At 36.2% G+C, this 64,865-nt stretch overlaps 2 protein-coding genes across 2 annotated transcripts; both read left to right on the top strand.

Annotated features, from left to right (window-relative positions):
* Window positions 1–21,819: 21,819 nt before the first annotated feature.
* LOC115963680 (peroxisome biogenesis protein 3-1) lies at window positions 21,820–36,505 on the top strand. The gene is made up of 7 exons (XM_031082774.1): window positions 21,820–22,218; window positions 22,513–22,674; window positions 22,794–22,993; window positions 23,136–23,266; window positions 33,843–33,970; window positions 34,851–35,078; window positions 35,725–36,505. The coding sequence occupies exons 1-7, from the start codon at window positions 22,202–22,204 to the stop codon at window positions 35,975–35,977; spliced, it is 1,119 nt and encodes a 372-aa protein (XP_030938634.1). The 5' UTR covers window positions 21,820–22,201; the 3' UTR covers window positions 35,978–36,505.
* A 1,215-nt stretch (window positions 36,506–37,720) lies between these two features.
* On the top strand, window positions 37,721–44,268 carry LOC115965754 (pre-mRNA-splicing factor SPF27 homolog). Its single transcript, XM_031085046.1, has 7 exons — window positions 37,721–38,132; window positions 38,221–38,396; window positions 38,969–39,052; window positions 40,692–40,761; window positions 40,856–40,989; window positions 41,075–41,139; window positions 43,920–44,268. The coding sequence occupies exons 1-6, from the start codon at window positions 37,893–37,895 to the stop codon at window positions 41,133–41,135; spliced, it is 765 nt and encodes a 254-aa protein (XP_030940906.1). The 5' UTR covers window positions 37,721–37,892; the 3' UTR covers window positions 41,136–41,139; window positions 43,920–44,268.
* Window positions 44,269–64,865: the final 20,597 nt, after the last annotated feature.

Here is a 64,865-nt window from a genome sequence, read left to right as displayed (position 1 = left end):
GGCCGGGTCCGGGCCGCGGATCCTAACCTGCGGGTCGGGTCTGGGTATGTAAAAACCCGGCTCGAACCCGACCAGTTGCCATCCCTAGGTTTAGAGTGTTTATTTAATTTTAAATTTTAAATGGGTTGAGTGGGTATTAGTGGATTTGTCTATTTAGACCCATCTAATTAATTAACCAAATGAGTCTTTATCCATTTAACCCAAATACTCAAATGGGTTGGGTTAAGATTTATCCAAATAAGTGGGTAATGGGCGGGTTCATGGATATGGATAAAAATTGTCACCCCTAATGACGAAATAAGTTTTCGTCACTATTGATAAAAAAATTAGGTTTCATTAGTGACGAAATAAGGTTTCATCATTGCTAGTAAAAAAATTAGGGCGCGCGTTATGTATTTTGGGCACCAGAGTGCTTAATTTCTTTTATTTTATTTTTTTGAGTAAATAAAACTCATTTACCCATTTATTTCCCATTTAACTAATTACTTTTGATTATAAAAAAAAAAAAAAGAAGTAATTACTTCTAACCCATACCTAACCCAACCCAATTTTTATGGGTAAACCCCAACCCACCCAATTACCCAATAATCAAAATGATCAAAATGCCCCCTAAAACTTAAAAATGACCAAAGTACTCCTTTAATCCTTTAAATTTATCAAAATATCCCTTAAACCTAAAAAAGGACAAAAATGCCAAAAAAGTTTCATCACAAGAACATTCAGTGACGGGGCTTAGGTGACAAATGTGGTTTTGTCACCATATGTCTTCAGTGACAAAATAAGGACATATTGTGATGAAAAGTTCCATCACTATAGCCCACTTTTGTTGTAGTTAAATATAATACCTAAAATATGAAAACAGCTAAAATTTAAAATTTTTAAAGATGGTAGAGCTACCAGATTACTTGGAAACCATAGATTTTCTTGTGATGAGATTTCTTCTTCTTGTTCTGCAAATTGATTTGGCTTTTTTGTTGCAACTTATTCTCTAAAATTATGAACAGATAAAGAAGTTATTAACTGTTAGTGCATAAAAAACTTGACTAAACCAACCATGCACATGCAGAGAGCTTTCTAAACTTGTACTAGATGTATTGTATAAATGACAACTCCCCTTGTGTGAACCAACTAGTGCACCCTTTAGAAACCAACAAATTTCTTGAGCCAATTGAAGAATTGTATTTTATATAACTTGAACTTTTGTCTTTGATATTGAAAGCTCAATTAGTGTGAAAACACTAATGCTTGTTTAGACCCTCAATTTTAAATTACGGCTTAATAGCTTTTACTCTAACTTATCTAAGTGCAAAAAAAGAATAAAGCACACGTAATAAACTGGTAGCATAACTCTAAGTCATAAGCAAGTACAATATGCAATAAATGTAAAGCTTAAAGAGTAGGGAAGAGAGATGCAAACGCAAGATAACACTGAGACGTGTTATCAAAGAGGAAATTGAAATACTCGACGAAAAACTACTCCGCGGCCCTCCAAGCCAAAATTGATCCACTAGTGAATAAATTGAAGTACACGAATATCAAAAAGACCCTCCAAGCCTAATCTACCCAATGTACTTGAGCCCTCCAAGCTCTTGTTACCAACGGATTTCTCGAAATCTTGTCTTAACTAGTTATCCAGATTTCGCAATTCTGCCCAATTGCATCTGCCACTCAATGGCTTCTTCTAATGCTTCCCAAAGGCACCAAAACTTCTCTTAACACTCAGAATGAGTGAGGTAAGTGTTTGGACTAAGAACCTCTCAAGTATGTGTAGATGGAGAGGTGGGAATATATGGAAACTTTAGAGAAATGATGTAAAGGATTGTGGGTAAAACAATCTCTAACTCTCAAGTGTTTGGCTAAGGTTTCTCTCTCAAAGTTTCTTCAGAAAATACTCCTTCTTCTTCTTACATTTCGTGGGTAATGAGAGTCTATATAGTGTTGGTAAAGAATAGGAAAAGTCACACTCCAAAAAGCAACAGGTAGTGGATTTTGCGAGTCACTCGCGACTTGGCCTGAGTCGTGAGTTATTCGCGAAAACTAGCCTATCAATGACTTCAAATTCCAAAATGTGCTTCTCATGTGGCTTGTTTTGTGGGTCAGCAATCGTGAGTCAGTCGCGAGTCAAGTCACGAAAACCCCTTCATCACAGATTCTTCACCAAACTCTCACACACAAACCTTTATATTAAATCCCACAAAAATACAGGGAAATAATTGAACAAAATTATAATCAAATTTGACACGGAATTAAAGCCAACAAAACACAAAGTTGTAAATTACAACTTTACAATCTCCTATTTTGGCTATTCCATGACAAAACCCCTAAATAGACTCTAGACTTAAATCTAAAATCTGTGAAGCACTTGAACCATATACATCTGTATCCTAAAACACTTGCACATAACAAATAACTTCATTAAACACAAGACAAGTAGAACACAAGGCATGTATAAAGAACAAGTAAAGTGCAATCAAGAAAAACAAAAGATATGAGAGCATATAACATAATTTGATCAAACATGAACAGTCATTAAGAAATGACCACCATGAACATTAAACTAGTAAATGGTCATCCAGACATGCAAACAATTACGAGTAGTGCAAAAATTAATTGCATGTCCAACAAGCACATGATGCATTAAAGAAACTGAGGGAAGAAGCAATAGATAACTAAACACATCAGGAAACAGCTATAAAAACCAAGGTACATATAGTACTAATGAAAATTGAGTTTTAAACTAAAGTAAACTAGAGTACTGAAAGCTTTAAAATAAAGCACTGTAAATAAAGCATAAAGCAACTAAGTAAACTATAAGAATAGTAAACATAGTCTCAAAATTTTGCTTCCCCTCAAGTTGTACTCCCCCTCAACGAACTACTACTCCCCCTTTTTGACCGAAATGGCCAAAGGTGCTAGTCCATGCTCGCCAAGTCTCTAATCTGAGTGGAAAGAGCATTAATTTGCTCTTGAAAATATGTCATCTATATGGTGGTGTACACACAATGATTGTCCAACGTCTATTGCATAGCCTCCTGTGAATGCTGGAAATAGTCGAATCTGTCAACAAGCATGTCAATATGATCGGGAGCATGAGGAGGTGTATATGGCTGTCCTTGAGGCTAAGCTGTGGCTGCTGCTGAGGCTAAGTGGGTGAGGCTTCCATGTCTTCAGGATCAAGGGTGAAGTTATTAATATCTTCATCAGTGTTACCACCCTCAGGATAGTGTTCTCACCTTCTGCTCCCTCTTCTTCTTCTCTAGAACCATGGAGATGAGCTTTGCTCCTTGTCATTGTTTGAGCAGAGATCTGGTCTTCCCTCTTCATCACTGGCAAACCGTGGGGAATCTAGACCCTTTCATGTTGCATGATGGACATGATCAATCCCGGGAAAGGTAAAGTCATTTGGGGCATCCTCTTGCTTACACACTCTACAAGCAAATGGTAGATGTAAGCACAAATGTCTATATCCTTCTTCAGGAATAGAGCTCAAGGAAGGGAGAGGTACGCAGATTCCTCACTTAGAAGAGGTTGAAAATCATGATTTATTCCAGTGCTCTCATATCATGAGAGAAGTTGGTGGTGAGGAAGCATTTCTTCAACTGTTCTGTCTTAAGAACCGGTGCTATAACTGAAATAGCTAGTGATTTCCTCTTATCATATGGAAGAGAAGACTTTGGGATCACTGGCCTGATTTGAAGGAAGTTCTAAATTGACAAAATAGACACTGTAAACCTCTTCCCTCTAACCCAACAGTTTAGGTGATCTCCCTCCACAACCGAATTTGAGAAAAACTCCCAAACCGAAACATGGTGCACATCCACTGAGCCTGAAAGGAGTGGAGCCCATGTACGATCTCTGAACACATCGGTGATGAAGGTTCTTTTAAGAGATGGAAGATCTGCCTCTCTACAATAACAACATTGTCCTTGAAGAATTCCGAGAATACCTCAAATGCATCTCTATTTCAAAAGCGATCCTCTTCAAATCTTTGATGCTTAAGAGGTTTCTTGGCAGTAGTTTTCTTGCAAGGGGACATCTACAAAAATGAGCAAACACACAAACCATACACAAAAATGGTAACAAACTTGGTCAGATACAAGTTAGTCCAAAAACAAGCAAAAATAGAAAAAAAAATCCCTAAAATAGGATCAAATGATCATAACAAAGACACATGAATATGTTATATGTGCTAAAAGGTCTAAAAAGACTTAACTATCATGAATGTATGCAAAACATGTCAAGTGATAGGGTGTGTACATCAAATGTGCATGTGCAATGCATGAACAACCACTCATGAGGTAGCGTGTAAAACACACAACCAAAGATCAAAACATGTATAAATATGGTAAACCCCAAAAATTGGTACTCATCGAAGTCCAAAAGAATGAAAAAAAATACCATAAAGGCATTTTATCAAACACCTAGTATGCACACACTACATATATGTGGAAAATCATGCCTAAATACATGTTAGAATGCCACATGGGGCCAACATAATCAACAACAAACAAAATGGGACTAAGCCCAATAAAAAAATAGAAAATTTTTGCAAAAATTAAGTTTTCCCAACCCAAACACACAAATAAACCTAACCCTAGGTTTTATGAAATCAAAGACAAAATCAATGGATTTGAAAGATGAGAAAGGTTAGAAATTATCTTAATGAAGTCTTAGAGATAAAATCCAATGAAGTTTGGTTGAGTTTTGAAGGAAAGTGTGAGTTGTTGTGTGTGGGAGTGCGGAGTGGAAAAAGATAAAGATTTTGAAAACTGGCATTTTGAGCCCTTTAAAACTGTCTTTTTCTGCATTTCACGAGTCAGTGACTTGCGAACCTACTCGCGAAATATGTAGATGCACAAGGTAGATTTTCGTGAGTCAAGTTTGAGTTGCGAAGTACTCGCGAAACTCTTTGCCTGAAATTTTTAAAAAATTGAAATTTCTTAAGAATTTCCCGACTGGGGGCCACTCACGAAAATGCCAAAAACAAAGTTTTTCAACACTAAAAAATTGACATTTTGAGAAAAAACTTTTAAGAACCAATGTGACAAAAATCACTTCCAGAAACACATGAAACACTCAAACATCTTTTTGGGTTTGATCATCAAGCAATTGAGCATACATAAATCAAATTTGAACACGTATAATCACATAAATGAAATAGGCATTCATTAAACATTGGACTTGTGTGTTGTGTGTGTGAATCAAGTATGGCCTAGTCCATGGTTTAGTATGAAGTTTCAATGATTAAATCAATAAAGTTATACACAAATAGCACGAAGTCAAGTGATCTATCTCACTAGTAGAAATTAACATTTATGACCCCTTACCAAAGTGTTTACATTGATTGAAAACTTTTCATTTGACTTCCATTTTTCATACTCTTTGATCAATACAATTTAATTTTTGAGCAACGATGCCATGAAATTTTTTATATTTATTTGAGGAATAAGCTTTTGGATTTGGCATCATACATTTTGAATACATTTTTACTCCACCTTTTCCTAGTCAAACTAGTTTTCGAAGCAAAACTTTTTCAGCTCTTTTTCTTTTTAGAAATTGACATTTGAAGAGCTTTTTTACATAAAAATAAATGCGAGGAGATATATAGGATCAAGTCTACGCATGTATCAAGATCAAACAAGACTATTGGTTAGACATTATGACAAGCTTGAAGATCTATTTACAACAATTAAACATAGATTTCTAAATTTTGCTCATACTTAAAGATATGTATACATAATAAGCTAAGTTCGTAAATACACTACATAATTAGTACAGAGGTACTAGGCTAAACTCAACATGTAATATGACATAACACAAGTGATCAAACTTTTTGAGATTTTATACTTTTTATGAGTTTTTGGATTTTTTACTCACACAAAACAAAGTAATAAGTAAGATCAACAACCAAAGCAAATAAAGAAAAAGGCAATAAAAGAAACATGCTAGAAAGGAAGCATTGAAGTAAGAAGAATACAAATGACATGATGCATGAAACTATTACCCTAATACATTGGAAGTACTAATGCATGGACATAGTGAATAATCATGCATGAGTACCATTCTTCACCCACATCACACGGGTGCTTTGGGTGAGGTCCTTAGACGAACGAATACGCCTGACATAACTCTCAAACATCGGTGTGAAGCTAGCTAGGCAAGATGAGATGTTCTTAAGCATTTCCATGACATCTCCAATGAGTTGACCATCATTTTCCCCCTTAGCTTACTTTCCTTTTGGCATTCTTCTTGTATTTTCTTGAGCATGCAGAGAATTAGCCCTTTTAAGAGCATAAAGCTTGAAGCAATTTGGTCTTGTGTGCCCTCGAATGCCACAATGGTGACAAAAATGCTTCACTTGAGGTCCCTTTTGATTCTTAGGCAATGACTTCCCTTTTGCCTTTGATTTTGGTCCAATGTCCTTCTTCTCAATGATAGGGATCTCAATCTTGGGCTTCTCTATATCCTTTGCCAATACAAACTTCATCTCCCTTCTTGGTTCACCATTTGAACTTCCTTCACCGGTGTAGCCCAATATGGTTTTGTCCGTGGAAGGCTTTTGAGATGAAAGTACACTATCAAGCTTCTTGGTAGTGATGCGCTCCAATTTAACATTGGCTTGAATCACTTCAAGTTCGAGAAACTTGATCTTTGAGTAAGCATTCAGCAGCTTCTCTTTCAACTCTTCAACTTCACACTTGATATCTTTAAGTTGTGCAAGAGTGGATTTGTATTCTTCTTTAATTTTCTTCATCTTCTTGACTGCACTCTTAGCAACTTTAGCATATTTGCCATAATCCTCAAGTTATGCATCATACACATCTTGAAGATTCTCATCACCTTTATTGAGGTACACATCCTCATCATTCGAAACTTCATCTTCTTCAACCTCGAAGTGAACACCAAGTTCTTCAACCAAATTACTCAATTCATCTTTGGAATCAACCGAGGTAATTGCCATAAATGCTAAATAATTACCATCACCATCGCATTCTTCTTCCAAATCAGAATTTGAGCTCTTCGATTCACTAAGGGTAGCTGCTAACACTTTACCCTTTCCTCTCAAATGGTTCAGAAACTCCTTCTTCAAATGCCCATGACCATTGCATTCATAGCAAACAATCCCTTTAGATGGTGATGGGTCTTTTACGTCCTTCTTCTTGAAGTCTATTTTGTCATTCTTGGAGGATGAGAATTTTCCTTTGCCCAATGACTTCCCATTGTTCTTCATCTTTAGGAACTTTCGGAAGTTCTTTGCAAGATATGCCACCTCTTTTTCAACATCATCCTCATTCGAGGAATCACCGGTTCTTTCATTTATGATTTTGAGAGCAAGTGATTTGCCAAACTTGTGAGAGGGCAATCTGAGCTCATAAGTTTGAAGAGACCTAACAAGCCCTTGGATCTTGATCTCATCCAAATCTTTACTCTCCTCAATGGCGGTGACTTTGGCTCAAAAGCTTTCAAGCAAGGATCTTAAGACTTTCTTTACAACTTTGGCATCCTCAATCTTTTCTCCTAGATTGAGCTTGGCAATGACAATCTCATGGAGTCTCCTATAGAATGAGTCAAATGACGCATCTTCACTTCCTCAAATCGAGTAGTGAGCATTTGCAATTTGGTGTCCTTAACCTTCTTGGTTCCCTCATAGATAGTCTCGAGGATAGTCCAAGCCTCTTTAGCGATTTTCATATGAGAGATCCTGTGAAATTCTTCAGTAGAAACACCACAAAAAATTGCATTAATAGCTTTGCTATAGACATTTGCCAAAACAAGTGCAGCCTTGTCCCACTTGGCCTTGGGTGTTGTTGGTCTCACCCAACCATTCTCAACCGAATCCCAAACGGTCTCATCAATAGCATATAGAAAAGCACGCATACATACTTTCCAAAACACTTAGTTACTCCCATCAAAGAAAGAAGGTGCGTTGAGGGATTGAGATCTATCCATCTCAAATGGGGTCTAGGATCACATAAGGATAACGAAATCCAAAAAGTGTATCCACTCTGATACCAATTGAAAGCTCAATTAGTGTGAAAACACTAATGCTTGTTTAGATCCCCAATTTTAAATTAAGGCTTAATAGCTTTTACTATAACTTATCTAAGTGTGAAGCAAGAGTAAAGCACACGCAATAAATTGGTAATACTACTCTACGCCATAAACAAGTACAATATGCAATATATGTAAAGCTTAAAGAGTAGGGAAGAGATATGCAAGCACAAGAAAACATCGAGACATGTTATCGAAGAGGAAACCAAAGTACTTGACAAAAAATCTCTCCGCGGCCTTCCAAGTTAAAATCAATCCACTAGTGAATAAGTTGGAGTATACGAATATCAAAAACACCCTTCAAGCCTAATCTGCCCAATGTACTTGAACCCTCCAAGCTCCTGCTACCAACGGACTTCTTGGAGTCTTGTCTTCACTAGTTATCTGGATCCCGCAATTCTGCCCGATTCCATTCACCACTCAATGGCTTCTTCCAATGCTTTCCAAAGGCACCAAAACTTCTCTCAACACTCATAACTAGTGAGGTAAGTGTTTGAGCTAAGAATCTCTCAAGGATGTGTAGATGGAGAAGTGGGAGTATAGGGAAACTTTAGAGAAATGATGTAGAGGATTGTAGGTAAAACAATCTCTAACTCTCAAGTGTTTGGTTAGAGTTTCTCTCTCAAAAGTTTCTTCAGAAAATACTCCTTATTCTTCTTACATTTCGTGGGTAATGAGGGTTTATATAGTGTTTGTAAAGAATGGGAAAAGTCACACTCCAAAAAGCAATAGGCAGTGGGTTTCGCAGGTCACTCGTAACTTGGCTAAGTCACAAGTCACTCGCGAAAACCAACCTATTAATGAATCTTCAAATTCCATCATGTGCTTCTCACATGGCTTGTTTCGTGGGTCAGCAGTTACGAGTTAGTCACAAGTCAAGTTGCAAAAACCACTTCTTCATAGATTCTTCACCAAACTCTCACACAGAACCCTTACATTAAATCCCACAAAAATACAGGGAAATGTTTGAACAAAATTACAATAAAATTTGACATGAAATTTAAGCCAACAAAATACATAGTTATAAATCACAACTTTACAAATATCAACAGTATTGATGATACTAATTTAGTGTAGAAGTCACCTAACTGTATTGGCAAACAGAGCAACTATTACTGCCATTTAATGAGAGGCAAATCTCATGGATATAACCTCAAGAGTTCTTTTGCATTCTACATAACTGTCCTCATATTCTGAAGTCCTAGATGAAAATTACAGTGCAAATATTGTTGTACCCATCAATATAATATTTTTTGCAAAAATGTAAACTCTTTAAGTTCTCTGATTTTATGAATTACTACATCATTTTTTTTCTGGTTGAATTACTATGTCTGTTAGGACAACTTGTTTCTATTTTTTTATAAAAGAAAGATGTTGTAAGTCTCTAGAATTATTACTACTTTCATACCAAGGTTCCATAAGTTCTTATTTTGACTGTTTATTATCATTCCAAAGGTTTACATATGGAAACTATGATAATGATGATGATAATAGTCATCATAATAGTTTCCACATGTAGACCTTTGGACCAATCAAGGCTATTTCTCTAAAAAAACACTAAGAACATGAGCAAATCATTAACATAGAATACTGGACATGGTTCTCTTTATTTTTTGGAAAAATTTAGACATTATCCTCAAGCTCAAATGCAAAGCTTAGCCAAGCATGGCAAAGCATAGCTATTGCCATGACAAGAAGCTAACCAAATCCAAACACATCAAAAACATTACAATGGCCTATTAAAGAACTAAGGAAAGGAAACATTATGCATAGAGGAAAAAAAATATAAAATAAATAAACAAAAACCCTTTTTGGCATTTTTACAAACATGTATATGCATAAGCAATCTTAAAAAAAAAAAAAAAAAAAAAAAAAAAACTCCAAACTTTAAATGCAAAAAATTCCTCCATCCTAAATCCTATTTACTAACTCAATCACAATTCAACATAATCTTCTTACATCATAAAATCCAAGAAAATCAAAAGAAGAAAGAGAGGAAAAGAACCTTATGGACATTCTGCTTTCATGTCCTCGAACCTCAAAAATCTAACCTCATTAGGATGTTCTTCTATTAAAAAAACAGGACAAGAAATTGGAAGAATTTTATCGAGTAAACACAATCAAAAAGAAGGAATGGATGAATAAAAGTGGTGGGGGAAAAAAGTTACAAATAGATTGACTTGTTGTATGTGTGATCAGTAGTCTTTGGAAAGATAGAGAAACTCAACGAAGCTCAACAAATCACAGCCAATCCAAAATTGCTAGTTGAATAGCAAAAATTAAAAAGGTAATAACATATACATGTCAAATATCAATTACATGGCTTTCTATTACTAATTGAATTGAAAAAACCAAAGAAATATTTTTTCTCAAACAGATACATGACCTACAAAGAATTAAAGAACCCATATTTTGCTAATCTAGAGGTAGGGATCTAGACTAAGAAATACCAACCTGAGGACGGTTAGAGTCAAAAATTTCTTCTGTTGGATATGGATTTGTTTTCTTGAAGAATGATTTTTTTTGCCATGAAAATCACTGCTTGATCTCAGGTCTTATGATTTCTCCCCACTCAATAGGGTAAGAAACGACAGAGTTGTATTGTAGAGACGAATTACTTGCAACCTCCTATCTCTATCTTCAAGTTGCTTCTGCTTTGTAGATCGGAAACCTTCATAAAATTTTGTAGCTTTTTCTATCATACCTAGAATGATAGAAAAACAGGAATATAATGTGACCATGAATATAAGGGGATGGAGTGAACACAAGAGCGCAAAATCTGAGAAAGGAAGAAGAAAGAATTTGAGAACCAGAGGAAAAAGAAGAGAACATTTAGTTTATATACATTGACCTACTTTACTAGTAACTGGTTTGCATTAAAATTAAAGGAATTAGGGGTGTGCAGCCAACCCACCAACCCACAAAAACCGACCCAACCTAACCTAACTCGTCGGGTTGGGTCAGTTTTTAGGGCTTGGTGGGTTGGATTGGGTTACACAATTTTTTTTGATAGTGGGTTGGGTTGGGTTTGGGTCATAAAATTCCAAACCCGCCAAACCCAACCCGACCCACCCATATATTTAATATATATATTTAAAATATATTATAAAATTAATAATTTTTTTAAAAATAACTAGCTCTGCCTATCCTATATAAAAGCCAATTAGTTCACACAAACCCTAGTAAATTACTATTTTTGTTTAGTCATTAGTGTTGTTTGCCTTTAAGGAGTCACATTGATACTAATCTTTGGGTTTTTTTAATATATTTATATTTATATTTTTTTCTACTCAATTTAATAATAATAATAATAATAATAATAAATTTGTCCAACCCATGGGTTCATCCCGACCCATGTGGGTTGGGTTGAACTTATGTGATGAATTGGGTTGGGTTGAGTTGAATTTTTTTTGACCCACCATGATGGGTTAGGTCAAAAATTCCCTTAATTTGATCCAACCCGACCCATGCACACCCCTAAAAGTAATAGTCAGGATTGAAATAATGATAAATTAATGGTTAGGATTAGGGAGGGTACCGTACCCCCAAAACAAATAGGGGGTATCGTAGAATGACCCATATATATATAAAGAAAGTTAAGAACATTTAAAAAAAAAAAAAAAAAAACTCATTTTAAACATTATATTTCTCGAGTGTAACAAACCAAACCCTATAATTTCAAAACTAACAAATGAATTGATATATATTTTGAATAGATACTAGCCTCATTACACGTGTTTTGCACGTGCAATGAGGCTCTTTTTTATATTTTATATTTTGTGTTTAGTGAAATAATTTTTAAAAGTGAAATAGAGATAGTGTCCTAATTTTTAAGATCTTTCTCTACATGAGAGTTGATAAAAAGTTTGAAAGTGTAAAATTTAGGAACTCAAAAAAAAAAAAAAATAGTAAATTACTCTTTTAACCAATTTGATTTTCTAAATTTAAAATTATTTAACTCAAAGATAAGGTTATTTTTTAGAATTTAAAAATTTATGTGAGGATATTTTAGTTTGTAAAATGATGAAACTCAAATAGAGAATCCTGTTATTAGTAATACAGAAGATATAAATGATAGATTTTCAACCAATGATGTTAGCTTCATGAGAGGCTATTCTTATGTATTAGTATATGATACCAAAAAGGAATAGTGAATGCTCGCACTCCCTCTCTATCGAAGAAGGACAGGAGCTCGCGAGGAGCAACAAGAAAGTTAAGGACTCACACAATGAAGTCCATGTTGATACGAATAGACTCCCTGGGAGTACCAGTTTTGCCAGTAAGTTCTCTTTCCGGGATAAACTTGTGGGGGATATCCCAGAAGCATACTCCCAAGCTTTCACCTATTCGGACCACATGGACGCTGACTCTGAGTCGGATGAGGAAAGAGAGGAACTTTGTGATGGTATGGCTGCGGTTTGTCTCTCTAAAGAAACAAAGCAACGCATTAGAGCTCCCTGGGCAAAAGCACTTATTGTCAAGGTATTTGGCAAAATAGTGGGGTTTAACTTCCTACATGCTAAGCTTATGGGACTTTGGAAACCAACAGGGAGAGTTGACATGGTGGATCTTGGAAGGGACCTTTTTTTTTATGAGATTTTCACTTATTGAAGATCTAAAGCTGTTCCTTAAGAAAGGATCGTGGTTTATAGGTGAACATTTTTTGTTGATCCGGAAATGGGAAGCTAATTTTAAGCTGTTTGAAGTGCAAGTTTCTTCGGTGGCGGTCTAGGTTAGATTCCATGAGCTACCCATAGAATACTATGACGCGAAAGTCCTCCGACAGCTTGGGCGAGCTCTGGGAACAGTTCTTAGAGTAGATACACACACTGCAATGGAGGCTCGGGGCCGATATGCACGTGTTTGTGTGCAGGTAGATGTTAGCAAACCTCTAGTCACCTTGGTTTGCATCAGGCAACGAAACCAACCAGTCGCGTACGACGGTGTTAGCAAGTTATGTTTCTTTTGCAGCCGACTAGGCCACCGAAATGAGACTTGCTTGTATTCTATCAAGCCTCCATCATCCCCCCCGAAAAATTCACGCGTGATGAGCAATGCGGAAATTACAGGTCAAATGACAGCCAATCCTGAGGCACAGACAGAGAATCAGAATGCATTGGACAATGCAAACTTTGATGCCTTCTTTGGTATGTGGATGGTGGTTTCATGTAAAAGGAACAACAACAAAGGGGTGAAGCAAAAGAACACGAGCTCTTTATCTGGTTCGGGAAAGGATCTTTATCACGGTAAGCCTAAAGAGCCATTGGAGAGTTCGAGTTGTAATAAGTTTTGGGCTGGGCCAAGTGATACAAATGATTCGAATGGAAAGAGGAAAGCCCAGTCCAAATTGAATACAAGCCTCACCTTGAGCTGGTCCCCTCTAGATAAGTTATTAATTTCAAATGGCTTAGTTATCACAGGCTTAGATGAAGATCTTGTTGTGAATGTGGACCGCGCTAGCAAGGAGTTGCACAAGCAAAAGCCTAGATCTGGTTCGGTTAAGGGTAAAAAGGATTATGCGCATAGTAGGGCAGTTCTTCCTATTCATATCAGTGCTGAATCAAACAAAGGGTCTCTTATCACAGCCGCTTCAGACAAAAAATGTTTATCCACTCATGCCAATTGATCCTCAAGCATTTCTAAACTTCATCCTGAGATTAATGGAGAGTTTATTTTTGGTGCCAATCCAGATATCAATATGGGTGATCAGCTTGGACGGGTTGGCTATGGAGATGCTGAAGGTGATTATGGAGGAAACCCAAGCCTTCATAGTACGGAAGTTTTTCTACCCTTTAGTGCTGATGAGTGCAGGCTTGGGTTACCTGCCATTGATAAATTCGGCCTGGGGAATGAAGAAAGAACTAAGGTGGAAGCTTCACTTCAAGCTGGGAGTGCAGGTGCTCTGTGTGGAATTGATGCCAGGTAGAGGCCAGATGAGGACGTCCGTATGGGATTTGATGGTGGAAGCGACACTCCTGCCTCCATCTGATGAGTGTCCAACCCATCCTCTATTTAATAATGAATATTATTGCGTGGAATTGTAGGGGGGCTTAAAAACCCTCTTTTCAGAACCATGTAAGGGAGCTGGTGCACACTTATGATCCAGCCATTATGATCATTATGGAGACTTGTATTGGTGGTGCTCGAGCCAGGGACATCACTGATAAGCTACCTTTTAATGGGGCCATTCATACGGACATTCTTGGGTTTGGTGGTGGGCTTTGGCTTCTTTAGAATTCTGTCCAGGTTCATCAACTAGCCATATTAAAGCAAGAAATCCATATTTTGGTGAAGGTACTCCCTTCAAACTTTGAATTTATTTGTACTGCTGTTTATGCTAGTCCTAGATTTCAAGAGAAATGTGTCTTATGAAATAATTTAAAAAATGTTGCCAATCTCCATGATAAACCTTGGATTATTGCTAGGGATTTTAATGAGGTTCTTATGGAAGGGGATAAATTTGGGGGAAGAAGCATTATCTCTAATAGGTCCCTTCTCTTCAAAGAATGCCTCGACCACTATTCTATGGTTGATATGGGATTTGTTGGGCCTCATTTCACTTGGACAAATAGAAGGAATATTTGTGATCTCATTCAAGAAAGAATTGACTGTTTCTTCGCCAATCCTAGCTAGTATTCCTTACACCTTGATGCTAGAGTTACTCACCTCACTAGATGTGTGTTTGACCATTGCCTGGTGCTTCTTGAGACTAATCCTTCCAATAGTGTGTTTTTGCCTAGACCCTTTAAATTCCAAACTTTTTGGCTGTCAGATGTATCTTTTTCGAGAGTTGTCATGAAGGCTTGGGGCCGGACTAGACCTCTTTGGGAATCTATTGAAAATTTTTCTAGAAGAGCCTCGGTTTGGAACAAGGATCATTTTGGTAATATTTTTGGGAAGAAGAAAAGGGTCATGGCTCATCTTAACGGCATCCAAAAAGCCATCACTGCTCACCCTTCACATACTCTGCTTGAGTTGGAGAAAGTTTTGCACAAAGATCTTAATACCCTCTTGGACCAAGAGGAGGAGTTGTGGGTGTAGAAATCTCGTATTAACCGGCTGGTTGAGGGTGATCGTAATACGACCTTTCACCATATGTCTGCTATTGTTAAGAGAAGGCGCAATAAAATCTCTTGCATCAAGAATGATTTGGGTGAATGGATTCAAAGTGAAGTAGGGGATATGAATTACGTTAGAAGGGGGTTTGAGAGGTTATTCACAACTTCTCTTGATGTTGCTCTTCTTAATCCCATTCGGCCTTCCTGGTGGCTAGTTGGCCTATCAGATGAGGATAGCTCTAGCTTGAGTGGTATGGTAACAGATGTAGAAATTAAAGATGGTCTTTGGGCTTTGAAAGCCTTCAAAGCTCCAGGTCCGAATGGCCTCCATGCGGGTTTCTTTCAAAGATTTTGGCTCATTGTGGGGGATTTGGTGAAGGTTGAAGTGAGGAAAGCCTTTATGGATTGTAAGATCCCTGAATACCTTAGTCGAACAAATGTGGTTTTGATTCCAAAAATGGCAGGTCCTGAAAGCTTAGGAGACTATCGCCCAGTTAGCCTTTGCAATACAGTGTACAAGATTGTCACTAAGATTCTTGTAGCCAGGATTAGACCTCTTCTTGATAATCTTATGTCTTCTCTTCAGTCTGCTTTTGTGTCGGGAAGAAGAAGTGTTAGTAACGCCATTGTGGTGCAAGAGGTTATCCATACTATAAGTAACAAGAAAGATCGAGTAGGGTATATGGCTATCAAAGTGGATCTCGAAAAGTCTTATGATAAAATCGAGTGGAGTTTCATCAGAGAAGTTCTCATTAATTCCAATTTCCCCCATAATGCGATTAGCCTTATCATGAGTTGTGTTTCCTCAATTTCCACTTCCATTTTATTTGATGGAGGTAATATGGAGCCTATCCTTCTCTCAAGAGGAATTAGCCAAGGTGATCCGCTCTCGCCCTACCTTTTCATTCTTTGCATGGAAGCCCTTGGCTACTTCATCGAGGAGAAATGCAAAAAAAAAATAAAATGTTGGATTCCTGTTAAGAGCTCCAACAATGGGGTGGCTGTTTCACATCTATTCTTTACGGATGATTTGGTCCTATTTGCAAAGGCAGACCATGTTAATTGTTCACCGATTCGGGATGTTCTTGATGATTTCTTTGCTAGGTCCAGGCAATCCATTAGTGAGAGTAAATCAAGAGTCTTCTTTTCCCCGAATGTTGATGTGGATACTAGGGAGTCCTTGTGTGATATTCTAGGTTTTCGTTCAACACCTAACCTAGGAAAATATCTTGGTTTTCCCATAAAGCACCGTGGGACCACTAATGAGGATCTAAACTTTGTGTTGGAGAGAGTTAAGCAAAAGTTGGCTAGTTGGAAAGCCAACCTTTCGTCCTTGGCGAGTAGGGCTGTTCTCATTCAAACTTCCACTTCTACCATCCCTGATTACATTATGCAATGTACGACTCTTCCAAAAAAGTTGCTTGACAACATTGATTGGGTCAATCGAAACTTTTTGTGGGGATCGATGAATGATGCTAAGAAAGTTCATTGGGTGGTCTGACATAAAGTTACTAAGCCTAAAGAGGAAGGGGGTTTAGGGATTCAAGTAGCCAAGGGTAGGAATCAAGCTCTTTTGGTTAAGTTAAATTGGAGATTTAGGATGGAGAAAGATGCATTATGGGTGAAGGTCCTTAATAGCAAATATTGCTTGTATTGAAGAATAATTGTGAGAAATGGTGATAATCTTCCTTGCTCTAGGACTTGGAAAGCTATGAAGATGGGGGGTGAGGTGTTTAACAAAGGAATCCGATGGATTCCGGGGAGAAGTAGTAACTTGAATCTTTGGTATGATAATTGTATGCCTAATGGTAGTTTAAGGTCTCTCATTCAAGGCCCTCTTGCTTGTGAGGATGAGTCTTTGAAGGTGAAAGATGTTTTTGGATTGCATGGTTGGGATTGGTCTTTGCTCCCTTTCCATTTTCCTAATAATATCCTCATGGAAATTGGCTCTATTCCCTATTCGGTGAGAACAGTTCAGGGGGAGGATAGGTTGCTTTGGTCGGGAGCTAATCGGGGGGACTTTGATCTTAAGCATGCTTATGCTTTAGCTATGGGGAGTGATTTGGATGCAGGTTTCTTTAATGGGAAATGGGTTTGGAAATTGGACACCATTCCTCGAGTTAAAGCTTTTATTTGGCAATGCTTACACAATGCTATTGGCGTGGGAGAATGTCTTGTTAAAAGGTGCATTAGCGAAAGTGATACCTGCCCCTTGTGTCAAAATGAGCCTGAAACAATTCTCCATAGGCTAAGGGATTGTGCGACCTCAAGACTGACTTGGGAAAGATTGGGAGTCAGTCCAAATAGCAATTTTTATGAGGGAAATCTGGTTGAATGGTTGAAAATCAACTATACTAATAACTTTTGCAGGTTAGGAGTGCAACCCCCTTGGAGAATCATTTTCCCTTTCACCATTTGGTTGTTGTGGAAGTACAGAAATGCAACTATATTCAAGAACCTGCATGATCAACCATATATCCACAAGGAGGCTCTTTTCCGTGCTTTGAAATTTCAGCATTGTGGTTTAAATGCCAAGAAGACGAGTAACAAGAGATTGGTGTAAGTCAGGTGGGAGAGACCTCAAGCCTGGTGGGCTTGCCTGAATACTGATGGGGCAGATATAAGAAATCCAGGTTGGGCTGGGAGTGGCGGCCTTATCAGAAACGAACACGGGGAATGGCTGGGTGGCTTTTCTAGGAGTATTGGTTGGTCTAATAGCTTCATGGCAAAGCTTTGGGGGCTTAGAGATGGTCTCAATCTTTGTTATGAAATGCAGTTGAGTGCCGTGGATGTTCAGCTTGATGCAAAAGCCGTTGTTCAGCTTCTCTCTAATTCTTCGAGTGCTAACATTTGTGCATTGCCTCTCCTTGATGACTGCAAACATTTGATATCTTAGATTGGCCAAGTCCGAATCAGACATTGTTTTCATGAGGCCAATACTTGTGCTGATTTTTTGGCTCGATTAGGATCTCAACAAGATAGATCTTTTGTTTTATTTCATGACCTGCCTGTAGGTATGTTGGATTTGTTAAGCTCTGATAGAGCTGGTATGGACCACAGCAGATACACTTCTGATCTGCCTTGTTCCCCTTAGTTCTTTTCGTTAATGAAGTTCCTTTCTACCCAAAAAAAAAAGATGTTAGCTCCATGATGATTGAAAGGTTTGAACCTCAAATCTCTTATTAACGATAAGAAACTTTGCCAATTAAGATAAATGGAACCACAATTTTTTTTTTTGAGATTTTTCTTAAATAATATAATGGAGCCCACAATGAATTCAGATTTTAAAATGTAACAAATTAAACCTTATAAATTCAAAAGTATAAATTAGACCTTGATATTAAAAGAAAAAAAAAAAACTAATCAAATATCAACATATTTAAGTGGAACAACATTATATTTGAGATTTAATATAGATTGAATTATGAAATCAAAGTGTTTGATTTATTAATTTTGAAACTATAATGTATTGTTTTACCCTTTTTTTTTTCTTTTTTTTTTTTTTTTTTAATTTCAAGGTTTAAATTTGAAACTATAATGTATTGTTTTACCCTTTTTTTTTTTTTTTTTTTAACTTCAAGGTTTAAATTATTGCTTTTAAAATGATTTGTTTTAATATGTTATAGCTATAAATCATATAGGATTTAAAATGTAAATTTATTAATTTTCAGGACAAATAAAGAGCTAGGATTTTTTTTTTAGAAGATCTAGGAATCTATATCTATATCTATGTATATAATATATATAAATCGAAGCCCTTTGATTTTTGGTTGACCTTATAATATTATTAGCCTTTGAGCATGTGCGTGAGACTCTTCTATTTTTTTTGAGTAAAGATTAATAATTTGCATCTATTATAATTTAGAAATATATATTTTTTATTTTTAAAACAAATAAAAATGATAAACTTTAGAGATAAGCAGTAATTGTAATTTCTTTTTTTAACATGAAGGGAAAAAAATTTAAATTTTAGGAATTCTCTTTTTATATTCAAAATGAAATTTTTTATTTGATATTTATGACCCTATTTCTAAATGAAGTTACCCTTCATTAATGATGACTGTAAGGGTAAAATCCCCAGATCATACAATGGGCCTTGGGCCCCATATAGAATTCGACCATGTCCAAGGAGAAGGTGTGGGCACCAAAAGGGCTCCCGGCCCAATTCTTATGGGCCTAAACTTGTTTAAAAGGCGGTCCGAGAAGGAATGTCTCCTCGGACGTACTAAGTATGGCTCAAACATGCACCCTGCCAGCAATAAAGAATCGCTCCAACGAGTATTAGTAGCAGGGATGAGTCCCACAAGCCTGTGAGAGGGAAGAAAGTATAGGATGTCAATGAAGAGACTACAGCTGCCACATTAAATGCATGACATCTATTTTTCTGGCCGCATTAATGTGGAGAGGACTGGCGAACAGTGTTACCTTGGCCACTACAACTTACAGAAAGATGGGGGAGATATCCGATGAGACGGGCACTAAAGTGAAGGTCCAGATGATCAACAAGTGTAAGGTTCTGATGACTTCAAGGGGGCTATATAAGGGAGGGGAGTCCCTATGAAGAGGGGGACCGAAAAAAGGAGGAACTTAGAATAGAAGAAGAGAAGAACCGTAGCCTTTGATCAGAGATAGGGATACACCCCATACGTCTTCTTGGACCGTATATCTAATGGACATGAAGGAGATTTCCTTATTTTTGATTGTTGTATGGCCCAAAGTTAACTAGCACGCACTTCGTTAGGGCCTAATTCTGTAACCCACTCTCTACAAATTCATTGTCTAGGGCTCTTTGGGTTAGAACCTTATAACTGTTGGGCCCAGACCCCGAATAGAGACCCTACAATGACATTTTTGAATCACGTAAAAGTCCAGTTGAAAGAGGAGATTCCTCTTATATATAGTATAGATTTATGACCCTATTTCTAAATGAAGTTATCATTCATTAATGAGAGTATTTTTGAACCATGCAAAAGTCCAGTTGAAAGAAGGGAATCCTCTTATATATAGTATGTATAGATATAGATGTCATATAAATTTTTGAGACTTCATAATTTTACATGCCATTTTTCTATTATGTATACTTTCAAATCGAATTTAAATTTTACTCTAAATTTAAACCCTCAATTAAAATCTTGATGTATCATATTTTCTTTAAATAGTAGATTATCTAAATTTATATAAAACACAATCATAATAAATGAATAATACTAGAAAGAATATATAGTTTTATGTTCAAACACAATCATAATAAATGTCTACTTATAATTATCATAATTTTCAACTTTCATTTAAAAATTAAAAATTAAAAGAGTATAATATAGCATGAACAAAAATTCAAAATATGTTTTAGCTACCTATAGTTGAAAATTTTATTCGTTTGTTATAATATGCCTGTACAATATACAAATTAATTAAAAATCATAGATAGAGTTAATATTCACAAAATTGAACATAAAGTATATTTTTTTAATAATTCGATAGTTGAGAGATGAGGGATTTGAATCCTAAACATATCTGTTGTTATTTGAAATTATATGATGAGATTATATTATCTAAGAAAAAAAAAAGAGTAAAAAGAAAATTAATATTTTGTTGAATTTTCCCTTTTCATTGCAAGGTTTTTGACTAGTTATATACAAAACCAAAGACATTTGACATTTTGTAGATGAGATTAGCTAAATGTCAAATGAATTTTTATATATCAATTTTTTTTTATGAAGACATTTTATATCTGGTCGTTCTCATAATATTTTGCCATGGAAGCTTGTGAGGTCTCACAATTTGACACATTATTATTCTAATATAAATTTGTTTTGAATGAAATTCTAATATAAATTTTGTGATCGACTTAAAATCTATTCTATATTTAAACACTATATTAAAATCTTGGCTTAATATATATATATATATATATATATTGTGATAAATAATAGATTAGGTAGTCAATAGTGATTAAAAAAAACTAATTAGATACATGTGAAAAATCAATTACATGTTGACATTTTGTAGATGAGATCAGCTAAATGTCAAATGCATTTTTATATATCAAATTTCTTTTTATGAAGACATTTTATATTTAGTTGATCTCATAATATTTTGTCACGGAAGCTTATGAGGTCTCACAAATTTTACACGTTCTTATTCTAATATAAATTTTGTGATTGACTTTAAATATATTCTATATTTTAACACTATATTAAAATCTTAGCTTAATATAATATTTGTTGTGATAAATAATAGATTAAGTAGTTGATAGTGATTAAAATAAACTAATTAAATACACATGAAAAATCGATTACATATTGAACTCTATGAATTGTGTGAATAAGTTTCATATAAAAACACAATAATAATAAATCTCTATTTATAACTACCACAATTATTAAATTTCCTATTTAGAAAAAAAATTAAAAGAGAAAAAAATCATATCATGTTAATTTTTTCAATGCATTGTATGAGTTATCGACTAGTTACGTAATAATATTAAATAATATAGTAGCCTACACGACAAATTTGGGTGATGAACCTATTAGTTAGGATGATATAAACTCAAATATCCTAGATTTAATCCACTTCAATCGGTTTATGAGGTTTTTGGGATGTTTCATAAATAGTCTAACTAATAAAAGGGAAGGATATCAATTCCTTATATTAAAAAAAAAAAAAAAACAGCAACTTTGTCAGGTTATCTTAAAGACAAGATTGATTCAGGTTCCAACAGCTAATGACCCACGCGTCTCTCCTAATTTTTGAGGTTGCATTCTCAGGAGTCTGTATTTTACACTCCACTTCGATCCTAAACCCTTGAGTCCAGATAAATAACATATATACAAGTCTAGCTCCTTGTATACTTGTACTATCTCTCTCTCTCTCTCTCTCTCGTATTGTTGCGGCTTTTCCTAAGACTGCTTTTACATCCAAACGAGAAACTGCTTTCTCCTTCCTCCTTTCTCTGTAATCTTTTCCTTGAAACAATTCTCTGTCTTATATATCTCTGTTTTCCATTGGTTTATTTCTGTTGTGCAAAAATCCAAATGGCTTCCCCAGAAGCCAAGGCCTAGCAATGGATATTTGGGTTCCATAGTTGCAAAATGCTTTCCACGTTAAGGTCAGTTTTCATTCCTATATTGGTTTTTCTCATCTGGGTATCTGTTAAATTGTTTGTTTATTGCTTTTTTTGCCCTTTTTCCTCTGCTGGGTTTTTTGAATTCGTCCGTTTAATAGTAGAACTAGGACAATTTCTTTGTTGTTTTTGTAAGGGTTTGTAAGAAATGAGTGTTCCTGTGCTTATATGCTTGTTCTTTTGACCTGTCTGTGGTATTATTATTGGGTTTTGTCAGAGATAAACTTTTATGTGATCCAATTACTTGCCATTGATATGTGTATTTGATTGTGAAACTAGGGATTTTTGGAGAAGGCACAGGAGGAAGGCTTTTGTTACAGTTGGAGTTTTAGGAAGTGGGTATTTCTTGTATAAACTGTATGATGCTCACAGGCACAAGCTTGCTGAGCTGGAGAGAGAACTCGCAGATGAGCGGGAAGGCGAAAGATTCATTAAGGCCCAGTTAAGAGAAATGCAATCTCATCATGTTTTTGTTTCATTGGTATCATGAACATTGTATTTCCAGAAGTATGTGTATTTTTGGTTTCTAATATTGTTGATTTCTTTGTTGATATTGATAGAATGCAAGCCCATTTTGAGAATATTCAAAGAATAGCTGATACGACAACGTTGCCTCATGCAATGCATCATTTAAGTAGTCGGATAGCAGAAGAGTTGGACCTTTCTCAGCTTCTTGAGAGGCTCCAGAATGCGAAGAATCAACCAAACAGTTTGACGCATTCAGAGAAAATTGAACTGTGGGATAGACTCAAAATTATAAGTATGAATATATTATTGTTTTTTTTTTTTATATATATATATTATTGTGCTTGTAACATACTAGCTTCTAGGTTTTCTTTAATCTCACTGTCTCAAGGATATTATGATTAACCTAGCAAGTATTGGACATAACATTTTCTTAGGTTTTACAAGGATGGTGTTGTCCCTTTGGGCAATGACAATGCTGAGCTTATACATTAGAGTTCAGGTCAACATATTGGGGAGACATTTATATATTGATACTGCACGTGGTTTTGAAAGCTCCTATTTCCTTGTAAGAGCCTGCTGCCTTTTCCATTTTTATATTAAATTATTTATCCAAACACTTAACACTTAATTTTGTTCATCAGAGCTTCTGGTATCTATAATTATGTGTACATTTTGTTCTAGCTGGACACATTTTGCAAATCCTTACAGAATTATTCTCAACTTATGTAATCTAGCGCAACTGATTTCTTTGCTTATGGAGAAGTTTTCTTCCTATAATGATATAATCATCCTTGCTATTTTTTTTATTAAGTAACAAGAAATATAGTGTTTAGATTATCAATTAATAGTTGGGTTGTGGACTTCAACTTTCATGGCTAAACTATTTCCTTTAGCACTGTCCATTGAGACTTCACCATATGCCTGAAATAGTTTCAGTCCGTTCACCTTTGTATGTAGTCATTTCTTGATACTCATCCATCATATGCATATAGTATAAACATTTAGAATAATTTAAATTAGTAACATTGCTATAAATGGTGGGTTAATTATGGATTTTGAACTTTCTAAAATGTAGTATTTTACTAAAAGTAGAATATGGTACACGTAATTTACTTTCCGTAGAAAGGTTATGTAGGGTGGATTGGGGAAATTTTTTTATGCGTGCTTGTGAGCTTTAGGATAGTAGCAGTTATAATCTTGGGGTTTATCATGGTGAAAGCAAGGATTTAGATTTTGCATATCGAATCAGGGTTTAAAAAGCTTGAATTTTGGTGGTTGAAACAGAGGACCACATGGAAATCCCTTGATCACTTGCTGCTTCATTGAGCTCTGGCCAAGGACTTGTGGTCTTTTGCTTTTGTGATCTTTGGGATTAAATGGGTGACGCCTTAGAAGGTGTTTGATGTGATTTTCTGTTGTAAAGAAATGTATGGAAGGCAGAGAAATGGAGCAACTAGGAGTGCTGTTTGGCTTTGCTTTATGTGAACGGCTTGGAAGGAGAGAAATAATCTTACCTTCAACAGCATTGAGTCATCTACTCTTGATTTGAAATCCATATTTTTTTCCATAAGTTATATGAATAGTGTGTTTGGCACCTCCACCTTTCTGAATGCTAAAAAAAATGTAGATTTCCTTGATGATACTTCATTGCAGTTCTGTTGGAGTATCCTTTGTATATTTTATACTTAGGTTTCTCCTCTTTGTAATAATCTTTTATACTTAAAAAATGTTGTACCCAGTGTTCAAAGCTCACACTTTTGTGGGGTTTTGGAGAGGTCATGGCAAGCAGCTTTACCCCTAATTTTTTTGGAGAGGCTGATTCATGAAGTCAAACCTGTGTACTGCTGTTTTTGGTGGATAAATGGTTATAGAAATTCTAAGTAGCAGCAAAAATAGGTATTTTTTGGCTGGTTTGATATTATTTGGTTGCTAACAGGTAGAAAAATATATGGGGTGAAATCTTTCTATATGCTGGTTAGTACTGGTGACGTGCAATACTTCCCGTGGAAAAGTACATGAAAGGTTAAAGTTCGTCTTAAAGTAGTGTTCTTTACGTGGGCTGCAACATTGGGGAAGATTCTTTCTCTTTCTCCCTATTGGTAAGTTACAGAAGCACCCGGTGGGTCTTTAAACCACAAACTCACTCTCCATCCCGTTGTTATGGGAGGAAAAGTGCTAGTTTCTCATTGGCTTGGGGAAGATTTTTACATTGGATAATCTAAGAAGAAGAAGAGTGATGCAACACAAAATAAAAGTAACAAGAAAAGTAAATGATGAGGACAACACACCTTATTAGATTGGATTTCTTATGTAGTCAGATTAGTTTAGGATTCCTGTGTTAATTTTGAGATTAGATAGGTATTAGTATTTGAGTTCAGTTAGGATTAGTTTTGGTATGTTGTTATCTCTTTATCTCTTTATTTCCTGGAAGCTCTAGCTCTATATAAAGGCTTTAGGTAGTTTATGTTTGAATAGAGGATTGATTGATTAATGATATTCAGATTGGAGATTTTCCAATAGTTGGGTGTTGAAACCTGATACCTTAGGTGCCGATGCCTAAGTTTTGCTTGGTGCTAATTCCAAGCGACCTCAAAGTGCAGATTCTTAGGGTTTATTTTTACTTTTCCTATTACTTTTATTTTGTCCTGCATCAATTTTGGTATTAGAGCCAAATTGATTCATTTAAAAAAAAAAAAAAAAATCCTTGCTGTGTTTTCTCATTCCATCAAACTACAATACCAACACAAAAGCCATCCGCCATAAAGAAAACCCTTATCTGGAAAACCCATAACCCACACAGTCAGATCAGACCCATAAGAAGTCAACGCCGCTGTTAGCCTCCATCACCAGCAGCGGACCCCATCACAACGGCAATTTCAAGTTTCACCATCCAACACCTCGATGACAACGATCCAGCCTTTAGATCACCGTCTGTTGACCTGTTCCAATCGCGACACCAAACCATCTCCATCGACCCTTGAGCCCAACCCTTGTCAATGCTGCACTGCTGGAAGCCTTCACCTTGTGTGCCACCACTGGACCAAGCTTCAGCGCAGATCCGACCGCTCCATGCCACTCCTTTGACCAAGACCCACTGCGAGGGACTATCAACTCGAGCCACCTTAGACCCATCTACTGCTTTGAAATTTCTGTTTATAAGTATACACAGAGAAAAGAAAGAGACTTGCCTGCCTTTAATTCATACGTGGTAGCCTGCCCAGTGGACCCACACAAGTTTAAATTTTCTGGTTCAAATTTTTTGTCAATATGTTCTCTACGTGCTTGGTTAACATACCTTTCACAAACAATACTTGAACCTAACCTTTTTGTTTATCATATACTTGAACCTCACCGTTCTGTTTTTCATTTTTAATTGCTGGTCCAAAAAAAAAAAAGCTCCCATTTCTTTGACCACATTTGTGCCCATTTTTTTTTAAAAAAAAGTGTTTCAAAATCCTTCAAAGAAGCAAAACCTTATTATTAATTGTTGAGTTATTCTTAATCAGTTAAAAAAAAAAATTCAATACTTTGAGCAAAAGTACTAGATTTCTATTTTAGCCCATGACTAATTTTCCTACTCCATTTGGTTAGATTTTGTTTTATATTGGACATCAAATTGCTAGGGATTTGTTTACTAGTCTCACTTGCATTCACATGTAGAATACCCTTTGCATGTATATACGTTGTGGTTGCATTGTGTCAAGTTTCAAGTCACAATCTACTTCCAAATCCCAATTTAGTTTTGAGTCTAGTTTCGAGTCCAAGCCCACCATGGAACCAACGGAACCAACCTTTTGGGATTTAATGAAAGTTCTCCAAGACCTATCCACTCAAGTAGAATCAGTAGAGGCTTCCCTCCAAAGGAATGAGAATGAAATTGCCCATGAGGGTACACCACCCTGTAGGCGAGGTTATTGTAATCATAATGACCATAGGGATGTTAGGGAAACTAAAGAGAGGATATTAAAAGTGAAAATAGAAGCACCTACCTTTGATGGTCATCCTGATCCATGGGCTTTCATTGATTGGTTGTGCCAAATGGAGCAATTTTTTGATTGGTATAATTGAGCTGAAGATAAGAAGGTTAGGTATGCAAAAATGAAACTAGTAGGTAGAGCTAACCTTTTCTAGGAGGACCTTGAAGATACCTTTAGGCGACGACATCAAACTCCCATCACTAATTGGCTAGAAATGAAAGATACGCTCTCTAGGAATCATCTTCCCCTAACTTATAAGAGTTCCCTCTTAGATGAATGGAATCGTCTAAGGCAAGGTACTAGTTTTGTGATAGAGTACATTGAGATGTTCAAAGAGTATAAGAGGCGATGTCAAATTGCTGAGGATGAGGTTGCAACATTCTGTAGGTTTAGGGATGGGTTAAATCCTAGAATATGAACGAATTGATCATCTAAGGAGTCACTTCCTTAGATCATTACTTTGAACTTGCTAGAAATTGTGAGTTAGCTTCTAGATCCCTGTTTGTGAGGTATCCTGAAATCCATAGTGTCACCACCAGCTCTACCTTCAAGTAGCAAGCCTCAACTCACCTTACCCCCTAGGCCTCAATTCACCTTACCCCCTCCCAAGCCCAACATAATTACTGCACCATTAGCTAAGGATGATAAAGGAAAAGGAGTAGTTGGTGAGCCATCAAAGCTAGGTTCCCGCCTACAATGCTTTAAATTGTCAAGGCCTTGGTCATATTGCTACTAAATGCCCCATTAAGGCCTTTATTATTCATGAAGAGAATAAAGAGGATGATATAGAAGAAGAAGTATATGAACCCAACATGGATGAAATCAATGTCATAGATGATGAATGTGAGGAAAATCTTAAATTTGGTCGCATTCAAATAATACCACCTAACAAGCCCCATGAGAGTAGTCTAGAAAAGGCAAAGAGTGAGGATTCCATGTATTCCATTTCCCATGTCACCCAACTTGCATGTGAAAATTCCATCACTGAAAGCATGAGTCCATTTGAAGTCAAGCCTAGGAAGCCTTTAGGTACTCTCCCATTTTCACCCCATGATAGAACACTTGAGTCAATAGGAACATGTAAGCATCATGAGGTAAGGAAGCAATTTTCAGCAAATGATAATCCCTATAAAATCCAAGCTAATTCAGACTGCATGAAATTTCAAGCAAGGGATTATGTCATGGTTCCAAGTAAGCAATTGCAAGCTTGTAGTACTGAATCACTCAAAATGTTGAAATATGGTGGACCAAATGCATGTCTTGTTGATTTTCAATCTGGTTACAAAAATGACTCCATCTTTAATAATGAGAATTTGGCTATTTATAAAGGTCCAACAGTTTATTACCAACCGCATGATTTTGCTCAAATCCCTATGATTCATCCAACACCAACAACCATTTTGCTAGCATGTAAAGAAAATATTGATGCTATTTTGGATGAGCGGGTTATTTTCACTAGGGATGGCGAAATTCAATGCTTCCTAGTTCGCTGGAAGGGACGACCAATATCAGACTACACTTGGATCACAAGAAAGGAACTGCAGCAACCTAATCCTGATTTGCTAGAGTATTACTTAGAGTTATACTCGACGAGGTCGAGTCTTCCCCACCCCGAGAGAGTTGATGAGGACAACACAACTTATTAGATTGGATTTCTTATGTAGTTGGATTAGTTTAGGATTCCTTTGTTAATTTTGAGATAATATAGGTAGTATTTTGAGTTCAGTTAGGATTAGTTTTGGTATGTTGTTATCTTTTTTTTATCTCTTTATTTCTTTTCTTTTTTTGATAGGTAATCAAAGCTTTACTGATAAGAAAAGTACAATGAGTTTATAATAGTAAACTCACTACACAAAAATCTCTTTATTACTTAGAAGCTCGAGCTCTATATAAAGGCTTTAGGTAGTTTATGTTTGAATAGACGATTGATTGATTAATGATATTCAGATTGGAGATTTTCTAATAGTTGGGTGCTGATTCCTGACACCTTAGGTGTTAATGTCTAAGTTTTGCTTGATCCAAGCAACCCCTAAGTGCTAATTCTTAGGGTTTATCTTTACTTTTCTTGTTACTTTTATTTTGCCCTGTATCAGTAGAGATGAACCCTTAGAATCAGCACTTAGGGGTCGCTCGGATTCATCACCAAGCAAAACTTAGGCATCAGCACCTAAGGTGTTAGGAATCAGCACCCAACTATTGGAAAATCTCCAATCTAAATTTCATTAATCAATCGTCTATATTTTAAAATTTATTACAATTAAACTTATTACTTACCAAAAAAAAAATACAAATATACCAGATTCTTATATAGAGCTAGAGCTTCTAGGAAATAAAGAGATAAAAGATAAAAACTAATGAAAACTGATCCTAACTAAAGTCAAATACTAATACCTATCTAATCTCAAATCTAATCCCTATCCAAATAAAAGTCTACTATTATCCAATTTCCTATAAGATAAATACAAAAATATGAAAATATAAATTCTAAAAAAAATTTGATTTTGCTTCTGCATCATACTCCCTTGGTTGGAGAAAACTCGACCTTGAGTTTTAAAGCTTTGAAGGATGAAAACTCTGGCACATAACACTTGCTGCGGTTGAGGAATTGTCTCTGGGAACATTGAAAATAGATAAACCTTGTATTCCACCTCATGAAACTTTTTTGGAATCACAAACTCAATATGTGGAATTGGTATGTCAACAATTTTGACCTCATCAAGCTGTAGATCTTCATGCATTATGGAGGATTCTTCAAGTATAGAAGCTTCTTGTTGTTGAGACTCTATAGTAGACTCTTTTGATTGCATGAACATTGAAACTTCAGTTGACACTTGCACTTCTTTATCAATATCAAGGTCTGATGGTACTTGATTTCCCTTCATTTGAGTAACCAAGTCTTCAACAGTTTTTAGTAGACTTTCTAGGTCTTGGCGTATGGCAGATAATTCATGATAGACCTGAGCGTTGTTGCATTGCCTTATACTTGTGGCAGTACTTCATGATAGACCTGAGCGTTGTTGCATTGCCTTATACTGGTTCTTTGATCTTGTAAATTGCCATGAGAAGGTTGTTGTAGATCCTTGTGAAAATAATGTGGGAAATATTCAATACAAAGATCTTCTTTCATTCTTTCTCTCGTAATTAGAGACCAGTGTCTTCGAAAGTGTAGGCTCTCATAATGATTCCAATACTCTAAAGCTCTACCAGCAATTCTCGTTTTGACATACCACATCTTTTATTTGTCATTTGATAAATGCACTTGTGCAAAAAATTGTTCCACCTCAAATATCCAAAATTTGAAAATCCACGGGTCTTGATTTTTATATCCATAAAAAATAGGTGGTTGGACTGCCACCATTGTGCACTAAAAGAACAAATCTCAACAGAAAATTGATAATTGAACCTGAAAATGCAGAGTGGAGGTGTCACTGGAATTGGCCATAGATTTGCACTGTATTCCACAGCTTCAAACTAATGTAGCGGGCTTCACAAGTTGGCTTTGGGCTTTTTTTTTTGGTGATGGGGAGGGATGGTTTTGTGAAGGGTGGGTTTTATCTTGCAGTGGTAATAAATGACGATGAAGTTTTTTTTTTTGAAAGTGGATCTTCTACTCTGATACCAAAATTGATGCAGGACAAAATAAAAGTAACAAGAAAAGTAAAGATAAACCCTAAGAATCAGCACTTAGGGGTCGCTTGGAATCAGCACCAAGCAAGCAAAACTTAGGCATCGGCACCTAGGGTGTCAAAAATCAGCACCCAACTATTAGAAAATCTCCAATCTGAATATCATTAATCAATCAATCGTCTATTCAAACATAAACAACCTGAAGCCTTTATATAGAGCTAGAGCTTCCTGGAAATAAAGATAAAAGGATAACAACTAATGAAAACTTATCCTAACTGAACTCAAATACTAATCCCTATCCAAAGAAAAGTCTACTATTATCCAATTTCCTATAAGATAAATACAAAAATCTGAAAATATAAATTCTAAAATAATTCTGGTTTTGCTACTGCCTCAAAAAGTAATTGTTGTAAAAAGGTGCTAATATGTCCAAGAGGTTGGAGAGACTGTTGGTAAATTATTGCTACACTATGATTGTGTTAGTGAGTTATGGTCTCCAGTGTTTTGTTTGTTTGGGGTGCAATAGCCTTGCAGGGTTCTTGATTTGTTGCCAAATTGGTCGGGGAGGTTTGCCAAACACAATAGTGGAGATATTTGGTATGCTTTGATTGGACATTGCATGTTGGTGCTACTTATGAAAAGTTCTAAGTTTTCAAAATTGAAAATCAAGATGAAAACATGTCTCTTATTTCCTGGGTGTATTATTATTCCTGGTTGGAGAAACTTGGCGTCAAATTTTGAAATGTTAAAGAATAAGACTTCTTGAACCTGGAACTTGTGATAACTTTTATTTTGCTTTTGATAATGAAGAGTCTTTCTTTGCCACCATCCATTGAATTTATATGGTATAACAAGATCAATGATTTGGACTGGTTTGGAAACAAACTCATCATTGGCCTTGATGTTATGGTCATATGGGTCTAATCTATCTTAGCATCAGCATTTTCTTTCTTACTTTTGGCATCATTCAGTCCAATGTTGTGCTCTTGCTCTTGTGAAACTTTGTCAATATCATCTAACATTACTTCTTTTGTTTGAAGATGGAGCTAACTCTTGCTTTATGATGGTCTTGATTGAAATAATCACCAGTGTGTGCAGCTCCAATTGTGTGTATCAGAGCTTTTATCTGCATGGAACTAGTGTTCACAGTTTGAATACCATAATAGATATGTTGAGCTTTTTGAATCCAAGTGACAAAATTCCTAATGACATTTGAATCTTTTGAGTAAATTGTGCAATCAATTTGGTGCCATTACAATTAATGAATAAGTTGATGGTTTAGAAGAAGATAGGATCTTTCACTAATATAAAACTAAAGTAGGCTATTCTCCCTCTCAAGTTCAGGAGAAAATTAGTTGGACTGAGATGTACATATATACCATGATAACAAAGTTATGCTCCATGAAATAGCTATATCACTATGGTAAACTTATTAAACTAAACCTTTAACGTTTTTCTCTGTACATTAGCTTGCCTTTCCTGTTGTTTTTTCAAACCGCTTTGCACATCTTTAAGTTCAGCCCATAGTTGTAACCCAAAACCATAGCCAACATGATCCAGGCATATACTGATTCCACCTTCAAGATGATTCCATCTTAATCTAAAATGTCTCCTAAAGTTGCTAAATATAATTTATACAGAAATATCTGGGTTTCACATTATATAACCTGCTGCTTTTCATATTTGCAACCTGGAGGGAGGGTGGGGGTCATCTTGAATTATTTGGGATGGACCCCATGTCTTCCACTGCTCAGTCTTTTTTTTTTAATAGGTAATAAGACTTTTATTGAAAAAGTGTACATTGTGTTCACGATGCTAAATACTCTGAATAAGAAACAAATACAACAAGTTCAAGAACTAAAGCTAACAGATTGTAAGAATTCAAAAATTGAAACATAATGTGTAAGACCCCAAATATGAGCCCACTAAAACAAACTACCGAAGAGAAGAGATTTTAAGAGGTCTAAGGGTTTTTCATTGTCTTTGAAGTCGTGAATATTACGTTCGTACCAAACTAACCACATTAAACTTGCCTGGACCATATTTCATATAGTTGACAGGTGCTTTCCAAACCAATTTATCCAAGCAAAAAGAAGAGTGCTACCCACTGAATCCCAAACACCTCAAAAACTGCACTCCATAAAGCATGGAAAACTTACACTGGAGTAGAAGCAACACCTGTTAACCAGGGACTGACCTCTCTTAACTAGATTATCAATGGTGAGTATCCCACCCCTAGCTGCTGTCCATAAAAAGAAAGACACCCGTTTAGGCACCTTTACCCACCAAATGCACCCCCAAGGAAACACATCAGTGAGAGGACCAGACAACAGCTTATAGTAAAAGCGCACATCAAACACATCAGTCTTAGTCAACTTCCAAATCAGATTATCATCCCCTTCACCCCTCGGCATAGAGGAATAAAGAAGCTCAGAAAAAGAACAAACATAGGCTGCCACCTTTTATGGTTCTGATTAAGCTGCTTTATCTTTGTGGCCTTACATTTATCTGTGGGCCTTTAGTGGCCTGTTGTTATCGGTTGCTGCCAATCATCACTTGGTTCCCTTGATGATACTGCTCATGACTGGCATGTTTACATTTGCCTTAATAGGCCTATTAGCCAGCAGTTGCAGAATCAGTAAATATTGGTTTGGATTCTTGTTTAGTGTAACTGAGTTTACAATGGACATCAGCGGATCTTTCCTGAATGCCATCATACAAACATGGTGCTGCTTTTTTGAAGCTTGGAATCTGCTATGCTGTAGACAGACTCCACACATTACCCAGATTTATAGTTGTTATCTGCCATTTAAAGGGCATTTAAACCTGAGGACTAACAAACCAAAGACCTATAAAATTATACAGCTATGAAATATCAAAGAAAAGAATGATTGATTAAGCAAATGGATTGGATAAAATTTCATTAGGAATTTATCATTTTGAATATTTGAAGTAATTATATGCTTATTGATAGCTTTGGAGGCACCTAATTAGGTAGACACTCAGCTACTAATATCATCAACCCCATGCACAAAACCTTGGACCTGACAAACTGAATGGAGTTCAGTAGTTGGGTAAATAAGGTATTATGGCAGAGGGGCCTTTTACATTAATGATTTTGGATGTAGTTGATGGCTGATTTGACTACATAAGTTGCTAACAATTTACTTATGTTGAAGATATGCAGTATTAGATATATGGTGGAAACGAAGATAGCAGCTCATTTCTATGTACAGGCGTACAAATTTGTATTTTAAAATCTTTGCATCTGTTGAAACTTGTAATTCTCAATTAAACATTTATTTCTTTGAAATGCATGATTTATAAGATTTTGTATATCCCCATTACCGTTCTTTCTTATCATCATCCAATGCAAATATATAATAGGTATTATGGCTAATTATTTAATTAGTAATATGTTAGCATTATAGACTAATCACATCGGATCTGTTACATGCTAATTCTTGTAAATCTTTCTGTGACCTGAAGTGGGATTTCCTCTTCTCTAAAAGTGGTCCTTTTTGTTCTTTTATACAGGAGAATGCTGATATGATTGACCGAGATGATGAGCAAAAGTTTCTGGCTAGTGCTGATTTTCTCTCGAACTATGGTCTGCCTGCCTTGATGTCAGATATGCAAGCAGCAGCAACAGAAATTCTCAAGGGGTAAGGTACCATTTACCATCTTAAGAGTCCACAAGTTATTGTATGGCAATCTGACAATCAGCTGAGATTTTATTTGTTAATTCAATCATTTGGTTGATGGAAAATTACCGGATGTACTTCTTTCCTCCTTTAATCAAGAAAAGGAAGAAAAAGCTGGTAAAATAGAAAATAATAATAATAAGATGAACCTAATTAGGCAATCGTTCTAGGTAAAAGAACAAAAAAATTGAGATGAAAATAATTGGCATATCTGTTCTTTGTAGTGGTCAATATCAAAGAATAATGTCAAGACATAGTTGATTTGTAGACATGTAATCTTGTCAATTGGTTTTCTGAATTTGGAACCGTATATGGGAATCGGCCTCTCCAATAAGTTGGGGGTAAGGATGCTTACCATAACCTCTCCCAAACCCCTCATAAGTGGGAGCTTTGTGCATTGGGTATGACCTTTTTTATATGGTTATCACTTATCAATATGCCAACATCAGACAATCTAGGCTAATTCTGGCCTCTTTTAACATTTCATCTATCATGTGGTGACCCTTGGGTCCCCGCTTTTGCTGAAGCACGTTGGACTGGCCTCCAAGTAACTTTCCCTGAAAATCTATGATATTCCTGCTGACTGCAAAAGTTACCGAAAAACAAGGTTCATAAACTATTGGCAATAATTGGATATCAGTGATATCATGTAAGACGCTACGTGTCAAAGAAATCTTATAAAATTAACTGTCAGAAATGCCAATGAGTTCCAGCTAAAATGAAACATCATTCTCCTTTTAGAATTGACGGAAGGTGAGGTTGTGGGTTCAAAATCCACTGTATGCAAGTGTAACTTACCAGTAAAATTATAATTAATAATTTGGAAACGTTTTATGTGCAGAAAGCAGTTGAAGGATTTCTTCAACTCTACAGTACTTCATGAAACTATCAGGCAGATACTTGACAGGTTCATGAACATTGGAAGCCCCCATCACTGGGTAAGCTACATCATGCCTGAGGATGCTAGATTCGACAGACTAGCCACAGCTTCCAGCAGTGACAGCAAAATTCTTTCTGATGTTACTAAATTTGAGGAACTTATGGTGGAGACGGGGGCAGTATTGACAAGGTATCTTTATTATTTCTAACAATTTATGCATATGGTTATAGAACTTAATAAAAAAGGGTGGCGATGATTTGCATGATCCCCTAGCATAAAGTTGTCAATCAATATGGCTTTAGTGCACTAGTTAACAGAAGGAAGAAAACATAGGAAGAAGATCCGTCTCCCTTGTCAAAAGTAAAGATATGAAGTTTTTTCAATTCAATACTTTCCCCTTCCAAATTCCCTCTTTGGCTTTTATAAATTCAGGATCTGCTTGGAAACAAGCATGGTAGAAGAGAAGAAATTGTCAAAAACCTATAAATGGCTCCTCTCTTTTTTTCATCTTTTGTTGAAACAACAAAGGTCTGAGTGAACTTTGTGCACATTTTCTTCCATCCTTCCCCACCCCCAAGAATTAAAGTTTAATTCAAGTGATAGCGCACTGGTAATCTCATGTCCATGGTTCGAACTTCATCTCCCTCTCCCCTACTATCTAATCTATAATAAAAAAAGGTTTTATTTTGATGTTTTCAGTCCTTGAAGAATCTTCCAAATATTCAGCTAAAATTATTGTTTTGGTTTTTCTTTCAGCAGTTGGGGACTGAAAAATGAAGGATGTCTAAACAGAATTTAGGCTTCAAATTAATCTTTGCTATGATTTTCCTTGCAGTGCGGAATTTGGGAGTGTAGTTGATATATCATTAAAGGCAGTGCTGGATGCTCTAGTAGAGGATATGGGGACTCAGTCTGGAGGCAGTCTAGCATCAGGGATGCCACTGGCCAAGCTTCTGTCACTAGTTACGCAAATGGGTCCCTTGCTTCTCTACGAGCCTAGTAAAAACCGGTTCATCCAAATTATTCAAAGCGATCCGGAAGTTGAAATCTTTTTCTCTCTTCTTTATGCAAACATGCCTCCCTCATAGATTAGTGAATAGTTAGTGAGCATAAATTATAGTTACGACGTTTTGAGTTTGTTACAAGGAAACCATCATCACATGAGGTTGTATGAGTTGGTTTTGGTTTGCCAAACCTTGGCTGTGTTTGATGATGTTTATGCTCCATTCCACAGTTCATGTTAAATCATGCAAATGGCATTTGACAAATCGGAGACATGGGGAATTCAGATAAGACGGACTAAAAGTTGAGTTACACAGATCATTAGACAAGTTCACATTTTTCATGTCTTATATTGTCTTGAATGATATGCATATGAAGCCGTTTGGTTGTGGTATTTCTGTCTATTCAAAACTGGTGGACGTGAACTGGCTCTATTGATAAGTGAGAGATTTCAAGAAAGCTGTGAAGAACCCCCAGAAACAGGAACTCTTATGTGTAGTCCTTTGGGGGAATAATTTTCAAGGTATTCTTTGTTGTATAAACCCAGTCGCAAATAAATTGTACTAGAATATATGCTCTTTGTTAAAAATAAAAACCTGGAGTAAATTCAATAGGTTGTTTAAGAAAATTATAACTAACTGGTGGACGATAAACATGCTTATGTGGGTTCCCAACTGGTAAAGTCTCTTATTATTTAATATCAAATTAAAATTGAATTTCATCTATACAAAGACTGAAACATAATAACAAATTACAATCTTGACTTTGTTATCATGAAGCGGATGTCATAGATTTAATATTATCACATCTTTAAAAAAATTGAAAATTTTATTTTATGAATATTTTGATAATTTATTCAGTTTGAAATATTTATTATAAATTAATGTTTTTTTTTCCCAACATTAACAGTAGTGTTAAGTTGTTAACAGACGACCGGATGATAAAATCTCAACAGAAAATTATGAGTTTTGGTAGGAGTTTATATATAGATGGGATATTTCCACCTAATAGATCAGTAATATATATTATTATTGGTTTGAAATTTGAATACTCTAAAAAATTTAACCGTTAATACATTTGAATTTATCACATGTACAACAAATACATTCTACTCGTCACTCAAAATTTAAAAGAAAGTATTTGATTTTTAATATTTAAAAAACGTTTTTATGATAAAATAAAAATAAAAAGTGATTAAATTAAAAGTAAACTAAAGTTTAATAGATTTTCATAAATTTATAGATTTTAAGTTCAATCCACCACAATATTAATTTATAAGGATTTTGGGGTGTCTCATAGATAGAGAGGAGAATAGTTTAGCAAATAATTGGAACACCACTTTCTTATAATAAAAAAATTGACATATTTTGGCTAAGGTTGATTCTTTTCTTTTAGTAGACAGAAGAGTGAATTAAGCCCAAAGTTATTTAAAAAGACAAAATATAACTCCAAACTAGTTTTGAACTATCTCATCTAATTTACGATGTGATGGTTTTTATAGTTATCAATGTGTATTATTTAAACAAATTACATGATTCATTTAAAAAATTATATGACTAAAACTATATATATAGATGATCTCTTCAATGACTACAAAGTGGATTGGAGGACTGATAACTTTAAACTGGCTTAAAACTAAACATTCTCCTTAGTTAAAATTAAAACCGAAATTGCCTCAAATCCTCTTTTTCCAAAAAAACAATAAAACAAGCAAAACACTAAGCCGTGAAAATCGGGTCAGGCTCCAAAAATTAAACAAGAGTCTGTATCGGGTTTGCTCCAGTGCATTGGAGCTAGGCTGGGAAAATGGGGCCGGGTTCCAAATTACAACTATACCCTTAAAACCATCACGTATTCACAATCCCTCTCTACCACCTCAAGAGTCAAGACAAAAGAAAAGAACGGTCAGTGCATTCTGCAAGAGCTCCCTCACTCTTCTGCGTGTAGAAATTGAAAGCTCCCTTTGCTCGTCAATCGGAGAAGCTTCATCGGTGTTCAACAATGGCCGAGAGCAATGGCGATATCCTAATGCTAGAAGCTCCTCCTCCGACTGGTCCCACGTGGCCCGGACTATCCAGCGCCGAAGTCATCGACGCCTTGCCGTACATCGACGATGACTACGCCGACGCCAGAGTGAAGCAGGAGGTTGACCGTTTGGTCGAGGATGAGATGCGTCGTAGCTTGAAGAAACCCGCCGACTTTCTCAACGACCTTCCTCCTCTTCCCAATGTCAATTTCAAGGTTAAACCCTAAACCCTAACCTAAGCCTCTCTCTCTCTCACATTGTTTGATCTGATATGGAGATTTTGTGATTGTTTTGGATTTTCAGAATCACCCGATGATTGCAAGAGAGTACGAGCGTGTGAGAGCCGGGAAGCCTCCGGTGGCTCTCGATAGGTCACGGTATAATTTGGAACCGCCGCCGTCGAATAAATGGAATGATGAATCTGCTTGGAATCATACACTTCACAGAGCTCAATGCTTGCTTCAGTATCAAATGATCAGGTCATGTATACTCATAATCAATAGTGTTTTTTATTAGCTTGACTGGCACCTCCTGGTGTTTCCAACGGAGACGTTTAGGATTCAAAATTACTTTGATTATTCTTGAAAATTTTAAGATTCAACTGCATTGGATTGTAATTGCTTTTGGAGCAGAAATAGTTGTTATTTTATTGTGATCGTTAATTCATGATGTCATTTGATGTATCATAAATTTCTTTAGTGAGAATAGAAAAAGTGGCAATGCCCAGATGATAAAACAATAGCTTTTATTAACTCAATTAGCACCTCTTGGTGTTTCCAACGGAGATGCTAGGGTTCAAAATTACTTTGATTATTCTTGAAAATATTAAGATTCAGTTACATTGGATTGAAATTGCTTTTGGAGCAGAAATACTTGTTATTTTATTGTAATCCTTAATGCATGATGTCATTTGATGTATCATAAATTTCTTTATTAAGACTAGAAAAAACGGCAATACCCAGATGATAAAACAGTAGCCTGCGTTTTATACTTGTTTTTAGTGCGGATTTGATATTTTGTACTTACTTTGAACTGATTGGTTGTTTTGCAGTCTTGAGAATTTGGACCTGATGGTGAAATATGGTCCTGATGTCTGGAAGCAGTTCATCCAACGATTGGAGGCATACCTATCAAGGTTTGTTTGTAAAATTACATATGTAGTGCGCAAATGAGCTTTAGCTTAAATGACATCGTGGATTCAAAGCCCATTAGGCGTGTGTAATTAACAATTAAAAAAAAAAAAAAGATTCAATATATGGTGAAATGATCATTTTCTCTCATCATAGAAATCAATTCTTCTGCTTAAGGACCCTTGTTTCATTGCTTATGTTAATTTATTCTCTCAATCTCTCAGATATCATATGGTAGCTCAAACACTTGGTATTCTATGCCAGATTATTAACATTGTGCTACTGGATGTTTTTGAATTGTTCTGCTTATGCTTGTGGTAGTTTCTTACTTCATCTAACCATGCTTTAGCTGAATTGGACCCCTGTAGCCAGACACATGCCCTTGGATCATCGTGAACACCTTAATGCATTTTCCTAATTTCTCAAGTGTGCCTAATTGCTAACCTTAAGCATGTTGGGGAATTGAGGCTTATGGTAGTTCCCCCTTTCTTCTTAGGTTATGCACCTTTATCTAAATAGTATGCCTCAGCTCCGGCGCTTTCGCGATGCACCTTAAGTTTTTTTTTTTTTGATAAGTAAGAAGAGAATATTAATAATAAAAGAAAAGCAAAAGAAACACAAAGAGTTCACGGTAGTGAACAATGGAAAAAAAGAAACAAGAAGACAAAAGCAGCCCCTAATCTATTCTAATAGAATAAATAAAATCTATAAGGGTAGAACAATCCGAGAAACCCCAACAACAAGACCAATCAAAGAGGGTCCTCTGGCAAAACTCTAATAACTAAACCATAGTTTTCCCCTCATCCTTAAAAGCTCACTGATTCCGTTCAGACCAAATAGTCCACATTAAACAGCTTGGGACCAAATCCCAAATATCAGAACTATGCTTCCCAAGCCAATGAAACCAACAAAATAATAAGTCCTCAACTGAACCTAGCATGACCCAAATGATCCCAAACAATTGAAGCATATACATCCACAAAGAATGAGCTATCGGACAAAAAAGTAACAGGTGATCCACAGATTCCGCATTACAACAGCACAAATAACAATGATTTGCCAAAGGGCGACCACGAAGCATAAGATTATCCAAAGTTAGAATCAGACCATGAGTTGCTGTCCACATAAAAAAAGCCACCCTTTTAGGAACCTTAACTTTTCAAATACCCTTTCAAGAGAAGGTGGAGGGAGCTGCATTACGAATCTTATGATAGAAAGGCTGAGTATCAAACTTCCCACTGCCATTAAGATCCCAACAAAGCCTGTCACACCCTCCACCCCTAGGGATTCGGGTTTGGATGAAATGAAGAAGGGAGTAGGAAGCCGCCAACTCCCAATCATTGAATTCCCTTTGAAATCTTAAACTCCACACTCTGTCATTATCACCCACTCTGCACCTTAAGTTGATTACAAACTTCAATTCTGTCTTTCATGACTTACTTAAACTTGTAGTTTAGGATATATTGATTCAGTTTTTTCCTTAAAGCACTTGAATTTGCTTAAGGAAATAGTGCGTCTTTCAAATTTCAATTAAGTGCCAGCACTGTTAACTTTATGTGAGATGATTGATATTGCTTGATGATGTTGCCTTGAAATTTCATGTTTTGCGAGTTCTTATTTTTCACTTTCATTATCATTGTTCAGAATGCAAAAATTAGTTCAGGAACAGAATGAAAAGAGTGAAACAGTGAACCGTGAAAGGAAATATCATCAGGTAATTTAACTTTCTCGTCTCCCCTTCCATATTGTAGTTCAATACTGTGCTGCATTTTGATCTGATGAATATGCTTCCTTCTTTGAATCATCAGCACAATACTGCATATGAGCTTACTGCATTGTCCACACAATGGAAGGAGCTCTGTCATAAAAATATAGAAATTCAAGCTGCATGTACTGAAATTGAAAATCATTTAGAAGAACTGAGGAAAGAAGCATCAGAGAGGTAATATGTGTCTACCATGGAATGTCTTCTTCTATCTTATATGTGTTTTACTAGTTCAGGAGCTTATTAGTTTTTTCTTCTTTAGAGGCTGGAACTTAGAAGCTGATTTACAGAAACAGAATGGTACTGTGTTGCATTCGGAATGATAAGGTATTCTTTCTTTGCTGATATCATATTTCTTTTAAATTTGATCATATGGCTCTATTATTTGTTGCTAGGATTTCAAAGATATTGAATTATTTTTTATTCCTTGAGTTTTCTTTTCATTTAGAGTCTAGAATACATTCCAAGTGACATGAGAACATTGAAATCAGATGGAAACATTAAATCTGAAATAATTTTACTGTTCCTTTGCTGAATTAGTTTTGCTACTTTAGCACTTATGAGATTGATATATGAATTGGCACAGGTGAATTTATTAATTCAAATTATTAGGTTTCGAGCAAATAAATTTATACTGTCATATTTTGCCGCCATAAAATCATACTTAAATGTAATTTTGATGATAAACTCAAGCTTTAATTCCAACCACTTGGAATCAGTATAATGTAGATTGTGTATTTTATAAGATTAGATGACATATCCCCTAACTTGGGATAAGCTACTACACTTGGAGAAAGAAAAAGGGCCCTGCCTGCTGGCGGATGCTAAATAGACAGATATTTTATGAATGTTTTAACTGTTATATTTGATACAAGCATACTGGTTATATATATAAGGTGCCATTAGAATTTGCATAATTTAAGGGATATATACACTTGAGAAGTAAACCCCCATGGGGGTAATCGGATGGTAGGCTCATTGGTCTGGGGTGTGACGTAAATGCAGATGTCCTAGGTTCAATCCACTACAATATTAGTATATGGACTCCCACTAGTAGTAGGACTCCTAGTTTGGCTAGTTGAGTGATACCTCCCTTGATGTTCACAATTACCCATTTATCGGATTCTCTAAGTTCCTTAAGGTCAACATGATTTTAATGGATCTGTGAACAATGCACATGAACAGTACACACGAGCAGTGCAGGTGAACTGTACCACAGGAAAGAGATGAGGAAAAACAACAATGAAGCCAACAGCCTCAATATTCAAAACACTCAATATTTTATTGATTAACCTCTCCTTGTTTGAGTACAATAGGAGACTTATATAGATCATAAATCTTAACTTCTCCTAATAGAACTGGGACTTCTATTTTGTCTACTAAACCACACTTTAATTGAAATGAACTAAAGCCCACACATAAAGACTTAAACTAAATAAGACAATACTTAATAATAAAAGAATGCCCCAGGCCTATAACTATGGTTGATACCCAACAATTGCAGAATTTTAGGGGTGTTAGGGTGTCATTAAGGGTCACCTTTTTCATTTGGATGGCAGCATGGGGAAAGATTCTCATGATAATCTCATCTCATTATTAGGGCTTATTTGATAGTAAATTGGTGTTCCATGTGTCATTGTAGTGGGGAGATGGGATCTTTTGTTGCATTGCAATATTGCTTTTGATTTGTGAAGCCTTGCTTTTAGGTCCTTCTGGGATCCATTGTGTTTTACTGGCAATGGTATTTGACCTAATGTTTGGTTGGAGGAATTGGGTGGGTATGCACTTGTCGGATATTTGGAATATTGTTCCATTATGTTTGACGTGGACTGTATGGATGGAATGCATTTGAAGATGCAGAAAGTACGAGGACTCAGTTGCTGGCAACTTATTCTAGTACCTTATTTGCTTGGTCTTGTGCATTGAGTCTTATGAATAGGGATTCCATTCCAATATTTTTAGAGTCGTTACGTAAGTCTTTATTTGTAATTCTTTAGGCTTCCTCATGCTTTGTTCTTTAGGTAGTCTTTCTTTAACAAAATTCATCGTATATATGTAACTACTGTGGATGCTTATTCTTGGACTTTGCCTTAACTTAGGTTTCCAAAATGGATATTGCCTCTCCAACCACAATATGGTTGTGTAATCACTGTGGGCCGTGGGATTTGGGCAATTTTGGTGGTTTTGGGTTTGTGGATATAGGTTTGGATTAAATGGGCTGTGTGGATTTGTTGTTGATACTTGTTATATATATTGGTAAGTTACACACATGGGGTTTTAAACTCATGACCTTACTCCCCCATCCCATTATTGTGGGAGAAGTGCTATTTGAGCTAAGAGCTTATTGGTGGGCCTAGATGCATTATTGAACTCAACTTGATTTTTTTTTTTTTTTTTTTTTTGTGGAGATGGGTAGAAAGTGGGAGAGGGAGAGGAGGGGTTCGAACCACAGACATGGGACACCACAAAGGATGACATTACGACTGGTAAAAAAATAAAAAGTCATTATGACTAGGCTATCACTTGAACCCTAAACTCAACTTGAATATGATCATGTAGGTTTCATGTATAAACCCAATATTAAATCAAAGTTTCAAAAGTCAATTTAATTTCTCTATTAATATGCCAACTCAATATCAACCTATTTTGGACAAAATTTATTTTTTGAGAAGTTATTCTGGTTTGGAAATTATTGGAATTAGTTTGATAAATATGAAGGCATCCGTACAAATGATAGTATACCACCCGAAATCACTTTCAAGTAGGGCTTGGGCTTGTCTCTACTATCACCAATAGCTTAAGTGACATCATCTCTAGTCCATACTAGAATCAAATTGAGAGATTTGTCAGTGATCTTGGGTTTACTTGGTCTGTAAAACAGTAAAAGTTTTGCTTTTGTAATATTCCTTTTGTTTTTTCCTGTTATATGTAAATTTAGTGCTAATTTTAAGATATTAATCTGTATTTCTGCTGCTTTGAATGATTGTAGTTTATATGCCTGTGTAGTTATTAAATATTAAATGTTAGGCAGATGCCATTCATCTCAATTGCATCGATTACCTACTGGATTTTATGACACTAGTTCTCAAACATTGGTGGTGTTACAGGCTTCTCAAAGATGGCGGGAGTGGACTGCAGGGCTAAGGCTTTGGGGGATGATCTGTATATTATACTCTAAATCTTGTAGTTCTAACTTTGTTTTGTTGCTGGATGCTGCTGGCCTTCAGATGAAATACATGGTTGTCCTAATTCTATGGAGTAGATATGTTCCTCGGGCCTTGAGAATTCCCCATATATAATATCAAATCTTTTCAGTGTAGCAAATGTACTGTAATGATTGTTAAGAGTTATTAGAGTGACAAATTTTGACTAAAAGAATATTCTAAATTCAAATCTGTTTTAAAATTTTCTTTTTGGCTTTGTTTAAGAGACATAACATATTTACTTATCCTTTCATCATTGTTATTATTATTATCATGATTATAGTCAACATCTGTATCATCATTCTTCATCATCATCTAGGTTTTTTTCTTTTTTATTTTTTTTATTTTTTATTTTTAAGTGCAGTTATTACCTTTTCCCTTATGCTTGGTTTTCCTTTGCTCTTTTTGGGATGGTTGCTATTGATGTTTAATATATGGTTGGGTGATCTTTATCTAAAATTGTGCAATTGTTTTGGATCTGGAAGAACAAAAAGATGTGTTGTACTTCCTTATTTTTTGGTAATTAGTGTCATAAAGCCGGTTAATCCTTTGTTTCTTTTATTCGGTAGTAAAAAGAAGAGAGTAGCAAATGCTAGTAGGGCTGTTTTAATGCAGTGCATCGAGCTTACTGACCATAATCGATTGGAAAATCCGGTTTTAGGCTGGTTTTTCCAAAATTCAGTTCAGTTATAAATTTATAATTATAAAAAGGGCCGTTTTGGGGACTCTGAATGGCGAACGAAACTTGTAGTCAGGACCTCAATCTTCCTTCTTTATGCTCCTAACAGGTTGCCCTCAATTCGTAGAGGGTGACCCAAATACAAGTACTAGGGAGGGCAATGCGCGACATGTGACCCTCAATATATTATTTGTATGAAACTGTTTAATAAATTATTTACAGATTTTTCAAAAATTAGTTAAAATGATAATAGTAATTTATTAATTCCAATGAGCAAATGGTGCATCAAATTGAGGTGGATGTGGGCCCGACATGCCCTCTCACACAAGAGGAGGTATATCATGTATCGGATACATAAGTCATTCCCCTTATATGAGGATGGATCCCACAAGTAACTATTACTATTTGCTATATTATTTTATATTGTCATGTATTCTTCCTGACATGTATTCTTCCTGACTTAAATTATATTTGTTTGATTATATCTATTGTTATATTCTTATATTGTCCTTTATATATTCTTATATCCTTGTTTTCATATAAAATTATGTGCTTCTATCTTGGGTGGTAAATGGTATCAGAATCATGTTTTGTGAATGTATACGATGTATTTCTTTCTAATCAAGAAGTTACTAAGGACTATTGAACTTTCTGAGGAAAAATAGTCAAAATTAGAGAAAGAATAACCTAAAAAATGGAAAAGTATTTGCTATAAATGTAAAAAATTAGGACATATTAGTAAATATTGTAAACCTAAAAAACAGACTAAGATAGACATAAAACCTGCAGTTATACAAGACCTACAAAAAGAAGTAAATATAGTAAAGCAAGAAACATAGTGTGAATTTGAAACATGGTGTATTTTTCCCTCATGCAAAGAGGTATATTATGTATGAATACATGAGTCCCCTCCTCTTTTGAGGGTAGATCCATCTAGCCTAGTAGTTTTCCCCTCAATTAGAGTTTCAACTAGTTTGAACCAAAATCCTAGTTGTTGCCTTAACTTTTGAGGCTTATCTCTTCAAAGAGATGAAAAATTAATATAGATATTTAAGTTACAAAATGCCCATTAGCACATTCAAATCGAATGAAAAAAAATAAAATAAACACTGAACCCTCTACACTCATCCAAATAACATGTCGTTTGTTCTTATGATTTTTTTAATTATTACGTACATATAGAAAGTTTATATTTAGAAATAAACAAACTTTAGTAATTATTATACTTACTGAAAAATAGCTATTATAACCCTCTTAAAGACAAATTGCTCTTATTAAAAAAAAAAGCAAATTGTTATTCCTCAATTTAATGAATAATTATTACTAAGTAATAATTCCATTTTAGTAGAAATAATTCCTTAAATTGAGTAATAATTGTTCATCTCTATAAGGAATGTAGTAGTTATTTTTTAGGCAAAAATGCAAAACTGACCCTCTAACTTTCACTATTTTTCATTTCAGTCCTCTAACTTTCAATTTTGTCAATTTAGTCCCCTAATTTTCAAATTTTGTCAATGTAAGATTCCGTTAAACTTCGGTTATAGGCTGCCGTTAACTTTTATTTATTTATTTTTATAATTTTGGAATTAAAAGAAAAAAAGAAAAATCTGTAAAAAAAAAAAAAAAAAAAAAAAAAATTAAGCGTCGTTCCCCTTACCTGAAACCCAAACCGAGAAATCACAACATATTTCAAGTAAATGGCATCACCATGTGATCCTAAAAGCTTTCAATCTCTTTGTTGCTACAATCTGGTGGGATCTACAATTTGATGAACCCACCTCCCCAACTGCAAATTGTTATTCCTCAATTTAATGAATAATTATTACTAAGTAATAATTCCATTTTAGTAGAAATAATTCCTTAAATTGAGTAATAATTGTTCATCTCTATAAGGAATGTAGTAGTTATTTTTTAGGCAAAAATGCAAAACTGACCCTCTAACTTTCACTATTTTTCATTTGAGTCCTCTAACTTTTAATTTTGTCAATGTAAGATTCCGTTAAACTTCGGTTATAGGCTGCCGTTAAATTTTATTTATTTATTTTTATAATTTTGGAATTAAAAGAAAAAAAAGAAAAATCTGTAAAAAAAAAAAAAAAAAAAAAAAAAATTAAGTGTTGTTCCCCTTACTTGAAACCCAAATCGAGAAATCACAACATATTTCGAGTGAATGGTATCACCATGTGATCCTAAAAGCTTTCAATCTCTCTGTTGCTACAATCTGGTGGGATCTACAATTTGATGAACCCACCTCGCCAACTGCAAAACTAATAAAGATGCTAAAAAAATAAAATAAAATAAAAAACGTGTTCCCTTTTTTTTTTTTGTTGACAAAAAGATAGAAGTATATTGATTAAAAAAGAAAACTACAAAGAGAGAAACTGAAGAGCTAGGACAACGATAAAGCCATCATCCACTGGCATCTAGCTTCAACAGCCAAAGAAAAGAATAAAACAAAATAAACTATTAGTAAAGCTAAGAATGAATCTTAGCCTGGAGGAAGAGTACCAGCCAACCGCTGATATTCTTCAAGAAGAGAAGTTGCTGATTGGACTATCATATCAGGGTGGGATTATTCCCCTTAAATGTGTTCCCCTTCTGTCCTTGGTTTTGATTTCAGGTAAGGGTCGTCGTTCCCCTTAATTTTTTTTTTTTTTTTTTTTACAGATTTTTCATTTTTTCTTTTAATTCAAAAAAAAAAAAAAAACTAAAAGTTAATAGCAGCCCATAACTAGGGTTTAACGGAATCCTGTATTGACAAAAATTGAAAGTTAGAGGACTGATATGAAAAAGAGTGAAAGTTAGAAGGTCGGTTTTACATTTTTGCCTATTTTTTAATACATATAATAACTCTAGAAATTATTATATTTCCCAAAATATAGTGCATAATAATTATAATAAATATTATTATATTTCTGAAAATACATATTTGTTGTTTTATTCTTATTTTACTACCAAACCCTATTTTATTAGCAATCGTATTGGGAATAGTTATTTCGTTACATTGTCTTATATTCCTACTTATAGGAATTACCATTCCAAACACAATTATTATTTAGTATAAACATACCCTAACATAAATTTATCTTTTAGACTCCAAATTATGTTAGGTCGGTCATAATTAAATGAAATAGCTATTTATTAGTAATAATTTCTTAAACTGAATAATAATTATTCATCTTTAAGGATGTAGTAGTTATTTTTTAATAAATGTAATATCTCTAAAAATTATTATATCTTCCAAAATTTAGAGCGTAATAAATATTATATTTTTATGTTTCCAAAAGTACATATTTGTGGTTTTATTCCTATTTTACCAGCAAACACATCAATGGAAATAGTTTTTTCATTTCAATTAAGGATTACTATTTTTAATGCAATTATCTTTAGTATTAACGGACCCGAACACTTTTTTTGTGTGGATAAAATACCCTGATACAATTTCACATGAATAAATCATTCTTATTGCAGAATCTAATAGAGCATACCAAAACATGCCTGAAGAATTTTCAATTGAAAAAATTAATATTAACCTGAATGAGAGCATATACATTTCTGCTTCTGATAAATGGAATTAATATTTTCTAACTTTCTGTTTAACTCTCCAATTAAAAGGCTAAAAATGGAGCGCATGCATGTCTTTGAATGCGAGGATATATATATTTCTGTATCTGAGCTGTATTTTCTTATTTTGTATTGGAGCATTCATGTCTTTGAATGGGAGCAAACATCACAGCAACAGGATTTACAGATAGAGCGACTAAGCACGCATGCCTATACTACCATTCATAATATCGTTCACACTACTTAATTTAACAGTTACATAAGAGAAAACTTTTTTTTTCTTTTCCTATAAAAATTTTTTAATTATTTTTTTATATCAACGCTTGCCCTTGCATCTTTTAACTTATCCCAAAAAAACAAATGTTCACATAACTCTTAAATCCAAATCATGTTCAAGAAGTATTCAACAGCCCTGATTTTTTGCTAGGCAGTGAAAATTAAGACTTTGCTGCTTGCATATAAAAGGCATATTTAGAGAAATAGATCTGAGGAACCTCTTCATTTTTTTTCAAAAATATAGGTAAGATCAAAGATAGACTCAGCGGATCATATTTAGACGTTTTATATTATGGTATTTGTTTTCACCAATATGAAGAGTTCAAACTGAGTTATTTTAAGTTCAACAATGTTAGCAATACATATTTATGGATAACCCATCTTATTTGTTTGTAATTCAACAATTCGGCGTATTTATGGATTCTGGTAGTTTTAATGACTAGAGAAACATCAATTGGAAATTGCAATTTTAGATGAATGACAATATTATAGAGAAATACAGCTACACGCCCAGATCAAACTAAAGAAAAGCGAGCAGCGAAAAAAACCAGAGCATCTAACACCAGATATTACTGCTTGAGCGAGGTCTTGCTTCAATGGATTTTGTAAGGTAAAACATCATTTTCAGTGTAAACATATTCACTAACAGAGCAGTATATGACCGCGAACCACATCACCTATAGAGAATTGAGATAGTGAATCAACATTTATCTAAATCAATTGATTACAGATATCGAAGATAAAAAAGTCTAATATAATCAGGTGTAACGAGACAACAATGTGTCTGAATAAATTTTCAATCTAGTTTAAACTTGGGTCTAGGTTGACTAGTCTCAACCACAAACCTAAAAGTTAAAAAGTAGAATGCAACTTCCCAGATCTCACACATACTACTGAGTCACAAGTATTACACACATCAACGAATAAAGTCTTTTTTCTGGACAATTCATTCCAAATCTGTAATGATACAGTACTCCCTGAAAACAAACTCTCATAAGTGTGCACAGATATGTATCCCGATTGAATGGATCTAACCACAAGCTATCGTTGGCTAATAGGTTAAGCAAAAAGGAGCTCAGCTGAGACAAACATAATACTCATAAGCACCCAGTAAACATCATTAATAGAAAATGGCAGCGAGTCCATAGCTTGAACGACACCATTGAATGCCTGTGAGGACCAGAAATGGCAAACGAAAGAAACATAATATCACAATATCATGCTAAAATTGAACAACTTTATATAAGATATGGTAAACGATCATCAGATCACAAAATATTACCTGTTCATGAACAAGAATGACACAAAAATTTTATAAGATTGAAGTACATGCAAATATAACAGAAATATCACCGATTTTAAGTCCAATATATAAAAGAGTAGAGGTGTAGAGCTCCCTTCAATCCAAACAAGGATCTAACTTTAGGCAACGCAGCTCCTGAGGTATGCAAGCCGCAAACCTATCCAAATAATCTGACGGATAGGGCTGTGGGATCCATAACAAAGCAGCTCAATCAACCTAGCAAGAACCTCTATTGGACTTCAAGGAGCTCCACTCCATAAACCTTAGAAACATTAAGCAACAACTACATCCCTAGATCCATTACCTTCCAAGACTCTAACTTAACCTCAAACCCAATATACACCAAAATTGAAAATAGGAGTAGATACAACCTAAAAACAGGAATACAAAAACAACACACATAGACACACTACCACAGATCCATCAATTTATACAAAATCCCTCACGAATCAAAAGGTAATAAATTTATTTAAATAAAAAAATTAAAATAAACACACGCACACATGGTAAGACACACTCATAAAAAACACTCATAAAACTGACAGATCCATGACAACCCAGACATCATAAAATTCAAAGAACTTATATCTGGCTACCGCCACACCACACAACCTTCCTTATAAAGTCCTTAACTACCTTCAATACCCTAATCACATAGATAACCCCGCTTTAAACTAACCCTTCAAACCTTATACAGGAAATACCAACTAAAGTTAGGCCAGCTCAACCACCAATTTATGCCCCTTCATAAGGAGACCTTTGGTGTATTGGAAGTGGTAGATGGGAGGGTATTTTATAGTGCTTTAATGGTAGGAGTCGGCAAGGTCTGTTTTCTTTTTCTTTTAACGAAAAAGTCTTGGGAACCGGCAGTATTTTGTTTGTAAGATTCGTTGATAATTATGATAATCACGTGCCTCGCTTTTTCCACGATATATAGTTGTAGGATTTTATCGTTGTTTTGACTGTCTACAGTACTTCACGTACAAAGAGAAATAGTAGTACTACACTACTACTGCTATACAAACCGTGTCCATCATTTAATAGAATGGGGAATAGGAAAGGTCTCGGAGGGAAAAATCCTTTCACCTGTACTCTGTTGTCCAAAGCATGAGTTATTAATGGCTTTAATAGTGAATAGTGATTGCGTGTGAGAGATTGAGAAAGAGAGAGAAAGCTACTATGACATGAATTAGTGCTTTGCATGTGAGAGGCTGATAGAGATATAGAATACAATGACATGAATTGGGGTTTTTTTTCCCTATGAATATGAATTAGGGCTTGCATGTGTGCTACTTCTTCTGATACCTTCAAAAAAAGAAGTCGAACTAATATATATATATGAACAATGTTTGCATTGGATGTGTGATGTTGCTAATACTTTCAAACATTTCTTTTGGGGACAGTTTTTAGGATTGAGATAAGATGCAAAACAGCCTAGTTATTGCACTTTATGCAATTACACCCATTTCTCTCACAATATATATATATATTTTTAATATAATTTCTGTGTGGGTCAAAAAACAAAGGAAAAAAGGTTCAAGTAGGGTAATCAGGTTTTGGATGTGAGCCCACTAAAATTAATTTGTAGAGATAGAAATAGGGGACCAACACTCGGGCTTCTTATCTAGTGGGTTAGAGTTTAAGAAAGGGTCCATATGGAAAGAAGTAAAAATTAGGCAAATAAAACGTGTAAAGGAATATATTGATCCTTCCTCAGTTAGCCGATTAAGCTTGTTACACTTAAAGGTTCCCAAGTTTGATTGTTTTCTCTCTCTAATCTTCAAGTTCTAGTTCCTGTTCACTGGGATCCTCCCTCCTTATGTAATGGTTTTCTTTCCATCTTGACCCTCCACATGAAGAGTGGCTAATCTCTCTTAGATACTTGTCACATCCCACCTTTGGAGGAAGTGCTGAATGAATTACAAGCTATCTTAACACTGTTTAGGTGTCATTTAGCCATTAATGCGGTTAACATAGTTGTTGCAAGACATCAATGCGGAGGTAATAGATGCTTTCTTGGGAAGCTTCCCATCTCCCTCTCCTTGCCCATACTGGCTATGTCACTTCCTTCGGTTCATGCTTCCCAACCAGGGTCAGGGTTCCTCTTATTCACTTCCTCAGGTTGTTCAGGGTCCTCGTCTAGGCTCTATCGGGTTTCCCAACTCAGAGCCCAACTGTTGGGCTCGTATGCTCCTTGAACACGGTCCAATAGAGGTGCTACCCTCGGATCCCTTCCCATAATTTCTTTACCTTTTTACTTCTTCTAACTATTTTTATTTAATATTTGAGACTACCTAGGTATTGCATTTGCACCTGATTCCAAATCAAGTATTTTATGCATAAGTTGTAATATATGTAATAATCACATATTAGAGGTGGAGGAATAATCTTAAAAAGAAATCAATTATAGTGGTGCAATTCTTTAGAGTTTATTTGAGTGGAGTGCTGAGCAAAAATTAGTCGAGCAAAACAATTCGTGTAAGCAAAGTCATTCAAAATTTTTGTTTACTATAAACTTATGCAAACAGTAAGCCTAATGCAAAATTTGAATTGTCTCTAAAGTGTCATAGTCCTTCGTTGGTGGCTCTTCAATGGTGTCTCTTCATCCTTTATAGATTTGTTTCCCATATTCAAAAAAAAAAAAAAAAATTGAAAAATACAATGAAATTTCATGAAATCTCTAAAATTTTATCTATAAAATTTAGGCTTTGGGAAATTTAGACCTTGGTTGTTGCTAATTAACCAATTTTAAGTCAATTTGATTAGATTAGTCAATTAAACTTTGAGTTCGTGGTTAATCAATCACACACCAATATCAGGAAGAATAAATAATGCATACATTAAAAGATGCATGCAATATTGCTATAAATAGAAAACCTTGGCAACAAATAACTCTTGGTGTTTATCACCAACCCTAAAGGAAACAAATTCATCGTGTAAAAAATTGAAGTTTATAACATAGAATTAACCCTAACTCTACAACTACCTCATGTCAATCTTATTAGCATGACAACACGTAACTTTAAATACTTAGATTCTTCTAACATGTACTCTGTTCAACACAACACTTCATCCACAAGTTCAAGAATCTTCTTAAAGGTTCTTCAAATCATCAAATATATGTCTCGAGTGTAGCAGCTTCACCTTGATGATCAAAGCTTGAATATATCAATCTCTAATGGGTGATACGTTTAGAGAACTTAAATATATGAACCCTATGCATGCAAAATGTAGCTCTCCAAAAGTCTGTTTATTTTAGTCGTCCTTTAATTGTCGTTTTATACTTTAGCAATGAGATCACAAAACCCTAGAGTATGGGCAACTAATTGGGTCTAATATATTTTGAGAACATTATTCTCAATTGATTAACTTTAGTAAGTCATATGTCAAGCTCTCAAAGGCCTTTTTCAACCACACGGCCCAAGGTTGGGTCTATGTAGATGTAAAGGCATAATTGCTTGAACAACACCAAGGATGGTGAGAGGGATTGGTATTCCCTCAAAATTTAGTGAGAATGATCAAATCCTTGATCTATTAATTTAGAAGAGGTACATGATTTTTCACTTCTGGCTAGGACACCTCACTAACGTGTCGCTTGCTACAACTAGCAACTTGAAGCAGTTGGGGTGCGTGCATCACCACAAAAATGGCATAAGGAGTATGTGGAGGATCTTGCCTTGTAGGCAGAGGACAAGGAACGATCTTAGGTCTAGAGTTTCCAATGACCACTTTACCCTTAGGTCTAAAGTTAGTTTAGTTTAGTTTTAGTTTAAGTTATTTATTTATTTATTTTACTTTATTTTTTATAGGCTAAAGACAAAATGCATTTTTGCAAATGGAAGCCTATATTTGGTTTTGACATTTAAATTGAAAAACTAGTTGGGGTATTAAAATTTGTATAGTGACAAAAATAATGAATGAGAATTATGTTAATATTTGGATAATTTTTTTTTTTCTAAACTAGTTTGGAAGAATATCCCCAATCCATTTACGTGACGATTTATAAGATTATCCACGTGTATTATTAAAACTAATCGCTAACCAGTGCGATGCACGAGATAGTTAAACAAAATTTATACATATTCACTTTTATTGGTACAATCATTTGAAAATAATTCTAACTAATACCCAAATGTAAGAGACACATTGACTTACTATTTAAAGTAGCCTTCTGAAGAATTTACACATATTGTGCAACTGAGCCTTAATTTCTCATCAACAATAAAAACATGGAAATTCAGAACATGGAAAGAAAATAAAAATTACAACAATTAATTCCATTATCTTTCATGCTATACTTTGTAATTGTACAGAATTAAGTCAACTCAATTTAAGTAATTGTAATAAAATTGGCTTCTACTATTCTCTATTCTATAGAGATATGAACATATTGGATTTCTCAAACAATTACCGGTATTGCAATAAAATGATTTATTATTGAAAATAAGAAACAAAGAAAACCTGTCTATAGCTTAAGAAACACAATATACTAAAATTAAAGAGATAAAATTTTCGGAGGACAAAATATTATAGATAATTTTAGAAACAGATTATACACTTAAAATGGTTAGTAATTTATAGCACTTACTCCCACTATTAGTATACAGACACCAAGTGCGGTCGTCGTAACCCTTTGAAAGAACCTTCCCCAATTGGACCCTATCAAAAAAAAAAACACCCAATTAACAAAATTGATCCAAAAGGGTCTAAAAAGCACACAAAATCAATTCAAAAAACAAAAATATGAGACAAAGTAATTACTTTCCGCTGCTAATGAAATCGTCTTTTGTATTGTTGTTCCAAACTGCAACACTTATCTCTCTAAGGCCTTTAATTAACGAAAACACAAACTTCTCTTGGAATACCGGAGTATTATGACTCATCTATACACACACACACACACACAAAACAAAATCAACATAACTCACTATAACTCTATAGAAGCTTCAAAAATATAAAGAGAAATTAAAGGGGTTGAATTTGATATTTACGTTTGGAGAGAGAGAGTTTGCAGAAATTGTGGCTTTATATTTCTTAACTTGAGAGAGGGGTAAGGTTGTTAGGGTTTTGAGGTATTATAATGTTTTTTTTTTTTTTTTTTTTAAATATTGTGCTGACGTGAAAAATTGTGGTGCCAGCAGAGGCTTCGGTTTTATATATATAAATATATATATATATATATATAGATAAGTCTCACAACTCATTAACTAGATTATGTGACTAAAACTATACTTTTATGGTTTTATCCATGATTTTAAAAACTAGAGCGGTTAAAAAACTGAGCAAGGGTTTGGTCCCGGTTCTTGACTGATTTTCACCAATTATTTCGGGTTTTATTTGACCAATTATAGGTTAGGTTCCCAGTTCAACCGGTTGAACTATTCGGTTTGGACCGGTTTTTAAAATAATGTTTTTATCAATTGTCATGTAATGAGATAGAAAAAGTTTCTTCTAAACCAGTTTTGAAATAAAATCTTTCTTTCATTATTTTAAAATATGTAAGGACACGTTTTGAAGCCCAAACCCAAAATATAAAGGGATATAGGCCTAGTGAGCCTAACATAATAAATTTGTAGAGAGTGAGTTGGAGAATTAGGCTCTAATGAGTTGGATAATGGATAGAATAGATTTGAAAGATAATCAAACAAAAACTAGAAGGATTGACCTAAATAAATTCACTCTCAACCCGATCCAAGGGGGTAAGTTCTAGTGTATATTAATTGGAAACAGTTACAAATACGATTTTGCTTGCTACAGTGCTTTCTTCTCCCTTTTTCTGATCTCCAATCCATGGATGATCTCTTACATTATATAGTTCCTTTTCCTATATCTTGATCTTACACTTGTTGATCATTTGAGCCACTACTTGAGTGCTTGTCCCATCAGACACCTTTTCTGGCTTTTTGTGAGTTGCGGTAGCCAAGGCAACACTGTTCAGGAGTCTTCTCCACATAAATGCGGTCAGAAAGTTAGCTGCAGGGCATTCAATTTGGTGGCAGCAGCTTTTCTTTAGATATTTCCTAGTTTCCACTCTTCCAGTACGTTCATGATGCATGTCCCTCTCAGCGAAACTTCCTAAAAGGTCACTTTGAGTAATAGAATATACATTTGACCTGTGCTTTGTTTATCCGAGGAGACACTCCTCCTCAAACCACATTTCCTAACCTTTCTACTTGCATGTTACTTATGGGACTTTGAACTTAACACCCTCACTATTGTTTATTTATCCTCGGACTAATCAACGTCCTCGGCTAAAGCCCAAGGCTCAATATATAATTTTTTGCCCTTATCCCTACAATAGCCCCTCAAAATTTTGATTTTTTTCCCTCTTATCCAAGGAGAAGAATTGAGATTTTGATTTCTTAAGAGTTAAAATTACTAATTCCTATGATTTACACACATGGGAGCACCGTTAAGTGCTTCTCATGATTGTTGCTTACACCTCGAAGCCCGTAATGCATCATTAATTGCTCTAGGCGACGCTTTGATCCCCGCATCCAATGGTGAGGAGCAGATCCTACGATGGACATTTTTCTTCGGATTTTGAGCGGGATAACTCCCACTTAATCTTCCCTCCTATATAAGGCGCATGAAGGGCTCACTTTTTCTCACTTTACAAAAATTTTCAAACTCTCAAGAGCTCTCAACCTTTCAAGAACTCTCAATCTTTCAAGAACTTCCCACATCGTTACTTGTTCACTTTCCCGTAAGTTTTTATTCTTTATTTCTTCTAGATTGTTTCCTCCTCGGCCAATCTCCTTGGCCTTCCATTCTTTGTCTCATTTCTTTAAAAACTTCATCCATTTCCCTTTAGATTAGTCAGATGGGTAGGTTTAAGCACTTAGTAGATTCTGATGCCGGTATGGAAGGTTTTAGTGCCAAGTACCACATTCCACAGGGAGTAGCCCTGCAATATTGTGCTCTAGACCAAATAGTCACAAACAGGGAGGAAGGGGAGGTAGTCATCCCTATGATTGCTTTCATAGAAGGAGGGATGACAATCCCTATGGGCAGGGTGACCCAAGACTATTTGATCAACCATAGGTTGATTCCCCACTAGTGCGCCCCTAATCTATTTAGAATCTTAGGTAGCGTAGATGCTCTCAATAAGAAAATGGGCTTGGGGCTCACATGGCTTGATGTAGTCCATATGTACAAGTGCCACAAACTTACTAGCACGGGATATTATCTCAAGTCTTGGTCCGACATCATTAGACTGATGTCCTACCTTCCTAAGTCTAACAAAGGCATGAAGGACGACTACCTGATTGTCTCCAGGGAGTGGCATGACAGTCTTCACTGCCCAATTCGGGTAGGAGAGCCAGGTGGGGTACCTTAGGATTAATCCCTTTGGCAAGGGATTTAGCCCTTTTAGTTTTATCCCTTTTCGTTTTTAACACTTCATCTTCTTCTGATGATAATTTTCATTGGTCTGATCATGATTTCTTCCTCGGATGTTTTTGCAGATAAAAGACACGTCGCTCCGAGACTCAGTTTGGTCAACGTTCCGACTCTCAACTATTTGTTGAGGTCCGAGGTCTTTGTAAGTGAGGATAGGCAGTTGCGAGCTGCTCACTTAGTACTTGACTACGAGCCCTTGTCAAGAATCTTCCAGGAGGCGGGTCAGGCGATAAGAGTTGATGACTTCTGATTAGCCCACATAGACGTCTCTGTGCCTGGATTTTTGGCTCGGAGAGATCTTTCACCTATTGTACTGCCCTTTCAACAGGTTTTGCCTGAGGCAGCAGCAGCGGCACCAAGGGAGGAGATTGCCTCTTCACGTCTAACACTTGAGAACGAGATAGACAAATTTCATTTTGAGGAAGAGGAAGCTCAAGGGGCTCAGATAGTTCACATCTCGAACGCCGAGGACGAGCCTGACAAGCACTCAGGTGTTCACACCCTAACTCTAGTGATTGCTCGCCCAGACGATTCCTCCGAAGAAGAGGAAGACAAGATGGTACTAAATTGGGGAAATAAAAGCCTAAGAGACCTTATGGCTGCAAGGAACAAGGGGTCAACTTCATAAGAAGTCTCCAAGTCCCAAGTTCCTCCCACTCTTCCCCCTCCTCCCCCTCTACCCCCTACTGACCTCGGACTGCACACCATTCCAAATCTAAAGAAGAAAAGGCTAGTGCAGGAGTTTGAGGAAGGGGAGGTGGCCCTTCAGAAGGGCACAAAACAACAGAAAATGGCTAGAGACCCTAGGGACAAGAGGTCCACTTCTGTGGACAGCCGTGAGGTGCACACCCAACAACATACTTGGTCTCCTCGGCTAGAGGTGGATGGGGCTGCCATCTCTTGGAACGCCTCTATTAGGGAGTTCCAAAGAGGTCATTCTGTATATGTAGCTAAGGCCTTGGAGCAACCATTTCTTTTGCCCAAAGATATGGACGCTATGAGGAAGCTGAAGCAGCAAGACCTCTTCATGTCCCTAAAAAGGGACCTTGCCATGGTAAGTTCATAGCCACATACTTTTTATTTATTAATTACTAGTAAGTTTTTTTATTTTTTTATTTTTTATAAATGGGTTGCTATATTTTTTGTGTGCAGATCACCTAGGAGGTCTTTGTGGCCGAGGAATGGGTGAAGGAGGCCCGAAATGATGTCAAGAACAAGGTCCATCTCCGCCTCGAGACTAAAAAGGCCTTGGGGGCCGCAAAGGAGGAGAATAAGGAGCTGCTCTCCAAGCTGACTGCCGAGTAGAGGGATAGAAAGAGTGCTGAGGCAGGACTAAAAAATGCCCAGACTCATGCTAAGGACTAGCGCAAGTTGCTTTATCAGATCGAGATAGAGTTGTCCATTTCAAGGCAACTTGTGTTGGATTTAAGGGCAGAGTTGCAGAAGGCAAAGGAGGCAGCTCAACTGGCCAAGGAGGCAGCATAGGCTGAAAGGCAAGTATCTTACGCCCTCGGCGTGGAGGAGACATAAGCCAGCTCCCTAAGGAGCCTAGCCGAGGTATACAAGGATTACTGCAATGCAACATGGGATGAGACCCTTAATGTTGCAGGAGTCCCTGTAGACTCGGAGTGGAGGCAACCTAGGAGCATATACTATGACCTAGATATTCGTGAAGTTCCAGGTGCCATCCCTTCTCCCCCTACCCTTGCTCCAGAGACTTCAAAGCAACCCCAGGCTGTTCTCCCCCTCACTAAGGCTTCAAAAGGACCCAGCCAAGCTAGTGATCAAGGCTAAGGGGCTGATGGGGCCAAGGACAAAGGTAAGGGCAAGGGGACTAAGCCCCCCTCAGAGGCCAAAGATGCTGCTAAGGCCAAGGAAGCTGAAACTAAGGCAAAAGAAGCAGAGGCCAAGACTAAAGATGCTGATCATAAGGCCAAGGTCGCTCCTACCTCTCAGCCAAGCCAGAAAGAAGACCCTCCTCCTCCAAAAGCCAAGGCTTAGCATTTAGGATTTTCATGTAGTTTCTTTTGTAGTTTTTTTTTTTTTTTGGTAATGACATTCTATCAATGTATATAATGTATTCCTTCTTCTGTTTAATGAAAATGTTTATTTATTTTTTTTTTTTTTATCTCTTGTTCCTTTACTTTATGTGCTTTGAAGCTTATTATTGTCACAAATAACATTAAACTGTTGTCACTCTGTCTTTAATAAAAACTAACAATAATACACTGCTAATAATTTAAGTAATTTGATCAAGTACCAACAATAAAGAGGTTTACCACATATTTGTATTAAGAATTGAACCTTTTACAATGGAGGCTGAATCTGATGGAGATAAATGCATACTTTGTAAAAAATAAAAGGGGCAGGTAATCTTCATCTTGCTCATCACTTAGATAAATAAATAAGGGCTTCAACTTACCCAAAGCCTTCAATCCGAGGAGTTGGATATAATTTTGGATCCGTTTTGACACTTAATAAAGGACCAATAGATATCATAGTGTTAATTTTCCCCAAGTATGTGATCCGAGAGACCACTCATGACTAGGGTTTTGTTTAACACTTATAAAGATGTCATTGAGTGTTAATTTTCCCAGAATATGTGGTCCGAGGGACTAGACATGATTAAGGTTTTGTTTAACACTTGTAAAGATGTCATTGAGTGTTAATTTCCCCAAAGCATGTGGTCAAAGGGACTAGGCATGTCTAAGGTTCTGTTTAATCACTGAAAAAGATGTCATTAAGTATTAAATTCCTCAAAGTATGTGGTCCGAGGAGCCAAGTATGTCTAAGGTTCTATTTAATACTTAGAAAGATGTCATTAAGTATATTTCCTTAAAGCATGTGGTCTGAGGAGTCAGGTATGTCTAAAGTTCTGTTTAATACTTAGAAAGATGTCATTAAGTATTAATTTTCCCAAAACAGGTGGTTCGAGAAGCCAAGCATGTCTAAGGTTCTGTTTAATACTTAAAAAGATGATAATGGGAAGTACGATGTATTTATACAATAAAGGAGCATATGACAAAGGAAACTTTCATTAATAATAATACATTTTTAGGTTGTTTACATTCCAAGGACGTGGTATTACATGTTCATCTAGGTCTTTGATGAAATATGCCCCCATACTAGCCACCGAGGTGATGCGATATGGTCCTTCCCAGTTAGGTCTCAGCTTTCCCCATGCTGGGTTCTTTGTAGAACCTAGAACCTTTCTCAACACCAAGTCACCAAGCGCTAGTGGTCTCAGCTTCACATTGGTATTATAACCTTGCTTGAGCTTGTATTGGTAATATGCCAATTGGACCATTGCATTTTCTCTTCGCTCCTTAATTAAGTCTAGGCTTTTCCCTAATAACTCGTCATTGTTGCTTGGAGTGAAAGAACTCGTCCTCAGTGTTGGGAATCCAGTCTCCAAAGGAATAACGGCCTCGGCCCCATATGTCATTGAAAATGGCGTCTTTCCCATTAACCTATGAGGCGTAGTCCGATATGTCCAAAGGATGTGTGACAACTCTTCCACCTATCTTTCCTTTGCATCATCCAACCTCTTCTTGAGTCCATTCACTATGACCTTGTTAACAGTTTTGGTTTGTCTATTCCCTTGGGGATAAACTGGGGTAGAATATCTATTTGTAATTCTTAGGTTACAACAATATCTCTTGAAGGATTTGCTATCAAATTGAAGGCCATTGTCCAAGATGAGGGTATAAGGGACCCCGAACTGTGTGACAATGTTTTTCCAAACGAATTTCTTGGCATCCACATCCCTGATATTTTCCAAGGGCTCAACTTCAACTCACTTAGTGAAGTAGTCCATGTCGACTAGTAAATATCTCTTGTTCCCTGCTGCTTTGGGGAAAGGGCCAACAATGTCTAAGCCCCATTGAGCAAATGGCCAAGGGTTGGATAGGGGATTGAGGACTCCTCTTGGTTGGTGCATGTTTGGTGCGAATCTCTGGCATTGATCACATTTCTTCACATATTCTTGTGCTTCTTTTTGCATGTTTGGCCACTAATAGCCTTGTGTGATGGCTCTGTGAGACAAAGATCTGCCTCCTATGCAGCTTCCACAAATTCCTTCATGTAATTCCTCCAAGAGTAGTTTTGATGCCTCAAGGTGTATGCAGAGCAGATATGGCCCAGAAAAGGAGCGCTTGTACAGTTTCTAGTCCTCGGAGAACCAAAACCGAGGAGCCTTTCTTCGTATCTTGTCAGCCTCCGATTTCTCCTTGAGCAGGATATCCTCCTTCAAGAATAGTATCACAGGGTCCATCCAGCTAGGCCCTACTCTAATTTGGTGAACATGGACCACCTCTTTTCTTACCTCTGTAGGTTTGTATAAGTCCTCTATGAGGATGACCCGAGGTAAGCTCTGCGCCGTGGAGGTTACAAGCGTGACCAGAGAATCAACATGTGTGTTTCCACTTCTAGGGATGTGTAATAGGTTGAAAGATTCAAACTTTGATTGCAAATGCTTGACTTGATTCAGTATCCCTACATTATTTCATTTCTTGCTTCTAACTCTCCTTTCACCTGGCGAACAACTAGTCTTGAGTTCGAAAATATCTCTACTGCCTTCCTACCTATTCTTTGGACCATGGCCATTCCCCTCGTTGTTCATGGCCAAGAATCTCAATCTTAATGATTTCTTAATGGTGATTTTATCAGGTGAAACCAGAATTAGCCCTATTCTGGACTCCTTTTGATTCTCTGCGCTATCAACATATACCTTCCAGATTAAAGGTTCTTGCAGGGTGATTGTACCAACTGAATTTCCATCCATGTGTTGTGTTTCTGCCTCTTTCTCGAACAGGGATTCAGTGAACTCGGGCACTAAATCTGCGAGGACCTAGCCCTTAACAGAGGTACGAGGCATGTATTTGATATCAAAAACCCCCAGAATTGTACCCCACTTGACAATTCTCCTTGTGTAATCAGCACTTCAGAGTAGAGCTCTAAGCGAAAGTGAGTTAGGACAACAACTATGTGTGCCTGGAAGTAATGGGGGAGTTTACGTGTAGCATGTACTATCGACAAAATGGCCTTTTCCAGTGGTAGGTAATGGATTTCGGCTTCATGCAATGATTTGCTCACATAATAAACTGGTCTTTGGATGCTGCTATCAACTCGTATTAGCACCAGGCTCACAGTATGAGGGGCCACAGCAATATAAGCAAACAGGATCTCGTCCATCTTAAGACTGGACATGATAGATGGCAGAGAGAGATATTCCTTAAGCTGCTTAAAGGCCAAAGCACACTCCTTGGTCCATTCAAATCCCTTCCATTTATTCATTAACAGGAAGAAGGGTTTGCATCTAGCTGCTGACTAAGAGATAAACCGGTTCAAGGCAGCAGTCATTCCGGTTAGTTTCTGGACTTCCTTGGGATTCTGAGATGGTTGTAAATTGTTAATTGTCTTAATCTGATCAGGGTTAACCTCAATTCCTCGGGGAGTTACCATGTAGCCCAGAAATTTACCTGATCCCACACCAAAAAAGCACTTGGAAGCGTTATGGCGTAATTTGTGTTTCCTTAGAATTTCAAAAATGTTCCTGAGGTATCCTATATGCTCGGACACTACCTTACTCTTTACCACTATATCATCTATATAGACCTCGATACTTTTGCCTAACTGCAGTTCAAACATTCTAATCATCATTCTTCGATAGGTAGACCTTGCATTTTTCAAGCCAAAGGGCATCACTTTGTAATGGTAATTTCCTATGGGGGTGATAAAAGCTGTCTTTTCCTAATTACTTAGGGCTAGTGGTATCTGGTGGTATCCCTGAAAGACGTCTAAGAAGCTCATCTGAGGATGGCCTATAGTTGCATCCACCAGTTGGTCTATCCTAGGCATAAGGAAGGGATCTTTCGGGCAAGCTTTATTTAGGTCTGTGAAGTCCACACACACTTGCCACTTTCCATTCTTCTTCTTCATCACCATAGTATTGGCCAGCTAATCAGGGTAGAAAACCTCCTTGATAGCCCGTGCCTGCTTAAGTTTCATCACCTCATCTTTAATAGCATCAGAATGATTCTTAGATGAGCGCCGAGGTGGTTACTTTTTAAGGGTGACAGATGGATTAACATTTAAATGATGGCAGATGAAGCTCGGGTCGATGCTTGGGGCTTCGTAAGTGTTCCATGCAAACACATCAATATTGCTCCTAAGAAACTCTATCAGCTCCTCCTTCTCTCGAGGAGGCAGCTGAGCTCCGACCTTAAAGAACTTCTCCAGATCATCACCAATAACAACCGTCTCTAGATCTTCACATTTGGGCTCCTCGGCTAATCCATTGACAGGCAACACCAAAGCTTTTAATTGCTATAAGCCCCTTTCAGCAGAGGCCGAGGACTCAGCTTCGGGCTGATGTAAAATGGCAGCCACTAGGCACTACCTAACTGTGGATTTACTCCCAACAATCTCTTTAATCTAGCCACCCATCGGATATTTCACCTTTTGGTGTAGAGTAGAAGAGACGGCTCCCAGGGCGTGAAGCCAAGGCCTGGCCACAATGGCCGTGTAAGGAGAATAAGCATCCACTATGATGAAGTCCACCTCCACCACTTTTGAACCAACCTGTACGGGCAGTCTAATCTGACCCCTCGGAATAACAACCTTCCTGTTAAAACTCACCAAAGGAGAATTGTAGGTTGTTAGGTCTTCGGGTCTCAAGTTCAGCCCCTTGTACAAGTCGGAGTACATAATCTCAGCACCATTACCTTGATCTACCATCACCCTTCTCACGTCTTACCCCCCAATCTTTAGCGTGACCACCAAAGCATCATCATGGGGCTGTATGGTTCCAATATTATCTTCGCCTGAAAAACTTAACGTCGGTTGGATACTCTCTTTAGCCTTCTTTGGCTCAGAATTTGAGTCATCGACGAACAACTGAGCGATAGACATTTTCCTGGAGGGACAGGACCCGGTCCTGCTTAGAGCGGCGAAGATGACATTTATCGTGCCTAAATTAGGTCTTGAAGAAGCATTTCTCTAGGGTTTCGAACCTATCTGGCTCCCTTGGCCACTAGAATGATGCAAAAGCTGTTTCAACTTTCCTTCTCGGACCAGCTGGTCCAAATGGTCCCACAAATTTCTACAGTCTTCTGTAGTATGTCCTTGATCTTTGTAATATTGGCAATAAAGGCTTTGGTTGCGCCTCATTGGGTTTCGTACCATCTTATTTGGCCATTGAAGAACGACTCATTCTTAATCTTCTCCAGTGAGCCCAAAACAATAAATTTGTAAAGAGTGGGTTGGAGAATTAGGCCTTGATTAGTTGGACAATGGATAGAATATATTTGAAAGATAATCAAACAAAAACCAAAAGGATTGACCTAAATAAATTCACTCTCGGCCTAGTCTGACGGGGTAAGTTCTAGTGTATATTAATTGGAAATAGTTACAAATACGATTTTGCTTGCTACAGTGCTTTCTTCTCCCTTTTTCCGATCTCCAATCCATGGAGGATCTCTTACATTATATAGTTCATTTTCCTTTGTCTTGATCTTACACTTGTTGATCATTTGAGCCACTACTTGAGTGTTTGTCCCATCAGACACATTTTTTGACTTTCTGTGAGTTGCGGTAGTCAAGGCAATACTGTTCAGGGGTCTTCTCT

Source organism: Quercus lobata, chromosome 10 (assembly GCF_001633185.2).
Source record: "Quercus lobata isolate SW786 chromosome 10, ValleyOak3.0 Primary Assembly, whole genome shotgun sequence".
Lineage (NCBI taxonomy): Eukaryota > Viridiplantae > Streptophyta > Magnoliopsida > Fagales > Fagaceae > Quercus > Quercus lobata.
Note: the sequence above shows the minus strand (reverse complement) of the source record. Positions and strands in the feature narration are given on the sequence as shown.

What these genes read in the sequence shown, in the direction of transcription:
- LOC115965754 (XM_031085046.1), top strand. Translation starts at nt 37,893, where the DNA reads ATGGCCGAGAGCAATGGCGATATCCTAATGCTAGAAGCTCCTCCTCCG. An exon ending in CTTCAGTATCAAATGATCAG is followed by an intron (nt 38,397 to 38,968) that starts GTCATGTATACT and finishes GTTGTTTTGCAG; the next exon opens with TCTTGAGAATTTGGACCTGA. An exon ending in GTGAAAGGAAATATCATCAG is followed by an intron (nt 40,762 to 40,855) that starts GTAATTTAACTT and finishes TTGAATCATCAG; the next exon opens with CACAATACTGCATATGAGCT.
- LOC115963680 (XM_031082774.1), top strand. An exon ending in GAAAGATTCATTAAGGCCCA is followed by an intron (nt 22,675 to 22,793) that starts GTTAAGAGAAAT and finishes TGATATTGATAG; the next exon opens with AATGCAAGCCCATTTTGAGA. An exon ending in TTGAAAGCTCCTATTTCCTT is followed by an intron (nt 23,267 to 33,842) that starts GTAAGAGCCTGC and finishes TCTTTTATACAG; the next exon opens with GAGAATGCTGATATGATTGA.